At 39.1% G+C, this 72,089-nt stretch overlaps 1 protein-coding gene and 1 non-coding gene across 2 annotated transcripts; both read left to right on the top strand.

The window, feature by feature from the left end:
- The first annotated feature begins 14,545 nt into the window (after nt 1-14,545).
- ANKRD62 (ankyrin repeat domain 62) lies at nt 14,546-67,578 on the top strand. Its single transcript, XM_025365568.1, has 14 exons — nt 14,546-14,763; nt 15,336-15,450; nt 15,602-15,775; nt 16,364-16,470; nt 17,818-17,955; nt 20,406-20,473; nt 42,183-42,253; nt 46,525-46,694; nt 54,023-54,056; nt 54,324-54,465; nt 61,940-62,153; nt 63,759-63,942; nt 65,100-66,023; nt 67,387-67,578. The coding sequence occupies exons 1-14, from the start codon at nt 14,546-14,548 to the stop codon at nt 67,576-67,578; spliced, it is 2,751 nt and encodes a 916-aa protein (XP_025221353.1).
- LOC112611810 lies at nt 19,207-19,312 on the top strand. The gene has a single exon (XR_003116771.1). It is a non-coding gene; the product is annotated as a U6 spliceosomal RNA (small nuclear RNA).
- Nucleotides 67,579-72,089: the final 4,511 nt, after the last annotated feature.

Below are 72,089 nucleotides of genomic sequence, written 5' to 3'. Positions count from 1 at the left end.
CAAAATGATAACCAGCTTTATAATACAGAAATGTTCAAGGGGTTTTTAGTTCTATAATTTTATGATGTTATTTATTACCTTTGTCTGGCTTTTAAAATGCCATATATATATAATTTTTAAAAACTATTAAGGTGTTAAAACACACCATGTAATTAATCCTTAATCATTATGAAAGGATTGAAAAATACAGTTTAACAAGAAGAAAATTAGATCATGCATGATAATGCTACGTGGGCATGATGTCCTTAAAATTAAACTTCTTGTACTCATGGCCTCAAGTTTCCTTTCCATTCACTCTTGAACTCACTGCCATAATTTTCACTCTCACCACTCTCCAGAATTGTTATTCTCAATGTTGTCACTGATTTTTCACTGTAACGCATCTACATATAATTTTTTAGATCTCGTTTTATGTAACCTATCAACAATACTTTCACTTTCTTCACTGGCTCTCAGAATCTCACTCTCTGGCCTAGATTTTCCTCCTGACTTTCTAGTCCATCCATCTTAGCCTGTTTTGGTTACATCTCCTCATCTTCTACCTTTCACAGATTAAAGTGACCCAGGGCTCAGTTCTTGAGGTTTTTTCTTCTGACTTTCACCAGCTTGTATATGCTAATGATTTTCAAATTTATATCTCCAGCCCATTTCTCTCCTTAATTTCAGACCTATATATCAGCCTGTCTACTTGACATCTCTCCTTGATTAGCTATTGGATATGTCAAATTTATCAGATCCAAAATCTGGTTACTGATGTTCTTCCTCCTGCCTGCCCCTTATGTAGTCTTGTTCCATTAATAATGAGTCTTGCAAATGCTCTGCCAAAAACCCTGGTGTCCTCCTTGACTCACACATTCTCTCTCTGTCTCCCTCCCCCGACCCCCATCTCTGACACTCCACAGCCAAGATGTTGGCAGATCTCATCAGGTCTAACTTCACAATATATCCAGAAGCCAGTCACATCTTTCATGTCCAAGCCACTCCACTGTCATCTGATTGGCCATCTAGAGTAGTGTCATAGACTGCTAATAGGTCTTTCTGTTTCTCCATGTTTAATCCTCTTTTCGTCAATTCTTTACCCAGTGAACCTATTAAAACATGTCACATTATGTCACTCTTTTGGTTAAAAACTTCTAATTGCCTCCCATTTCACTCAAAATATATGCCAGATTTTCTCCTAATACTCCAAAGGAACCACAGGATCTGACTTCCTATTTTCCTGACTTATGCTTCTGCCTTTCTACTCTTTCCACTCTGCTGCAGCCACACGGAACTTCTTTCTATTTTGTGAACACACTCTGCATCCCTCTGTACTGGGCGGTTGACTCTGTATGGAGTTAGATATCCTCCTTGCTTACTCCTTCCATTTCTTCAGTTCTTTCCTTAAAAGCCACTCTCTCAGCAAGGTCTTATCTAGTCATCCTAATATTTTCGCCACCTTGCCCCTCCTGCACATAAACACTCCTTTTTCCTGCTTGAGTTGTTCCTCTCTAACATACTATATATTTTGCTTCTGCTGTTAGTTGTTTTGTTTACTTGGCGCTCATGAGTAGGATTTTTTCATCGCTGTGTTTTTCATTGCCTAGGAAGGGACCTAGCATATAGTAAGTAGCAACTCAATAAATGTTTACTGAATGAGTGAATAGAGTTTATCCTGGTGTATAGTTTTAAACATTAATACTCACTTAAAATACAGTTTGACATGGGTTCATTCTGACAATTTTACCTGGCAATTATATGCCCTTTTTGGATTCTTTGGGCTCTTTTTAATGAGCTGTACTCTCTATATGAATGGTTTTCTAATTAGGGAGAAAACCCCAATGTTGTGCGGTTTTTCACTATTCTATTACTGATAATTATGATCATTTTAATCATGGTTCGAGGGATCACAGGAGTTTCAAACTTCATTAGTATTTTATTAGGAATAAGAAAATATCAGGGTGGTAAATGCAATGGATGTAAAAATTATTTCCAAAGGATTATGAGCCCTTAGCATCTGAAATAAATAGAGAAAAGTTGAATTTTGCCAGGTGCAGTGGCTTACACCTGTAATCCCAACACTTTGGAGGCCAGGGCGGGTTGATCATTTGAGGTCAGAAGTTCAAGACCAGCCTGGCCAAATGGTGAAATCCTATCTCTACAAAAAATACAGAAATTAGCTGGCAGTAGTGGCGTGCCTGTAATCCCGGCTACTTGGGAGGCTGAGGCAGGAGTATCCCTAGAGCCTGGAAGGCAGACATTGTGGTAAGCCACGATCTTGCCACTGCACTCCAGTCTGGGTGACAGAGTGAGACACTGTCTCAAAAAAAAAAGTTGGATTTATTGTCTTCTCTAGTAAGAGATCTGTGCTGGTCAGGCACAGTCTCTTGTGATGGAGCAGCTGCTGATCCTTGTGTAAGGCTTGTGGAAGGGTGGAGTTGAAGGCTTGGCCAACTCTCACAGGCATAACTGGGTTGACGTCATCTGGAGCAATGTGGTTGTCTGCATGAGACTGTTGTGGATTAGTTAGCACTTCCAGGCATGCTGATGGGGGTGAGTTTGTCTCTGGATGTCTTTCAGAGACAAGTGGCTGGCATTCGTTGGTTGGTGTTAGTGAGGCCAGTGTCATTGATCGACTAGATTTAAAATTGGTTCTGGTTGGCTACCTATTAGCATGGCTACAGGTCACCATTTTCCTTAGTGTGCCAATGTTAATCAGATGTTTTCTGTTTGAAAGTTACCTTCTATCAACTATGCTCAAAATGAACAATATTTCATAGAGTTATATACTTTGAAGTTTGGGTCAAGAGGAGTTGTTTAATAAATGCTATCAGAAAGTTTTTGGAAGCTTAGTTTTAAACAGAAGACTAAGATTTAAACTCATCTACATGTATTTTTGGTAAATTATTGCTGGATTTATTTTTGTTTATTGTGTTTTTAAGGGCTCAGGCTGAACTCATAACTAACATAATCTCCAATGGGAAATTTTAGCCTTTTTGTAAATCTATGTAGGTATAGGATAGTGATATCCTTTTGCATGTGTTTACTATAGAGAAAGTAATTACAATTTTCTACTGGTAAATCCAGCTTTTCATATTAGGAATAGATATTACACTATAAGTATACAAAAGTTTCTAATAAAATCATTCTATTTTCAAACAAAATTCTGTCTAATCAGAATAATGCCAATTTGAACTATATGTAAAGACATACGGGTATTTTAAAAATAAGTGTTTTTCCCTTTAAGGTAATTTCACAGTTTGTTTCACGTTATATGTGCTTCATGGTATTTTGAAAACCCAATTCAAATGAAACATATGAAAACAAAAACTGTGGCACAAATCCAACTGTGACCCCATGTCTAAGAGTCATTGCTTGCAGGCAGTGGCTCCAGCCTTTTAGCGTAGCATTTAAGTTTAACATTCTTCTCTCAGCGTTTACTTTCACGTGTTTTATACTTTACCTTTCAAGTTCCCAGGAAACAAGTGGATGCCACGTGCCTAATCCCTGTGCTCACATTCTATTCTCTATGTAGAATGGTTTTCTCCTACTATTTCTGGTTTTGTTTTGGTTTGTGTGTTTGTTTGTTTTGGCCTGGTGAGCTCCTCTTGTCTTCTGCCTCTTCCATAAAGTCTTCCTCATGCTCAGATACAATTTTTTCTGGATCAGCTCTTACATATTGCATTATGTCATAATTATCTGATTACCTGTTTTGCTATTTTTCCTGAGACAAAAAGCCGGCATGTGATGGCACGATCTTGGCTCACTGCAACCTCCACCTCCTGAGTTCAAGTTACTCTTATGCCTCAGCTTCCCAAGGATTACAAGCATGCACCACCACGCTGGCTAATTGGTGTATTTTTAATACAGTCAGGGTTTTGCCATGTTGGCCAGGCTGGCCTCAAGTGATCTACTTGCCTCAGCCTCCCAAAGTACTGGGATTACAGGTTGAGCCATCACGCCGGGCCTGGTTACCTGTTTTTATTTCGTTTTGTTTTTGAGATGGAGTGTCACTCTGTCACCCAGTCTGGAGTGCTTGGCGTGATCTCGGCTCACTACAACTTCTGCCTCCTGGGTTCAAGCAGTTCTTTCCCTCAGCCTCCCATGTAGCTGGGATTACAGGCACCTGCCATGTCACCTGGCTAATTTTTGCATTTTCACAAAATACAAAAGAGGGTTTCACCATCATGACCAGGCTGGTCTTGAACTCTTGACCTCTTGATCCACTTGCCTTGGCCTCTCCAAGTGCTGGGATTACAGGCATGAGCCACTGTGCCCAGCTGATTACCTTTTTTTTTAAAGCTGAGAATATACATTTCCTTGTATGTGTTGGAACTTCAAAATGGATTTTGAATTAGTAAATAGAGATGAAGAAGCGTATGAATTTCAGAATAATTCTTTTATCCTTTGTAAGTAGAATTATTGGAAAGCATTGGCTTTTTAATGGATTTTTCAAAGTAGTGATCATCCCTTGCATATGAAGTAAGTAAAGAAAAATGCAAATTTGGCACACCCAAGATGGCCGAATAGGAACAGTTGCAACCTCCAGCTCCCAATGTGAGTGACACAGAAGACTGGTGATTTCTGCATTTTCAACTGAGGTACCGGTTCATCTCACTGGGGAGTGCCGGACAATTGGTGCTGGTCAACTGGTGCAGCCCAACCAAGGCGGGTGGATCACCTTTGGTCAGCAGTTTAAGACCAGGAGTTCAAGACCAGCCTGGCCAACATGGTGAAAGCCCACCTCTACCAAAAATACAAAAAAAAAAAAAAAAAAAAAAGGCACGGTGGCGGGCACCTGTAATTCCAGCTACTCAGTAGGCTGAGGTAAGAGAATCACTAGAACCCTCGGCATGGAGGTTGCAGTGAGCTGAGATCACTCCAGCCTGGGTGACACAGTGAAACTCTGCCTCAAAAAAAAAAAAAAAAAAAAACACCGAGGGTGGGGGACAAGAAGAGAAAAAGCTAGTGTATTATATATGTTTTTTCTGTGAAGTCATGCAAATAACATGTTTTTTCTTTTTCTTTGGCTGTCAGAAAACTTGATCTAAGCTTAATTTTTTATATTAGTAGTAATATGTTTTATTTGTCCTGTAATGCTACCTTTTCCATTTATAGGTTTATCCCCTTGTAGAAAATAATTGTATTTTATATCACCTGTGAAAAATTACCTGTAAATTTTATGAATAGGAGAAATTACAAATACAGAGGCTTTATATAAAAAATAGTTATAGATATTATTTATATTTTACATATTTACTTTTTATTTTATTTTATTTTTTTGAGATGGAGTCTCGCTCTGTCACCCAGGCTGGAGTGCAGTGACGCGATCTTGGCTCACTGCAAACTCTACCTGCCGGGTTCACGCCATTCTCCTGCCTCAGCCTCCTGACTAGCTGGGACTACAGGTGCCCACCACCATGCCCAGCGTTTTTTTTTTTTTTTTGGAAGAGACAGGGTTTCACCATGTCAGCCAAGATGGTCTCAATCTCCTGACCTCGTGTTCCGCCTGCCTCAGCCTCCCAAAGTGCTGAGATTATAGGCATGAGCCACCATGCCCAGCCTGTATTTTACATATTTACTATTTGCCTGATTGGAATTTTTTTGGCCTTGCAAAGAAAACGTGTAATGAAAAGAACAAGGTTAGACTGATTGGACTTTTTCTTCACATTCTGATTGGTTATCCTAAGAGTTGCTCTCATCCAATCAGAATATGAATATAAAGTCCAATCAGAGGTTTGAGGTTGGAATATAAAGTTGGAATATAAAATATAAAGTTGGAATGTAAAAAAAGTATTGGAATATAAAGTCCAATTAGAGGCCTAGAGGTTTTTCTCTCATCCAGTCAGAACATGTAGTCTATAACCTCGGTATATAAAGCATGCTAAGGATGGGAGTTGTGCAATTCGAGGCTTCTCTGCATCTGCCTGCACAGTTGTTTGGTACCCAGCTGGGAGAAGGAGGCGTCATCTGCCGCATGCTGAAGGCTGAAGTCTGCAGGACTGCGGCTGGCCTCCCTGGCTCGCCTCACTGGCTCACCTCACAGCAGTTGGTGGCAGCAACGGACACTGCAGCCAGCCAGAGTGTAGAAAGGTGACAGGGTAGGTGTGCTGTCCAGGGCCGCGCTGCCTGTGGCCTGGGGAAGGTTGGGGGTGCTATCTCAGGCGTCAGTGCCCGCCTTGGGTGGCCGATTGGGTGTGCTATTCGGGGCTGCACTGCCTGCACCAGGGGTGGGTTGAGGACACTGTCCGGGGCTGCACTGCCCTCGGCAGGGAGTGGGTTGGAGGCACTATCCCAGACTGTAGTGCTGGCAGCAATTAGGGGGTTGGGAATGCTATTGAGGGCTGCACTCTGTGCAGGGACAGATGGGGGGATTTGGGTTGGGGGCACTATCAGGTGCTGCAATGCCCATGGTGTGAGGAGGGCAGCGGTTTGGGTGTGTTGGGTACACTATTGGCTACACTGCTGGTGGCAGGGGGGGTGGGGTAACTTGGGAGCCATATCACGGGCTGCACTGATTGCTCTAGCTATCCTTTCCAGTACTGTGTTAAATAACAGTGGTGACAGTGGACATCCTTACCATGGTCTAGATATTAGAAGAAAGGCTTTTCATTTTTCCCCATTCCATGTGATTCTAGCTGTGGGTCTCTCTCGTGTGGTTTTTATTATGGTGAGGTATGTTTCTTCTGTCCCCGGTTTTTTGAGGATTTATAGCATGAAGGGATATTGAATTTCATCAAATGCTTTTTCAGTTTCAATTGACACGATCATACTGTTTTTGTCCTTTATTTAGTTGATATGGTGTATCACACTGATTGTGTGTTGAATGGCCCTTGCATCCCAGGGATACATCCCACTTGATCATGATGAATTATCTTTTTAATGTATTGTTGAATTTGATTTGCTGGTATTTTGTTGAGGATTTTTACACCAATATTAGAGACACTGGCCTGTAGTTTCCTTTTTTGATGTCTTTGTCTGATTTTGGTATCAGGGTTATAATGGTCTCATAGAATAAGTTTGGAAGTATTCCCTCCCTCCTGTTTTTCAAAATAGATTGAGTAGGATTGGTACTAGGTCTTTAAATGTTTGGCGGGAAGCCATCAGCAGTGAAGCCATCAGTTTCTGGGCTTTTCTTTACTGGGAGACTTTTTCTGATGGCTTCGATGTCATTACTTGTTACCGATCTGTTCTGGTCTTGGATGTTGTCATGGTTCAACCTAGGTAGGTTGTATGCATCTAGGAATTTGTCAGTTTCTACTAGGCTGTCAAATTTATTGTCATATAATAACCAGTTATGATCCTTTGAATTTCTGAAGTATCAGTTGTAATATCTCCATTTTTTAATCTCTTGATTTTATTTGAATCTTCTTATTTCTTAGCCTGGCTAAAAGTTTGTCAATTTTGTTTAACTTTCCAGAAAACCGACTTTTGGTTTAATCTTGTGTATTTTTTTCATTTCAATTTCATTTCTGCTATGATCTTTATTATTTCTTTTCTTATTTGGGGTTTAGTTCTTTACTAGTTCTTAAAGATATATTGTTTATTTGAAGTTTTTCTTCTATTTGGATGGTAGTCACTTAAAGCTATAAATTTATGCCTTTGTACTGCTTTCTGTGTATCATAAGTTTTGATATATTGTGTTTTCATTACCTTTTGTTTCAAGAAATTTTTCAATTTTCATCTTAGTATCTTCATTGATCCACTAGTGATTCATTCAGGAGTGTATTGTTTCACTTCCATATGATTGTATGGTTTCCAAAATTCCTCTTCTTATTGATACCTAGTTTTATTCCTTTCTACTCAAAAAGAGGATGACCACGGAGACAGCACTGTGGTTGAACTGGTAGGAGGCAGCCATCAGCGAGAGCTGCTCCGTGCCCGGCTGCTGGAGGCTAGAGCCTGCGGCCCAGCAACTTGCCCCACTGCAGTTGGTGTTGGTGGCGACAGACTGCAGTCCAACCAGTGTGGTGGGACGGGGCTATCTGGGGCTGCACTTTTTGCAGTGGGGGCTGGTTTGGGGGCACTATCTGGGGTGTCACTGCCTGCACTGGGGGTACTGGTTGGTAGCACTATATGGGGCTGTGCTGCCCATGGCGGGGAGTGGGTTATTGACACTCTCTGGGGCTGCAATGCCCATGGAGGAGGACTGGTTAGGGGCACTATCGGGTACTACACTGCTGGCAGCATTGGGGGGTGAAGGTGGGGGGCACTATTGAGGGCAGGACTAGTCGTGGAGGGGGGTGAGTTGGGGGTTATCAGGGGCTGCACTGCTGGCGGCGGTAGGCAGAGCTGGCAGCGACAGTGGTGGCATCCAAGGAAGGAGCAGTTCTCTTCTCCCTGGACTCCACACTCCAGAGGGCGACCTCCTCTTGCTCATACTGGAGCATGGCAGGTGCACAGTGTTTCCATGGGAATCCTGAGCATGGCAGAGCCCCCACACCTGCTGTGGCTACTGAGCCCTTGCACTCTGGGTCTGTGCCACAGAGACTGCCTGGCACCCCCAGGTATGGAGTAGCGGACACCACAGGGGACAGTGCCCTGTGCGTGGAGGCGTCTGGAATGGGAATTGGCACCTGGGTGTGGAGGGTTGGCTGGGTTTGAGTTTCTGCTACTCCTGCTCCCCGAGGAGTGCAGCCCCAGTGGGCCCAGCGGTTCCTGTGGGGTGAGGAGCTGGGTGCTGTGGTGTCTCCATCACCCACCCCAGGCTCCAGTTCCTGGCCAGCTTGGGCCAAAAGGAGAGGCTGGACTTTGGAGGGTGGGTGTGAGTCCCTTCACTGAAACTGGTCCCTGCCACCCAGTGGCTGGCATGACAAGGTGAGGCTCTGACGCTACCACCCCTTGCATCCTCCTCTTTTTCTGGCAGGCTTTCCTGGCTTTGCCTGCCCAGCTGCTCTGTGCCAGGGGGAGGAGGAGACACCTGCCATACACTGGAGGCTGGAGCCTGGGAGACCGCGGCTCACCCCACTGTAGGTTGGTGGCAGTGACAGAGACTGCAGCACGCCAGAGCATTAGGAGGGCGGCTGCACTAGGAGGGCAGGTGGCTGCAGCCAGAGTGGGGGCAGGCCTGCAGCGGTGGCCAGGTGGTAGGAGCCTTGTAGGGAGGGCCGGTGCATTGGCATTCGGCCTGGTCCTGCCCTGCCCTTGCCATGGACCTTGCCTTGCACTGCTCTGCCCTGCACTTGCCCTACTGTTATCTGGCCTGTCTCAGCCCTGCCCTGCCCTGGCCCCACCCTGTCCCTGTCTTGGCCCTGTACTACTATGTCCCTACCCTTGCACTGGCCCTTCCCTGGCTCAGGCCCTGGGCCTGCCTCTGCCCTGGACCGTCCCTGAACCTGTGCTGGCCTGGCCTTGGCTCTGGCTCTGCCCCTTGTCCTGACCCCGGTCCTTCCATGGCACTGGGCCTTCCCTGGAGTTGACCAGGCACTGCCATGGCCTGGTCCTGCCATTGCTGTGCCCTACTCTGCCCTTGTACTGCTGCGGACCTGCCTGGGCCTTAGCCCTGCCTTGACCCTGGACCTGCCCTGACCCTGGACCTGCCCTGACCTTGACTTGGTGTTAACCCTCCCCTCTCTATGGCCTGGCTCTGGCCCTGCCTTGACCAGGCCATGGCCTGCCCTGCGCATCCCAGCCTGGGCCCAGCCCGGGCCCAGCCCGGGTCCTACCATATTCCTTGCCCTGGCCGTACCCTTGTCCTGGCCCTGACCCTGCCCTGGCCCTGTCCTGGCCCTTCCTTGATCCTGCCCTGCCCGTCCATTCCCTGGCCTTGCCCTCACCTTGCATTGGCCCTGCACTAGCCATGCTCTGTCCTGACACTGCCTTGGCCTTGTCCCTGCCCTGGCCTGATCCCGGGCCTACCCTGTCCATGACATAGCACAGGACCTGCCTTGCCATCCTCTGTCATGGCCCTGTATTGTCCCCACCATGCCCTGGTCTAGATCTTGACTTGGCCCTGTTTTCTAATCCTGCCCATGTTATGGCCCTGCCCTGCTTTTGGCCATGCCCTATGCTACCCTAGCCCTGACCTGGCCCTGGCCCTACCCTGGCCTTGCCCTTCCCAGGCTTTGCCCTTCCCAGGCCTTGCCTTTCCCTGGCCTTGCCCTACCCTGTCATTTTCCTACCCTGGCCTTGCCCTGCCTTGGCCTTGGCCCTCCCCTTGCTCTGGACCCTGCCTGGTTCTGCCGTCTCCCTGGCCCTGCCATCGCTCTAGCCCTGGCCCTGGCCCAGCCTTCACCCTGGCCCAGCCTCTGGCCCTGTGTTGGACCTGTCCTGGCCCTGGCCCTGACAATGTCCAGGCCACACACTGGCCATGCCTTGGACCTGGCCCCTCCTTGGTTCCGCCCTGCCCTGGCCCTGCCTTGGCCCTTTGCTATCCTAGTCCTGCCCTGGCCATGACCTCACCCTGGCCCTACCCTCACCCTGCTCTGGCCCTGCCCTCCCCTGGCCTTGCCTGCTTTGGCCCTACCTTTGGCCTGTCCTGGCTCTGGTTCTGCCCTGGCCCTTCCCTGGCCATTCTTTTTCCCTGGTCCTTCTCTATCCGTGCCCTTGCCCTGGTCCCTTCTGGTCCTGCCGTGTGGGTGTCCCTGCCCTGTTTATATCCTAGACCTGGCTCTGGCCCTGGACTTCCTTGTCACTGTCCTTCCATCTCCTGGCCCAGTCCTTGTGCTTCACTGGCCCTGCCCTGATTTGGCCCTGTGCTACCCTAGCCCTACCCTGGCCCTCCACTGGCCCTGGTCCTGCCATGGCCCTGGCCATGACCTGGCCCTGTCCCAAGACCCAGCCCTGCCATATCCCTCCCCTGGCCCTGGTTCTGCCCTACTTCTGGCACTATCCTGGCCCTGGCCTTGGTCCTATCATGTCCCTGGCTGTTACCCTGCCCCTGGTTTTTCCCTGGCCATGACCTGCCCTGGTTCTACCCTGGCCCTGGCCCTGCCCCGGTTCTGGTCCTGTCCTGGCCCAGCCCTGACTAGGCACTGCACTACCCTGGCCCTGCCCTGCCCAAGGCTGCCCATGCTGGGGCCCTGCCTCTGCCTTGGCCTTACTCTGGGCATGGCCTTGGCCTTCGGCCCAGCCCTGCCTTGGACCTGCCCTACTGTTACCTGGGCTGTCCGGGTCCTGTCCTGCCCTGGCCCTGCCCTTGCACTGGCCCTTCCCTAGCCCAGGCCCTGGCTCTGCCTCTGCCCTGGACCTTCCCTGAACCTGCACTGTCCTTGCCTTGGCTCTGGCCCCGCCCCTTGTCCTGACCCTGGTCCTGCCAACGGTCATGGTCCTGGTCCTGTTATGGCCCTGACCTGGCGTTGGTCGTGTCCTGGCCCTGATTTGTCCTGGCCCTGCCCTGGCCACACCATGGCCCTGCCTGTTCTGCCCTTTCCTGGCACTGACCTTGCCCTGCCATGGTGCAGTGGTGCCATTACCCTACCTTACCCTGCCCTGATTGTGTCCTGGCCCTGCCTAGCACTGGCGCCTCCCTGGACCTGCCCTGACCCTGTTTTGGCTTTTGCCCTGCCCCCACTATGGCCTGGCTGTGGTCTTGTCCTGGTCCAGCCCAAGCCCTGGCCCTGACCCTGGTCCTGCCCTTATCCAGGCCCTGCCCCTGCCCTTGCCGCTGCCCTGGCCCTAGCCTGGAACCTGGCCCTGCCAAGGACCTGCCCTAACTCTGGCCTGGCCCTGGCCCTGCTCTGCCTTGGTCCTGGCCCTGACCCAGACCCTTTCCTGGCTCTGCCCTGGCCCTGGCCTTTCCTTGCCCCTGAGTTGGCACTGGTCTGCCACTAGTCTTGGCATCACCCTGCCCTGCTGTGCTCTGGCTGTGTCATCACCCTGTCCTGGTCCTGCCTTTGCCCTACTCTGGCTTTGACCCTGCCCTGGCCCTAACTTGGCCCTCACCCTAGCCTTGGCTAGGCCCTGCTCTGGACCTGGCCCTAGCCCAGACCTGGCCCTGGCCCTGGCCCTCAACTGGACTTGGAAGTGTCTTGGCCGTTCCATTGCCTTGACCTACCCTGCCTTGGCCATGCCCTGGCTCAGCTCTGGCTCTGGCTCCGGCCCCACCCTGGACATCCCTGACACGCCTCAGTCCTGGCACTAGCCTGGCTCTGCCTTGGAATTGGCCCTGCTCTCTCTATGGACCAGCTGTGGTCCTGTCCTGCACTGGCCATACCATGCCATGTCTCAGCCCTGGCTTTGGCCTTGCCCCTGGTCCTGCCACATCCCTGGCCCTGTCCCTACCCTGGCCCTGACTTTGACCTTTACCATGCTCAGGCCTTGCCCTGGCCCTGGCCCTGCTCCTGTTCTGGCCGTGCCCTCAACCTGTCCTGGCCCTGGCCCTTCTCTGTTTGAGAACTTACCCTAGTTCTGCCCTGGCCCTGAACCTGTGGTGACCCTGAAATGTCTGACCCTACCTTGGTCTTGCACTGCTCCGGCCCTTGTCCTCACTCTGGCCCTGCCACTGTCCTAGCCCCAGCCTTGTCTTTGGTTTTCCCATGGCCCAGACCCTTCTGGACCCGGCTGTGCCATGAACCTGCACTGTCCCTGCCCTTGTTCTGCTTCTGCCCCGAACCTGGCCCTCCCCTTGCCAGGGTCATGGCCCTGTTCCTGCCCTGGCTGTTCCCTGGCCCTGCCCTAGACTTGGCACTGCCCTGGCACTACCCTGCCTTGGACCTGTGGTTCCCTGGCCCTGTCTTGGCCCTACCCTATCTTTGACCCTGCCCTGGCCCTACCTTGGCCCTCACCCTAGCCTTGTCTGGGCCCTGTCTTGGATCTAGCCATAGTACAGACCTGGCTGTGGCCCTGGCCCTTCCATGGCCCTGTCTCAGACCCTGGTCCTGCCAGGTACCTGTCCTGGCCCTGCTCTGGGCCTAGCTTTGTCCCTGGTCCTTAGATGACCCTGACCCTGCCCCTGGCACTGGCCTTGGACATGACTGTGGTCCTAACCTTGGCCCTGCCCTGGAGCCACCATTGTCTTGGCCCTGCCCTGGCCCTACACCTACCCTGCTCCTGGCCCTGCCCTGGCCATAGACTTGCCCTGGTTGGCCCTGCCCTGCATTTCCTCTCCGCTACCCTGGGCCTGCTCTACACTGCCCTGCCCTGACCCTACCTTGGCCCTCACACTAGCCCTAGTGCAGACCTGGCCCTAGCCCTGGCCTTGGCCCGGCACTGACCCTGGTCCTGCCATGGCCCTGCTTCTGACCCTGGTCCTGCCGTGGCCCTGGCCCTGCTCCTGACCCTGGTCCTGCCGTGGCCCTGCTCCTGACCCTGGTCCTGCTCCTGACCCTGGTCCTGCCGTGGCCCTGGCCCTGCTCCTGACCCTGGTCCTGCCGTGGCCCTGGCCCTGCTCCTGACCCTGGTCCTGCCGTGGCCCTGGCTCTGCTCCTGACCCTGGTCCTGCCGTGGCCCTGGTCCTGCCCCCTGGCAATGATCCTGTCAGCTCCAGCCCTGGCCCCGTCTTGGTCCTGACCCTGACAGATTACATTAGAATATTATTTAAAACGCTGTGCCAGGCCAAAGATCATTGTACTCTCGGGCTCGCCGCTGCATCTCCGGGGCCTGCAACTCGCAGTCGGGGTCTTGGAGGGGGCCAGGGCTATGGCCATGCAGAGCCAGGGCCATGGAAGGACCAGGGCCAGGAGCAGGGTCAGTGCCGGGCCAAGGCCAGGACTAGGGCCAGGTCTGCGTTAGGGCCAGTGTGAGGGCCAAGGTGGGGTCAGGGCAGGGCCAAAGGCAGGGTAGAGCAGGCCCAGGGTAGCACAGGGCAAAGGCAGGGCAGGGCCAACCAGGGCAGATCTACAGCTCTGTGGCTTCCTCTTCGGAGTCCCTGCTGGGTATCAAATGCCTGGCTCTTTATGCCACCCCCTCCCCAATAGCAGGACTGCATTGCCGGCTGCCAGGAGGCAACTAAGTCCTGAAGTCTCCCCGTGGCGGCGGCAAACCCCTCATCCAGGAGGCTGCTGAGCTTCCCAGGCCATGTCCTAGCAGCAGGCATGGGCAGAGCAGTCAGTGGATCCCTGGGGCAGGGCGGGTGGTGCGCGCCAGGGATCCCTGCCCACTCTGGGGAGCATGGCCTACTAGCTGGGTAGGGGGCCGCCTACGCGGAGCGCCCGCGAGAGTGCGCGTGGCCCAGGGCTCTTTCTCCCGAGGGCCTGGTGGGCCGGCTGAGATGCGCATGCGCGCTGGTGCCTAACGGTTCGGGCAGAGGGTGCCGCCAGCAGGTGGCGCCCGCGAGAGCAAGCGGTTTCTCCGCGGAGGGTCTCGTGGGCCGGCTGAGATGCGCATGCGTGCTGGTGCCTAACGGTTCAGGCAGAGGGTGCCGCCAGCAGGTGGCGCCCGGGAGAGCTGGCGGTTTCTCCGCGGAGGGCCTCGTGGGGCGGCTGAGGTGCGCATGCGCGCTGGTGCCTAACGGCTCTGCTGGGCTAGGTGCTCCTCCGAGCGGCTGGAGACTGGAGTGTCCCTGACGGAGGTCGCGGCTGGACCTGGTTACGTGCTGGTGCTGTGCTCCAGAGCGGCAGAAAGCGAGTGGGAGCTGAGGTGTCTTGAAGCCGGTCCCTCAGCCTGGGAGAAGATCTTTGGCTTCAGGATGGGGGTTGGGGGGTCATTCCTGGGGACCTGCGGGGGATGCATGGCTCCCTGGAGGGAGAATCGTGGCAAGGATGGCTTCTCAAATCCCGGGTACCGAGTCCGGCAGAAGGATCTGGGCATGATCCACAAAGCTGCCATCGCGGGTGATGTGAACAAGGTGCAGGAGAGCATCTTGCTCAGGCTGAATGACGTGAACGACAGAGACAACAAGAACAGGTCAGGGGAACTGGAAGCCGGCGCTGGGGGCTGCGGAAGGAGGTCTGGGGATATGGGAGAAGCCCCCGTTCCTGGTTTCGGGGTAGGGGAGATATGGTGCGGGGTGAAGGCATGGGTGGGGTGGAAGTCAGGTGGAGGTGGGTGGGGTGGGGACTGTGGTGGGGGTGAGTTGGGTTGGGGTTGGATGGGGTAGAGGAGTGTGGTGGGGAGTGGAGTTGGGTGGGGGTTGGATGGGGTGGGGGACTGTGGTGGGAAGTGGAGTGGAGTGAGGATTGGGTGGGTTGGGGGGTGGATGGAGTGAGGGGACTGGTAGGGGGCAGAGTTGGTTAGGATGTGGGTAGGCTGCAAGGGTGGGGGTGGGATCAGTGCTGTCACCAAGGGCACTGGGCTTTCTACCCTGGCAGGCTCAGCAGCACCTGGGATGTGGAAACCTTGCCTTTCTTGACAAGAAGAGTAACTATTTGTTCTGAAGGCAGAGGGATAACATACTATTTGATGTTTACAATTCCATGCATCATTGTATGTTGGGACTGTGCACTACACTTGCCTAAAATGACCTCTCCCTCTCCTAGGACTGCTCTACATTTGGCGTGTGCCCACGGCCATCCGGGAGTGGTAGCTGACTTGGTGGCCAGGAAATGCCAGCTTAACCTCACTGACAGTGAAAACAGGACAGCTCTGATCAAGGTATGTGGTAGCCAACTCTTTCAGCATGGGATGGATTTAATTTAAATTCACAGAATAAAACTAATTCACCTCACTGAAATATAATGAGTTGGTGAATCCTGTGGAAGATTTCCTAGAATTTACAGTCTATTTCTTGGTCTGATACTGACAGGCTGTACAATGTCAAGAAGAAGTTTGTGCATCCATCCTGCTGGAACATGGTGCTGACCCAAATGTTAGAGATATGTATGGCAACACTGCTCTGCACTATGCCATTGATAATGAGAATATATCGATGGCAGGAAAACTGCTTGCATATGGTGCAGATATTGAAGCAAAAAGCCAGGTATAGATCAACCAATGTTCTTTTCAAAGTATTTCAAGTGTATTTGTTTTACCGTTAACATGATTTTTTTTTTTTTAGTAAAACATCTGAAACCAGAAGGAAATATATTACATGCAAATATTGGCTTTACATACAGCTATTTAAAAATACATTCATAGCAAATATGAAAACACGAGGTCTGTAGTCTAAATGTGCCCCATAGATTTAGTTTAGCTTACTTCCGTAAGTTGTGTCAACATGTAAAATTTAGGAGACACATACACAGATCTAGATTTCAGGCTTCTCTTAAAGGATCCATCTGGATTCCCTTGAGCTCATATCACTGTTCAGTATGCTGTGCAGTGGTTACCCCTTTATATGAGGCATATGTGCTCCAGTCTGCTGCTGTGCCTTCCAGACACCCTAGGAGGGGTATCTGAAAGGGAAGGAGCAGCGTGTGGGCGAGCACAGTGGAGTGAGAAGGAAGGGATTGCTTTTAATTTGCTTTCTGCTTCATGTTTATGTTCATAGGATCTTAACATAAGGTTTTCAGTTCACTTGGGAAGTATGTAATTTTGTGAATTATAAATTGTTTTTGCTGTTTTGCAGGATGAATATACATCACTTTTACTTGCCATAAATAGGAAAAAAGAGCAAATGGTGACATTTTTGTTGAAGAAAAAACCAGATTTAACTGCAATAGATAATTTTGGAAGGTACAGTAGTTCTTTTTTGTGCATTTTTAAACCTGAGTGTTGTTCTAGAGTGGTAACAGTCACTTGTCAGAAATATTACATTGATGAGATTAACTTATTATTATTGGGGTAGAGAGAAATAACACAAATCATCAGTTAGGTAGAAAAACAATTATTTGGACTGGGCGGCATAAAAATGGTGTATTGCAGGATTCATCTCATTATATTGACTGATGTTTGTTGATGGATGAGGTGATATTTTAAGTCATATTATCTTATATTAACTAAAGGGATTTCATATTGGTTTCATTTGTTTTAAAAGTATGGACTTCAACTTTTAGTTCACTTTGTGACTCAATATTGAAATTTCTTAACTCTTCTATAGTAGTTTCAACCTCTGCTTCTTACCTGCTTTTCCTTTAAAAATACCATGTTAAAGATAAATTAGAGTTGAAAATCACTTTGTCTTTTGGGTGACTCTTTGCTTTAGCTTGCTTTCTTTCAAGAATATTAATGTTAGGTTATTCCTATGTAACTATTAATTGCTCTTGCCAGATACTGCGGGTTCATTGGGTTTTTTCCTCTTTTTATCTCTAGTGTATTTTGATGTTATTTTTAATTAGTATGGGCAGAGGGAAAAAAGATAGCTTTAAATGGGTAAACTTTTCTTTTAATGAATACAAGCCATGGGTGACAATGAGAAAAAAAGAGATAGGCTGTAGATTCACACAAGACTGGGTTTAATTCTTAGCTTTTCTACTTGCGAGATGTGTGACCTTGGGAACATTACTTATCACCAAGTATGTTTTCCTATATGAAAAAAGAGGATAATATATCCTTCAAGGGTGGTTGTGTATAAGTAATGTGTGTATATATTGCATTTAATCCAGTGCCTCGCATATGATTATCAGCATTATTAACTGAAACTACTATGTCTATTATTAGCATTATTGTTATTGTTTTAAACCTGCAGATAGCTCTTACTTATTGACCCCAAGCTGATTTTGAATTACAATATATTATGTCAGACTAGGGAAGAAATGGATAATTCTTCGCTTAAATTTTTAGCTACTTTAGATAGTTGACCTAAGCATAGTATCCTGCCCATCCAAAGACTTTATTTTAGCAACTTCTGCTATGTCATATCCCAGTGGGACAAGAGGCTTCCTTGTTTTTCCTTCCATTTGGCTTTGGTGGCAATTTACAAAGATGACCCCTTCAGCACCCAAGATGCTTGTGTCTATTAGTACATATAATTGGTTAATTCTACATGGACAGGCATATTAAATTGGTAAAGTATATAAATTTAGCTTTTAACATAACTTTGCTAAAGTTTGTAAGCATGAAACAATCTCTTTGTTATTTTAGAACAGCCCTGATACTTGCTGCTTGTAATGGATCAACAGGTGTAGTCTTCCAGCTTCTTCAGCACAATGTTGATGTCTGTTGCCGAGATATATCTGGATGGACTGCAGAAGACCACGCCATTGCTTATAACTTTCAAGCGTAAGTATTTAAAAGGCTAGTGAACGCTAAATTGAGGTTTAAAGTAATTGTAACCATTGCATCTTATACATCAGGTGAGATTTCATAGTTGGGTTCAGGTAGTTTTGGAGTGGCAGTGAGTTAGTCCACTTCATCAGCCAGAAATCAAGCATAAGACTAGACAAGTTAGAAGTAGCAATGAGTGTAGGATTCTTTAACTCAAGACTCTTAAGACTTTTATGCTTAGGGATCCTAATGTTTTCCATTTCATTCCAAGTATAACCCCTACGCATGGGATAAAATAGTTTCACATCCTTGATTTTTATAATTAGTTATTTGAGTCTTGAAATGTCCAGTGTATCAGAAAATGTTGGACTATCTCCTGGGAGCTATCTCATATACCCTCCACCTTGAATTTTTCAAGAAACTAAGAGGTTCTAAGTCCAAGGAAGATAATCATGTTTTACAAGTCAGTGGGGTGCAGGGGGTGGGGGTTGAGGAAAGGACATTCTAACTATTCTGTTGTTTATATGGATTCTGTTACTGTTTGTTTGTCATTGAAACTGCTCCTGCAGTCTGGTAAAGATTGACCTTTGCCCCTTCTGATTCAGATCCTCAGTCTTTATAGTAATCTATACATAGGTTTCCAAGTCACAACTTGTAGTTCACATAAATATGCTTATATGCCCAGCCATTGTTTCCAAAGCACCAGTACCTTGCTGTGGCTGCTGGACATCCTAGCTTTATCCACACACATAGTGAGCAAGTTGACCCTTCCCCCCATACTCAAAACCTCATGTGGAGCCCACATCTTAGCCTGGAATCCCAGACCTTCGTGGTAAGTTATTCTTTGAGTCCCTTGTTTGTCTTCTGTCTAGCAAATATTAGTTGGGATAGTTCTAAGCTGTTAGATGTGTTCAGAGAGTGTTGCAGGAAGATATCAAAGTTTTTTCTTCTTTGTTACCAGATTTTTACCCCAAGCTCTTTTATATCTTATGTAGCAGTTTTTATTAGAGGAAGGTCCCATGTTATCCTTCCTCAGAGCAGTGGGCACCAACTTGTGGTTGACCCCTCAAGTGATCTGTTTTCCATAATAATAAAAATCTCCCAGCCCACTTGCCCCTCTACCTCAAGTTTTTAAAGTATCTTCAAATTTTACCTCATAGAAAGCCATTTGTCAGAATTATCTAAGTCTCAAGTAGGTGAGTTGGACTGAACAGAGCCAAGCTACATCCATGACTGATCAGCATCCATTTATAAAAGTAGGGCTTTGTGCTTGCTTCGCAGCACATATGCTAAAGTTGGACCAACACAGAGAAAATTAGCATGACCCCTGCATAAACATGACGCACCAATCTGTGAAGCGGTCCATATTACACAGTTACAAGAGGGCCATTTAACTAGTTTGCTGACAAGTTCCCGTAAACAGTGTGAGTCAAAGCAAAACCGGTGCTAGCCAATAATGAAATTATACATTTTCATTACAAGAACATTGGGGTAAGGTAATCTGTGAAATGAGAATAGAGCTGAGCAACCCATGGTGTGCTGTGTGCAAATATATTGTTAGTATGTATCTCAGAAATGAGAAAATAACCACTTGCATCTCCTTCATGACACTTCAAAAATATGAGGGTTTTTGTCTTCCTTGTCAGTTGGAGATGACCATGGAGAGGAAGCATCATTCTAACAAAGATCCACTGGTTCAGAGTTAGAGTCTATAGAGGAAAAATAGTAGTAGTCCAAGCCAGGTCTTGACATCTGTTAGCTTTCTGCCTTTGGTGTGATTGTTGACATAAGTAACAATGGATAATCATGTTATCTATTTTAATGAGACAATCTATTTATAAATTTAGTTACAAACTATGAAATAGTTGAGATGTCCTAAATCATAAGCTACAAATAATAGAATAAGTAATAAGCAAAATTAGGACTTAACATTTTCAAAAGATCATAATATTTTAATATTAGAACATATGGGAAAATACACATTGGGTTTCATTTGGGATTCCAAAATAATTTCAGCAAAATGTTCAAGAACAAATTATTCCATTGCTTTACTATTTCTCTGAGCACATTAAAATGTGATTTCATTAAACGTTTATAATAATCTAACGAATAAGGTGGTAAAACCTTCATTCTTTGGAAGAAGACATTGAGCCTAAGAGAAGCGACTTGTCCAAGAACAAATATCCATTGGTTACAGAGCTAGGACTTATTATGAGTCAGATCATTTCCCATTATGTCAACTTTACATGAGTTAATTTACTGAGTTATACTGTCCTCACTTCATAAGTACTTTACTTGTTCTTTAATTAGAAGCTTAGTAAGAATTTTGTAAGCTTACAAACTAAATGTGTATAATTAAAGTTCTGATATTGTTTGATATACTCTTAAGAATGTAATGTATTTGGTAAATGTTTTTCATATCAGTATTAAAATAGTAATTGTATTTACTACATTTTTACACATAGCATTCGCAGACTAATTTCTGAATATAAAGCAAACAAGAGACGTAAACGTCTTCAAAATAGGAATCCAGGTACGACTTCTGATAGTGAATTTCTCTCAATGGTCCTGACATAGATAAAAAAAACTAAGAGGAAGGCAGTTTTGATCACAAAACAGCAGTTTAAAAAAACCACTGTACAAATTGATTGTATATTTTTAAATTACTTTCTTAGTAATCTAGATTTCAGAATTATTTAAAAGGTTACTTGTAGGCAATTTATAATCTCAAGCAGTATTATCTGAAAAAAATTCATTATAGTTTCTGAAATTCTAGATGATATTTTTGTGTAAATAAGAAAAAAGATTTTTAAGTTAATATGTGGTATGTTTTCTTTATAGTCACCTTATGATGAATTGGACTTGTATAAAATTGGGTATTTTAATTTATAAAATAAATGCTTTGCATTTAATAAATACGTATTACAGCTCAACCTTGAGCAGTGTGGGATTTGGGAGTACCAGTCCCCCATTCCATTTGAAATCTGTGTATAACTTTGGACTCCCCCTAAAACTTAACTACTCGTGGCTTACTGATGACTGGAAACCTTACTGATTATACAGTCAATTAAGACATATTTGTTATGTTATATGTATTATATACTGTATTGTTACTACGATAAAGTAAGCTAGAGAAAAAGAAACTTATAAAGAAAATCATAATGAAGAAACAATGTATTTTCATTCAGTGGAAAGTGGATCATCATAAAGCTCTTCATCCTCAGTCTTCAAGTTGACTAGGCTGAGGAGGAGTAGGAGGTAGAGGGAGATTGGTCTTGCCATCTCAGGTGGCAAAGGCAGAAGAAAATCTGCAGATAAGTGGACCCTTGCAGTTCAAACCTGTGTTATTCAGAGGTCAACTCTGACACAGTGATTTGTGTCATAAAAAAGTAACTTTCCTTAAAACTAGAATTTCAATGAGACCTTTCTGGTACCATGAACAAACAAACAATAAGAACTGTACCAATACCAATAGGATGTTATTTTTTAAAGATACCCAGTGTGTGGAGAAGTCAGAAAATAAATTCCTTATTGAGAAGCACAGGCCATGTTACATATTCTTATACCAAGAAGGTCTCACTAGTATTGACTTAATTCCCCCCAAATGGAAATAAAATGAGATATATTTACCTCATTAGGGTGAAATTTGTTCTATCTGCTAGTTAATTGTCATGGTAACATCAATTTTATTAGAAGAAGACACTCTGTTACTATTAGCTAAAAGATTATTATAATAATATTTGAATAACCCAACTCTAGGCTCAACACATTATAGTGAAAGTACAGCAACCATTACCAGAACAGAGCAGGGGCTGCCTCTTTGAGGTAGGATACGTGCTCTGCCACACAGCCCTACAACTTCACATTCCCTCCCAAAATAGAGGCGTGATTGGGTGCCATTTTTCAGAGGGTTTGCTTGGTAATTTTCTTCATACAAAATTGTTTCAGAAGAACGAAGATGCTACTTTCCTACGTCGATGTGACACCTAATGCACTTGTACAATCTGAAGTGTATGAGGACACCTTTGATTTAATGTATATTTATGAAAGAATGCCTGTAGGTTAGGCTTTCCAAGTTACAGGAGACAAAAGTAGAATAGACATAGTTTTGGCCTTTAAGGTGCTCATAATTTTTATGCTTATACAACAGAGTTTTCAAAGAAAACATTTTCATTCTCATGTCCACTTAATAAATATCAAGTGTCTTTAAGGTAGTAAGCATTTTTCTAATAAGTACAGAATGCAAACATTTAAAAATATATAGTCAGAAGCCATGGTTATTATTGTCATTTTTATTATTTACTACTCTATTCAGTGCTTTTTGTGTGTCAGATGCCCTCTGGGAGTTTATAATTATTGTTTATTATGTATTTATCGCATTCAGTGTGTGCCAAATATGTTATGTCCATGGTGGGGAATGAAAGATTTTAAAACATGGGTAGGATTTAAGGTAAGCATGCAGAGTGAGTAGACATTTGCCAGGTAAAGAAGCAGAAGAATGCTCCCTGTCAAAAGGAATATCTCACAAGATTGTATCTTTGGCAGAAGGAACAGCTAACAGGATTGCCCCTTTGCCAAAAGGAAAAGCAAGTGCAAAAGGTAAGATGCTTGAGGGAACTTTGCAGAGTTTATGAGCAGTTGGTTCAGTTTTGCTAGCGCAAAAAAAAAAGTATGCTATGAGAGTGGTTGGAAATGATTTGAATACCTAGCTAAGTCAAGCTTAGGAAAGACTTTTTAAACATCTAGAAATTTGTAGATCTTATCTGTAGGCCACGGAAAAGTTCTTCGGTAGGGTGCTTTTGACTGCAAACATTAGATGACCTAACTAACAATAGCTAAAACAATGGGAGCCAAAGTTGTTTTGGTGGTTCAGTGATATCATCATATTTCACTCGTCCCTCTTTCAGCTGCGCTGTTCGCGGTGTTTTGTTGATACCTCCTTTCATGGTTGGCTACTTAGCAGCAGTTTCAAACACCATGTTCTCACGAGACAATATCTAAAGGCTGGAAGGGTTGTGTTTTTTTTCACGTGTTTCTTTTAGAAAATGGAGAAAAGTCAGAAGCTTGCGTTGCACTTCCTGTGACATTTTATTGGCTTGATTACACCAGCTGCTCGTTCCTAAACCAGGCACTAGAAAAGCAAATGTAATTACTGTGATTTGCTTAGAATAATCATTTCTCTTCTTGGAGCTAGGAGGGATATTGGATGATAAATATCTAAGTAGACTTGCATTTCTCCAGCAAGAAAGAATAAAGAATTGCTCTTAGGTAGGGAACCAGCAATGTTTGCTGCAGGCATTCACTAGAAATTTTTCAACAGGGAAGTCTCAAGATTAGATTTGAGGAGGATTAGGGCATTCTGGTTATGGTACAAACAAGGATTGGCAAGCTTTTTCTGTAAAGGGCTAGATAGGTAATATTTTAGGTCATGTAGTCTCTGTCATAGCTACTCAGCACTGCCACTGAAGTGTGAAAGCAGGCATAGATAGACTGTGCTCCAAAAAAAGTTTATGTACAAAACCATATGGCAGACTGGAGTTGGCCTGTGACCTGTAGTTTGCTGACCCCTCACTTAGAAGGTAGGTGAAAGGTAACCATGTAGACTGGGAGACAAAGGAAACTTTGTCTATAGTCAAAGCTATAGTTTCCTTATCTCCAGTCTCAATCTACTGTGATGTTTTCACCCATGCAAGGTGAAATAATTATAAGAATCTCAGTTTATTCATTTAAAAATGTTCATTTATTTTCTTGGCCTTATGCCCTTTTCATTTGCTGTCTTAGTTTTTTCAATTTAAGAAATATTAATAGTTGGTAGGGTTTTCTCCTCCTGTGAAAGACATCAGTTAAGAGGCCATGTTTAACTCAGAAATATAAACATATTTATATTGTGGCAGTGGAAATATAAAGCAGAGGCAGAAAAGAGGTGCAGTTAATATGATTTAGTGATTGTTGAAAGTAAAAAGTTAGGTGGCAGAGAGAAATCTTAGATCGTAAGTTTTGAGGTTGTGTACTAGCGTTTATACTGAATTTGAACAGGGAATTTCAGGTGAATAGAGAAGTGTAGGGAATAGGGAAGACGAATGTTTTTCCCATACATGTTGAGTTGAATGGAACAACCGTGGAGGAATATTTTCTGTAGGAAATCGGATAATAGGATTTCTAGCTGCAGATAAAACTCTGAGGTTGGATTTGCAGACATAGAATGGTCCTGTTATAGTTATTAAGCAAAGTCATAGATCTCAATGAGCTTGTCCATCGTGCAGAAGGTGTATAATGACAAGAAAGCCAGTAACAGAACCCTAGGCATAGCAAGATTTCCCAAAGGAAAAGGGAGGTGACAAGGAAGAATGAGCAGTAGCTAGAGAAAAGTGGGAGAGGAGTCAGAGGAAGTGACGTTGCAAAAATTTAAGAAGTGAGAATTTCAAGAAGGGAATATCAATTCTAACAAATAAGATTACTAAAAAGTAAAATGGATTTAACTTTTACAAGCTCATTAGTGGTACCCTTTTCAAAAGAATGATTTTAGAGTTGTAAGGTTTACTATAGATGTGATTCATACTTCTGGTGTTCAAATATGAAAGAATAAATCTACCAAGATCCTACGTAGCTTTTTGGTAACTACAGCAGCTATGTACAAAGGGTCAGGGAAAATAATCTAGACTGATGAGTACACGTGCCAACATTTTTCCAGAATTGTCAAAACCTAAAGGTCACGTGTGAGCAAAAGTATTGTCTTTCTTATCTGCTTCTTGTGGAAAAACTTGATTTACACTCAAGTACTTGATAAGTTCTTCTGCATACATTTTGAAACTGAAATCTGGTAGCAACAACTGGAACCTGCTGTCAGACACATACCTCCCTCTGTCATGGAATTATAATACAGCCATGTTTTGGCAGTTTCAAGTTTTGATCAGAAGTGTAGTTTACAGATGAGGAGTTTGGAGAAACTGACATCTTTTGTGTAATATGGAGAAAAATATGAGGTGATATGCTGAATATACTAGTTATCAGCATTCTGGGAATTCTGATGACATCAGTAGAAAACCCAGTACCTGGTTCTTTTTCTTAGTGCAATTCCCTCTTCATTTGCCTCTTCTGATATCTGCACTTCTATTGCTTCCTTTTGAATTTCATCCCTAAAGAAAACATTTTCAGAACACATTTCTAACAGACATGTGTTTGACAAATGTGGATTATTTCAAGAGAATTGGCTACCTATCCTAAAGTATATCTGGTATTCTGTTAGTCTCTAATGCTAAACTTCTATCACAATGGCAGTGTCACTGATGATGGTCTGCCAAGAATTTTTTAAGTATCTTCTGGATTGTCAAATTCAAGTTGTTTTATCTGACATAGTTTTAAAGTGAAGTGCTTTTCTGGTATTATATTATTCAGAAATTTGTGATCTGTGATTTAACTAGAATATGAGGTCCATTTCTTGATCATACTTTTAGTCATCTATATATAACTTCCTTTTTTTGAGACAGGGTCTTGCTTTGTTGCTGAGGCTAGAATGAAGTGGTGTGATCATAGCTCTCCACAGCCTTGAACTCCAGGGCACAAGCAATCTTCTCATCTCAGTCTCCCAAGTACCTAGGACTACAGGCATGCATCACCATGCTCAGCTGATTTTTTATGTTTCATTTTGTAGTAATGAGTGTCTCGCTATGTTTGTTGCCCAGGCTGGTCTCTAACTCTTGGCCTCATGTAATCCTTCGACCTTGACCTCACAAAGTATTAGGATTACAGGAATGAGCCACCCTGCCCAGTCTACAAGGCTTTTTTCTTTGCTAAAGAAGTTTAAAGTACTATTAACCATTAATGATAAAAATCCACTGTTTGAGGAGGGAAATAGAAACTCATCCTACATTTTGAATGCAGTATTTGACTTTTTGATTTGTTCTATGAAGAAGTACCTTTAATAGGTGAACCATGTTTTTAGCTTTATATGCAATTAAGAAAAAGTTTTGAAACAAAAGGAACTCTATGGTCAGTAGTAAAGTATTATACTATATCCAGTGGCTATATATACTTCTATAATTATCACAGTTGAGTGAATGATGCACATTTATTTAATAATTATTATTATTTCTTTTATTATTGTTGTTGAGACAGAGTTGCTCTGTCGCCCATGCTGGAGTGCAGTGGCATGACCTGATCTCAGCTCACTGCAACCTCTGCCCTCTGGGTTCAAGCAATTCTCCTGCCTCAGCCTTCCAAGTATCTGGGATTACAGACACCCGCCACCATGCCCAGCTAATTTTTGTATTTTTAGTAGAGACAGGGTTTCACCATGTTGGCCAGGCTGATCTTGAACTCCTGACCTCAAGTGATCTGCCCACCTCGGCCTCCCCAAGTGCTGGGATCACAGGCATGAGCCACGCCTGGCCTTATTATTTCTTAAGAGATGGCAGTCTTGCTATGTTGCCCAGGTTGTAGTGCAGTGGCTATTCATAGGCACAGTCATACTGCGCTGCAGCCTTCAACTCCTGACCTCATGTGATGTTTCAGCCTCAGTTTTCTGAGTAGCTGGGACTACATGCGCACACATGGCACCTGGCTTGATATACAGTCATTATTAAGAGAAATTGACTGTGATCTTATTTTCCTGTCTGGAATTACAGGCAGTTGCTGCCATGCTCCCTTATGATTCTGATATTTTATGTGTTTCTATTGTTGATTTAAAATGTATTTTTTTCTTTAGTAGTGCCTGCTGTTACCATTGAAGACTGCATGAACAGGTAGGATTTCACAGATTCTGAAAAGTGATATGTCTTCTAAGGGACTGCGGAGAAAAGAAACTAGTAACTGTTGGTTGTTTTACTCTGGGTTTATGTGCTTCACATTTATCATTTCCTGTAGTCCTCATGTTGCTTTGCAAGTATCTGTGCTGTTATCACCTACTTTTTAAATAATTAGGCAACCATGATTCGGAGGGTTGGATAATTAGCCCATGATCCTGTTAATTAACAAGTAGCCAACCCATGATTTGAACATGAGCGTGCCTGGCCCCCAAATCACTTCTCTTGAGACCTGTGCAGCAATGGGATCAAGGTACGGGTCCAAATCAGATCAGTTCAGAAAGTCACATTTTGTTTTACGTTAACAATCTTTAGAGTCCTTTTTAGAAGCTTGGTTAGTTCAGAAATTTGTCCTAATGTACTTGACAATTGCGGTGGTAACCAGCACCTTATTTTTACCATCAACGTTTTTAGGGCAGATCTCACTCAGCTGGGCTACAGGGCCCTAGGTTTTCCATAAGCAACATCAGGCAAGTCCTGGAGAGGAATAGTTTGCTGCAGGTGGTCTGCATATAGACTATGTTATGTTAATTATATTTTGCTNAATAGTTTGCTGCAGGTGGTCTGCATATAGACTATGTTATGTTAATTATATTTTGCTCACACTCAAAGCAAATGTTAATTGATTTCTCTACTTTCTGACTTCTCTATGTGGTTTTCCCTTTAGGCAAGTACATTGCCTAGTTCCATAAAGCTTTTTCTTTTTCTCTGGAGTCCTTTTTTTTTTCATGAGTTTTCTGTATTCTTTTCTTGATTTTGTTTGTTTGTTTGTTTGTTTGTTTCTTTGCTTTTCTTGGTGGTTTTTTCTTCTATTACTGAGCTCATGCCAGCTAAATATTCTTCATTTTTCAATAGACAGAATCAAAAGCACATAGAATTTCAGGATTTTAAGGGATCTTAGAGACTAAACAAAATATTCTTTAGTATTTCTATCTGTGTTGAACGTCTGGGTCAAGTGGTTGTTCAGGTGAAGAACCTGAAACTCAAAGAGAGTAAATGATTTATTTGGGTACACTTTGTAACACAAATGAGATTCAGACTCAAATTCCTTAATTCAAAGCCTAGTGCTCTTGTGTGTCATCCTGTCGGTGAGTGTTTTAATAATAGAAAAGGGAGAGTGGGTCTAATGATCCCAATGGAAGAGGATGAGAATGGAATGAGCTGGTGAACCTTAATGGAAGCAGATAAGAGTGGAATTAGCAGGGGAAGGCCAAAGACACTGAGTTGGATAAGAGTAAGGGTTTTAGAAAAGAGATCAGAATAGTGGGCTTTGTGATAAATTAGAGGAATGAAAAACACAGGATGTTGGGAGTTAGCAAGAAAGACATGTTAAGTAAGTTAAAGTAGTGGGTTTAAGAGAGTCCTAAACGGGTTGCTGCTTTTTTGGTTCTCTGATTGGAAAAACTGACAGATATCAAAGTTTTGTTTGTTTGTTTGTCTGCTTGGAAATATGTTAAGAGAATTTGACCCACTGGGAAGAGTCTTAGAGCATATAGAAATGTGTATCATCTTCCACCCCAACTTACAGAGGGTTAGTTTGGAGCCCATCGAGTACTAGGGTACTGGAGGTTGCTGAACTGCATGGATCTGTGGTCCAGGCCAGGCATCCCCTTTTCTCTGCCACTTTTCCCAATTAACTAATGTTCTTCTCATATCTGTGTAGGCTTAAGGAAAGAGTAGGATTAGCTGGCAAATCAGTCATGGAGCTTCAGTGGGGTAGTTGGTCATATGCCTATGCTGGAGGTGGATGATTGAAACTCCATTTAGCTTACTTTCCAGGAACAGGGAAACAGAGAGCTCCTACCCTTGATTATTTGAGCTCATTCTTTTAGGAAGCTGTGCTTTCCTAGGCTGAAGATTTAAAGTTTGGAGACTGCCATGGAGCCCTGCAGAAGAAGGATCTGGAAGTGGGAGCCCATGGGAAGGAAGATATTTAGATATAGTACTTAGGGAAATAGAGGTACAACTACCAGGACTCAGTTATGTCAGCTAAACCCATGTATACCTAGTATTCCATTATTGAAATGCTAAGCCTGTAAGAATTATTTATAGCTTACCACTCAAGGCCATCGCCAAGGTCTGATTTTTCAAATTCCAAAAATTGCAACCTCAGGCATGATTGGGTTAATTGAGCTTTCAGTCCAGCCTTCAGGACAAATTACTGTGGGTCTCTGCCAGTGTATTGGCTGACACTGTTTGCTATGGAAGTAAGACTGGGTAGGCATTGGATATCTCCTAGGTTTGGGCCGGGCGCGGTGGCTCACACCTGTAATCCTAGCACTTTGGGAGGCCTAGGCGGGCAGATGATGAGGTCAGGAGATTGAGACCATCCTGGCCAACACAGTGAAACCCTGTCTCCACTAAAAAAATAAAAATAAAAAAAATTAGCCGAGCGTGGTGGCGGGCACCTGTAGCCAAGCTACTCGGGAGGCTGAGGCAGGAGAATGGCGTGAACCCGGCCACTGCACGGCAGCCTGGGCAACAGAAGAGTTTGTTTGAGGCTCTGTCTCAAACAAACAAAAAAAAAAGTTTCGAGAGCTGAAGGCAGAAATAGGTAACAAATATTTTTTAAAACAAAGGTCATGTTTTACTTACAGCAAGATATATTATTTGATATATTGATAGCTGACTTTTTCCTAGATTTTGTTTTTCTTTTTTTGTTTTTTGGAGGGGGCATACAGATACAGACTAGGATTTTTGTTTTCTTTTATTTGTTTTGTAAGTAATGAACCTGCTCATTTTTTTTTTCTTGTATATTTTTGCTCTATAGGCTTTCCTGCAGACTGGATACTTTTTTAGTGCGTATGCGACTAAAAAAGGATGGTGACTTCAATTTTAAATCCAAGGTAAAGTGGTCTTGTGAAATTAATATTCTCACTCTGAATCTAGTTTTGTATAGTATTTACTTTTAAAATTTAACAGTGGTCTACCTTTGTTTTATCTGTGTAATAGAAATTTGGTTAGAGAAAACCATTTTATAGAACTATGACTAGGTACATTTCTTTTTTTTACTTTGGTAAGTAACAGATAACTGGTAAATACTTTGAGGGAATGGGAACTGAAAAAGAGAATGGGCTAGAAACTACATAATGGCAGGAAAATTATATTACAAAAGCTTCCCCACAATAGAGGAGATGTGAAATTTGGTCAAAATTTATTGGGATAAAGATCCTTACTGTGTTAAATCATACTAACGTGACTTTTATACTACTTATTTGTTAAACGAAGCTCAAATGGATCCAATTACTTGTTATAGTAATCATGGGGTTTCCCTGTTGCCCGAAGTATATATTTACTTTTTTCTTCTTGGACATTTATTATTTTGTTATTATACAGTTTTTAGCAGAGAGTTTTAAAATAATTTTATCCTTTGTTCTCTAATTAGCCTAAAATAATATTGGAAATTATGAGAATTTATTTATGTATGAGGTCATGTGCCTGCAATCCCAGCTATTCAAGAGGCTGGAACAGGAGAATTGCTGAAGCCCAGGAGTTTGAGACCTGGGCAACGTAACAAGACTCCATATCTAATTTTTTTTAAATTGTGAAAGACTCGACATTTAAATTCTTCCTCAAAACCTATATTACAAAGGGATTCCACTATATTTTCTAAGTCACTAAGAGTCTATTTTAAAGCCTTACTCTAACTGAAGAATACATGTTTTGTTCAAAATAACAACTTACAGAAGTAAGCAGAAACTTTAGTATTCATATGGTAAGACTTTAATTTCAGAAGGTTTTTGTAAGTGTAATTTTCAGAAATACCTACCCAGAATTCTTGTATCTCATTCTAAAATTTTAAATCTCAGGCTTTTCTATTTAGTTATTTAAATAATAATTTCAAAGCTACTGTATTACTATGAGCTACAGGAGTGGAGGTTAGGAAACATATTTTTGTGTATTTGGAGTACCTATAATTGTGACTGTGTGTAAGAAGTATTTTAATAGTTTTCAATATGAATAAATGAACACACAAATGAGTTTCTATATAATGGAACGTTATAAGCAATATAATACACATGGTATGTTCTAATAATTAAATCTGTTTCATTTCTAAACTATGGCTTAAATTTATATTCCCTTTTATTTATTTTTTTTTTTTTCTGAGACAGAGGATTGCTCTGTCACCAGGCTGGCATGATCTCAGCTCACCTCCGCCTCCTAGGTTCAAGCGATTCTCATGTCTCAGACTCTCTAGGAGCTGTAATTACAGGTGCCCATCACCACACCTGACTAATTTTTTTTTTTTTTTTTTTTTTTAATGGATACAGGGGTTTTGCCATGTTGGCCAGGCTGGTCGTGAACTTCTGACCTCAAGTGATCAAGCCGCCTTGGCCTCCCAAAGTGCTGGGATTACAGGCATGAGCCCCTATGCCTGGCCTCTTATAATGTTTAAGATATATAAGTTCAGATGAGTTGTGTTGAGAAAACATGTCAAAATAAGAAGGAAAGAAATTAGAAATATGTCTTAAGTAGGAAAGATAGATTCAGTGTAGTTTCTAATATTCTTCAACTGGAAGATTAGGTTTTGATTTTAGGATACAATTTCTTAAACTTTTTAAAGCCCCAACTCATGTTCTATTAAATACATATTTTCGAGCCACACATTACTCTTTAGAATTCTGCTTGCTTATTCTTTCTCCAGGTGGAAAGTTGATGGAATATTTCTTTTTCCATTTTTCTCTCTCCGGGGTAACAGTGCTCCAGCTTTCAGGTAGTGATACATGTATTTTAGTGTAATAAAATTAACTCTTTTATTAGACAAGTTTTTACAAAAAGCTTATTGTAGAGCAAATTCTAATAAGTGTCACTACAGGGATCCATTATGAACACAAGTTTTTGTTATGTGTCTGTATTTCTCCGCATACATTATTGTGCTTAAAATTATTTCTTTCCTTGGCTTAAGCTCATGCTTGATTAACTGGCTGTGTCTCTTTTTTGTTTTGATGTTTCTCTGTCCCGCCTCTCCTTTTAAAAATGATTTACCTCAGCCTTTTCCCTTGCACAACACGTTTTAGTGTCTGTTCTTTTATTACACTTCTGTCTCTATTGTCAGCGTATTTAGTGACAGCTTCCTCTTTAGTAGCTGTGTGTGGATTTCACTCAGTCATTGCCCTACAAGCTTTATTCTTGTTTTTTTTTTTTTTCTCTCTGTCTCAGAAGGAACTGAATTAATATGATAATTTGTTTCAGCTTTTTTATGAACAGCATAGAAGTTGCTTGTACTGTTTGCAGTGCCTACCCATTTAAATCAGATACCACTAAAAACTAAGTTCTCACATTTTCTCCATAAGATGGAATTTATGAAAATACCAAAATATTATCACATATTTATATTTTTGAATATATTCATTTTTTCAGTAATACTCAAAACTCCCTATGGGTAAGCTTTCTTCTAGGTTATTTTGGTTAAGAAAATACTCTAATCGATACAGTATTTGTCTAATAATGAACTAGGGGCAAAAGAGTAACGTTTTGAGGATATCTGTATCATCTCTCATAATCCTCACCCCATGAGCATGTAGATTAGTAAATGGCAGATTTAAGGTTTGAATCTATTAATACATCTGAGTGACTCTAAAACCTGTATTTTTTGTGTTAGATCATGTAGTACTGGTGAATATTGTGTTATTAAACTTGATACATGTTATTCTCTTAAAGCTATTGTTTTCTTTGTAGAATGTTCCAGAACAACACTTAACGAAGCGAAGAACTATTTCTCAACAACCAACAAGGACTATTTCTCAACAAGCAATCTTCTCAACGAGGAAGAATCGTAAGCTATCTGAAGACTGCCTATTCTTGTGTTATTCACTGACAGTTAATTACACATTTTTTTATATACTCTTTGCTTTAACTATAGTGAAAACGACATATGGTACTGTGAGAACAGGAAATATAACTTTGCTTGAGGGCAGCAGTTCTGACAGCGAAAATGAAGATGGGGTTAAAATCCATCCTGAAATCGTCAATGGTCAGCCTCGTCGACCTACACACCCTGGTCTGAAACCTTCCCTCAATCCTATAGTGAACCCTGGTGTTACAAAGGTAGATTGATTTTTTTTTGAAATCTTTCCCCTCCCCATGCTTTTTCACATACATCCCCTCAATCTTAATAATGATGACAGAGATCCTAGAAAGAAATACAAGCCCTCAAGATGATAACAGAAAACAAGTCTTACCAGAGAGATAGATGCATGGGATTGAGATTTATGAAAAATGGTGGGAATAAACAGTTCTTATATTTGCCTTTATGGAAGGAAAGAAGTAGAAAGCAACCAAAAAGAACAGCTCAGTATGTGCTGTGCACATTGGCTTACGCCAGTAATCCTAACACTTTGGGAGGCCGAGGCAGGCAGATCACCTGAGCTCAGGAGTTCGAGACCAGCCTGGGCAACATGGTGAAACCTCGTCTTAACTGATACACAAAAAATTAGCCAGACGTGATGGCGCATGCCTGTAGTCTCAGCTACTCAGGAGGCTGAGGCATGAGAATTGCTTGAACCCAGGAGGTGGAAGTTGCAGTGAGCCAAGACCATGCTACTACACTCCAGCCTGGGTGACTGTGTGAGAATTTGTCTCCAAAAAAACAAGAATTAAATATTTCCATGCAATTCAAAAATGCATATTGCCATAACATTCCAGAAATAAGTGCATAGATTAAGGAATATTTTGTACTCTTGAAACAAATGTGGAAATATATAATTGAAAAGTAGAATTCCATGTTTTTCCCTCATGTTTTTATTTTCAAAAGTTCAGAGTTCTATATGGGTTTGCATTATTTAATTCTACTAGTTTATTTTACAAATATTTGTCTTATCAACACTGTGTCCTTTTCCTGAGTAAGGCCATCTACTTCGGTTCCAAATGTATTTATCCCGATCTGTCTTCTAACTTTCCTGGGTGCCTCAAATTTGATAGGTCCTAAAGTGAACACATTGTTCGTGATTCTTTCCTGACTCCTGGCCCTTTGTAATCTACTCTGTCATCTAGCTTCCCCCTCCTAGTACGTAACACCTGGTAAATAGCACTGAAACATTGAAAGAGGAAAAATGCTGCACTCCAGGTCTCACATCACCAATGCATTCTCTTACCAAGTTCTGTATTTTTACCTACTTCCCACTTTTCATATCTTATTACTGTAGTTCACATTGTGACCTATAATTCTAGAATACTCTTTTATAGTTGGGCCCCTGCCTCACCATGTTCACTCCCTTTTACATTGCTGCCAGGGTGACCTTCCTGAAATATATTTGTAATGATCTAACTCATCTGCTCATTGAGTGGATTCCGATTGCATCAAGGGGGAATTTTACATTCCAGCATGACACATATCTTTTGTAGTTTGGCCTGATTGTCCTGTTTTCTCTCTCCATCCCATTCCCTCTGACTGCATGTCAGTTTTACTTTAATGCCTCTCATTTGCCATGTGGTTTCATGTCCCATCCTTCTACGCATACTACCTTGCCTAGAAACCCCTTATACCCTCACTCTTTACTTTGTCTGTCTTTTAAAATATGGCCCTAACTTTGCAGCATTTACAGAGTTTTCCAAGTAGAACTGACTGTTCTCTCTTTATGCCCTCACCATATTTTATTCATTTTAATTGTAGACCTTGTGTTATATGTTTCTGTTCTTGTTTCTTTTCATATATCCCCACTTGAATAGAGGGTGGAATCTGTCTTTTGTTTATATTTTTGGCTTCTCTCAGGATATGCCATGATTTTATACGAACAGTGAATAAAGAAATACAATGTTTTGTAAAGTTTTTTTTTTTGTTTGTTTGTTTTTTAATAGGAAGCAACAAAACCATCAACTGGAAGAAACAAAAATGGTATTATTTAAAGTGCCCCACGAGAGCAAACAAATTGTAATAATTTTATTTTTTTGTGTATAAAAATTAGAAGTGGTAAGTTAGTGAATATCTCTGAAAAAAAGTATTTGCTTTAATGGTATTACTTAAAAAAAAAGGAAACCAAGTGTGGCAGATCATGCCTATAATCCCAGTACTTTGGGAGGTCAAGGTAGGCAGATCACTTGAGCCCAGGAGTTTGAGACTTGCCTGGGCACCATGGCAAAACCCGGTCTCTTCTTAAAAAAAAAAACTACAAAAATTAGCTGAGTGTGGTAGTACAGGCCTGTAGTCCCAACTACTTGGGAGGCTGAGGTGAAGGATCACTTGAGCTGAGGAGGTTGAGGATGCAGTGATCTGTGATCACATCATTGCATTCCATTTGTGGTGACGCAGCAAGACCCTGTAAAAAAAAAAAAAATCACAGAACCAAATATAATATGTTTATTTTTTTGCTATTTTTCTGATATTACAAACTCCTTTTTCCTGAAACTACATCAAACCTGAAATTAGTTTTTCGTATTGTTTTTATTTTATGTAAATACTCATGAATGGAGATAGACTTTGTTATATGTATTTGAAATTTACAGTAACTAATAGTCTCATGAATGTGTCTGTGAATAACATTTTATAGATAAGTCATCATCAGGATCAGAAGAGGAAGATATAGGATCATCTCGTAGTTCTAAGGTACTGTCTACTGTCATAAATATCAAGTGATGTTAAATCATAAAATAGGATGCTTGAGCTTTACTTTCTCACCTGTGCGTACGCCCATAAAGGAATTATTTTCTCACATTTCAGTGTATGATGAATACCATAATTATGTGCTAAGTAGATTACTGCTGCATAGTACAATTCTGCTAATTTGCAGGATCCATTTAAGAAGCCAACATAGTATAATGAAAAAGAAAATACAGGGAATCACTTCGAGTTCTGAAGATAAGTTTGTCTAAAAACTAAAGAATTATTCCAGGTCAACCTAGGAGCAAATGTACAATTCTATGGCATATCTGGATGTGTAAATATCCTAATGAGATGCAGAGATAAAGAGTTTAAGCTGTAGGGTTTTTTTTAGAACTTGGAACTTGAAACAATAGTGCCTAGGACTTGAAAGTATTGATATGTTTGGATCATCAGTGTAGATCTGCAAGGAACATTTTATGAGAAACAAAAGCATGGGAAATAGTCTACGTGTGGAAGTATAAAAACAACAATTTGGTTTAATAGTGTTTTAATTCTTTTTAACAGTAGAATGCTTTGAATTTCTTCATGGCAGTCATGCTTGTGGTAACATAAGTAGAAAATAATAATGATGTATTCCAAGGCCACAACTGTGGAAAGAGATGGGAACGGCCTGACCTCTTAGGTAGAAGCAGCTGGTGCGTAGTGGTACCAGCACTGAGTGGAAGTCAAAAGATAGGTTGGTGTCCTGGTCCTGTCACTTACTAGCTATGGAACCTTGGGAAAAATTATTTAACTTATTTGAATGTCAGTGCCCTTTTTCATGAAGATGGTACTGATATCTAGCTCTTAGGTATATGTAATGAACAAATGTGGCAAGAAATGTGAAAACATTTTGTAAACTGGAATATATGTATGCAAATATGGGACAAAATGAATCACAATGGGATTCAGTGCCTTAATACATACTGCGAGTCTTTTTTTTTTTTTAACCTTTAGTGAGTACTGTCAAGTAGCCAGTACTGACAAGAGAACAATGAGAAAGTATAGCATAGGTATGTGGATTTCCAGATTGGAGTAGGGTAAGTTTTAGCGGTCTATTACTGGTGATATCCTACGGGAATAGGGTGATTTGGCACCCAGAACGTCCTAATAAGATTTTAAATGTTTTGACCTCAAATAAATTTCTGTCATTGTGTACGGACTGTGTGCTAGGCAGTAAGACAGTGAATACACAGGATGAGGGCTTATCCTAGAGTAGTAGGAACACAAAAACAAGGAAACAACAAACGCATAAGTCACTACAAGTGCTTCCTCTAAAGAAAACAGAAAATGTTCAATTACAGAAAATTGAGGAAGTTTGTAGTTAGGATTGGGATGGGAGTGGGAGTAGAATTGTGTAGTCAGAGAAGATCTTTCTGTGTGCCATTTAAGCTGCCATCTAGAAGCTGAGAAAAAGCAAGCCCCCTGAAAGTCTGAAAGGAGGATATTCTGAACAGAGAGAAAAATGGATAACAATTGTTCATTTTGCTTTAAACATCCTCGAATGACCAGAAAGCAGGGAATGGGGTAACCATCATCATCATCATTTGCAATGTGTAGAAAAGAAAATGTACAAATGAGAATCTGGAACATTTTAGATGCTTTGTGAATAAATGTTCTTATTCTTCCCTTTTTATTAAGGCTTGCTGTAGTTTTTGAAGTTATTTCTTAATTGGAAAAGAGTGGCAGAATATATCTTGCTTGCATTTATTTAAACATAAACAGAAGTTTTTCTTACTACTTTGTAATTTTATTCAACCATTTTTTTTATCAGTAAAAATTTTATCAAGAAAAACTTTAATTTTTTCAAGCCCTTGTTTACCTAAATGAAGCAGTTTCATCAGTGTTCTTTTTATACACAACATGGAGTACTCCAAAGTTTTTTGTCATGCCAGTTATCTTCTTTTAATAATAAAAAATTCTATAATTGGGAGTAATTTAAATGTTAAATGCCCTAATGTAGCAAATTTATTTTTGTAGTGCCCTCTTACTTTTGATGGAGATTGCAAATTAGAGTTAGGTCTTCTGAAGTAAGTGTCTTGTTGAAATATGCACCTAAGTTAATACTTTGTCTGTAAATAGGTTTCCTTTTGCCTTCCATACTCAGTTTTACAGAGTCAATAGCCTAATGAAGATAAAAAATAAGCTCCATCTAAACAGTGTATGTGAGGTTCTCTATTAAAATGTTTTGGTTTTCAGGCTGGGCACAGTGGCTTATGCCTGGAATCCCAGCACTTTTGGAGTCCGATGCCGGTGGATCACCTGAGGTCAGGAGTTCGAGACCAGCCTAGCCAACACTGTGAAACCCCATCTTTACTAAAAATAGAAAAGTTAGCTGGGCGTGGTGGCGTGCGCCTGTAATCCCAGCTCCTCAGGAGGCTGAGGCAGGAGAATCGCTTGAACCCAGGAATGGGAGGTTGCAGTCAACCGAGATCGTGCCATTATACTCCAGCCTTGGCTCTCAAAACAAAAAAAAGAAATGTTTTGGTTTTCAATACCAGCTTCTCTTATTTTTAAGTCTAACTGCTTTTAATATAGGACATTTGGATTTTTTTTTTTTTTTGAGACAGAGTCTCGCTCTGTCGCCCAGGCTGGAGTACAGTGGCCGGATCTCAGCTCACTGCAAGCTCCACCTCCCAGGTTCACGCCATTCTCCTGCCTCAGCCTCCCGAGTAGCTGGGACTACAGGTGCCCGCCACCTCGCCCAGCTAGTTTTTTGTATTATTTAGTAGAGACAGGGTTTCACCATGTTAGCCAGGATGGTCTTGATCTCCTGATCTCGTGATCCGCCCGTCTCGGCCTCCCGAAGTGCTGGGATTACAGGCTTGAGCCACCGCGCCCGGCGACATTTGGATTTTTAAAATGAGTAATTAGGACATTTTTGTGCAACTATTATTGTTATTTTATATTGAAACTCATTGTTGATATTAATTTTAGCAGAGTATCTCCAAGAATCTTCTCCAGAAGCATGGTGGTCATTCATCTGGGCCTGCTGATCAGCAGAGGAAAAATGCAGTAAATGGAAATGTAGATGGTAATAATTATATTTTTTTAAAATGCATTTCACATAATGTTTACTTGAAAACACCATCACTTATGTATTACAACAAGCAAAGGAAGGTCACTTACTAAATGCACAGTAAGAAAAAAGAAAAGTGAAAAGGTGATACATTTTATATATTAACACACATCCACAGGAGAGTAAATTGAGAGTGCCACTAAAGGAGCTGAATTAATAGCTGCATTTCAAGGTATTCTAAGATCTGAGGAAAGTCAGGAAAGAAGAAGAAAGGAGAGAAGAGGGAATGAAGAATGAGAAAGGCAGTGAGTGCAGGGGTAAATGAAGGAAAAAGAAGGTACATAGAACGTGGCAAAATAGAATAATTCCTTAGAAAAAGGAAGGAAAGGGGGCCGGGCACGGTGGCTCACGCCTGTAATCCCAGCACTTTTGGAGACCCAGGCAGGAGAATGGCATGAACCGGAGAGGTGAAGCTTGCAGTGAGAAGTCCAGTCTGGGCGACAGCGCGAGACTCCGTCTCAAGTAAAAGGAAGAAAAGGGTTTTAGAAAAGTGGGAAGAAGATATAGTGGGCTTCTAGCACCAAAACTTGTCGGAGAATTGGAGCAAAATTTTTAATTCTTCCTGTCTTCCTCATTGATGGAAGAACCTGACCAGGCAGTTCTATGTTTTATCTACCATAGGTGAATATAAGCATGTGTGGTCATCTATGCATGTGTACAATTTAAAGTCATATACAGTGAGTGTAGAACAGAACTTCTCACACTTCAATATATCGTCTGGGGGCCTTGTTAAAATGCATATTCTGATTCAGCAGGCCTGGGATTCTGCATTTCTATTAAGTTCTCAGGCGATGCTGACACTGCTGATCCTCGAGCCACACTCTTGAGTGGCAATGTTACAGACTTTTTTCCTATATAGGAATTGGAAAGGAGCCGCTGGGGAGCAGTTAAGACATAACAGGCTCAGAGGACAGCATGATTTTGCTTTTATTTCAGATCATGTTTCTAGCCAGAGGGGAAGTAGAAAGAGGTGAAGAAATAGAAATTATAGATATAAGATACTATTGCTAAAACAAGAGCAGAGATGTGGTGGTAGTAATCCATAAAAAATGTGGAGTGGGAAGAATCATGACTGCAGATGTAGAAATCTTTCACAAAGTAGATAGATTGTGAGCACGGACAGAGGGGAAAGAAAGAAGTGAGCTGGTAATTTTGAAGTTTCTGATGAGAAAATGTATATCCATCCATGCCATTGCAAATGACAGGATCTCATTCTTTTTTATGACTGGACTGTATTCCATTGTGTATAGGTACATTTTCTTTGTCCATTTGTTGGTGTACAAATAGGTTGATTTTACATTTTGGCTATTGTGAAGAGTGCTGCAATAAACATGAGAAGGCAGATATCTCTTCAATTTACTGATTCCCTTGCTTTTTAAGTATATACCTAGCAATGGGATTGCTGGGATCATATGGTAGTTCTATTTTTAGTTTTGGGTTTTTTTTCTTTTTTTAGATGCCAAAATAAAAAAAAAGCCTCCTGGTCTCAGATGATCCTCGCACATCAGCCTCCCAAGTAGCTGGGACCACAGGTGCATGCCACCATGCCTGGCTAATTGTTTTCATTTTTGGTAGAGACAGAGTTTCACCCTATTGGCCAGGCTCGTCTCAAACTCCTGAGCTCAAGCAATCCTCTTGCCTTGGCCTCCCACAGTGCTGGAATTACAGGCATAAGCCCCACATCTGGCCTACTTTTAGTTTTTTGAGGACTCTCCACAGTATTCTCCGTAGTGGCTGTAGTAATTTACATGCCCACAATGTAGGAGGGTTCCTTGTCGTCCACATCCTCATCAGCACTCATTATACCCTGTCATTTGGATAAAAGCCATTTTAACTGGGGTGGTGAGATGATCGGTCACTGTTGTTTTGATTTGGATTTCTCTGGTGATCAGTGCTGTTGAGCGCTCAACCACATACCTGTTTGCCCGTGGACTGCTGTTGGATAGCAGTTCAAGACATAAAAGGGCCAAGGGAAAGTGTTGTATTGCTTTTATTTCTGAATATGTTTCCAGCCAGAGGGTAAAATTATGAAATAGAAATTATTGATGTGAGATCCTACTGCTTAATGAAGAGGAAAGAAGTGGGCATAATCCATGAGAGGTATATGCAAGAAGAAGAAAGACCACACATTGAGAGACTTTTCCAAAGACATGGAGACTGTGAAGTGGGAATGAGGGAGGAAAGAAATAAGCTATCTCCGTAGTTTTGGAGTTAGTGATGAGGACACTTGAGAGAACTTAATTCAGACGGCTTCAGTATGTTTGCACTCAGGACATTAGATTATTACTGCCCTTGAAATTACTGGAAGGAGGAGGGAGTGCAGTAATTGGGGTAAACCATAGCAACTCATTGCTGTACTTTATATCACACATCAAAGATATAAGTTAAATTTATATTAGATAATCAAATGAAACTCATTTGAACTAAAGAACTTTTACTGCTTTTGTTAAGAAAGCTATTTTTTTTTATTAAGAAAGCTATTTTTTTTATTAGATAGCTGTTCCATAAAAGTACTTGAGAGACTAGGATGGTATACCCAATCACAGTAGTTTCAGAAACAAAAAAAGTACAGGATTTATTCCTCGAATAACAAAACTAATGTTTTTAGTAAACATTGTACTGATTTTGAAATATAAAAGCTTAATACAATGAATGTGAAATTTTTATTTTTTGCAATAAATATTTACACATTGAAAGTTGCTCACACATTATTTTGTGATGTGTTTTATATACCATCTTGCATGAGTGGATCAAGAAACTTTAAGACAGGGCAAACCACACAATACAATCAATTTACGCATAGCAGTAACTCACCTTGTAATTTAAAAAGATGTATATTCATATTAACTTATTCTACAACTATCTGAGCTGATGAATTCGGAACAGTTTATCTGATGAGAATTGAATATGTTCAGCTTATGTTTCATCACAACTGTGTAATTCCTCAATTACAAGACAAATAGTTGAATATGATGGATACTTGTAGGATAATGGTATAAATGAATCTGATGTGTTGCAGTAACGATACGCCACACCACTCACCCATTATCTTTGACATTTATCCTTTCAGGGTCATGATTGCTATTCTTATTGAAGATCTTTTTTTTTCTTGTCATTGGAGTATGTGCACTTTTGTAATTTACTTATAGTCTGTTGAAATATAACCTCGCTTTTGACACCTTAACTGCGTGTCTTATGAAATTTATATACAAGTTTTATCTAGGGAAAGATAGAATCAGGGAAGACATCACATAGGTGTGTTAGTCTTATAAGATGAATAGAAATTTGTCAGAATAGTAGAGGAAAACATTTCAGTTATAAAGAACGGAGTGTACACTGATGAAGGGGTAAAGAGAAAGTCATATTGGAAATTATTAGTACTAAATAACAGGCTTAGTGTATTGTTACAAAGGTACTATTATAAAGTAAAGGGAAATATACAGTATTACTTTATCTGTTTCTTTTGGATTTTTAATTTTTTTGTTTCTGGTGGTTTTGTTCACTGATGATGGGTGAATAAAATTGTGAGTGAATCTATGAGATGAATGTATGGCTTGACTCTGGTGACATCTAGTGTCTTGCCACGTGGTTTGTTGAAGTTTTGGAGAATTTTTTAAAGAAGTATTTTTTAAAGAAGCAGATACTCCACTAGAGATTAAGCTTTATTTAAACTCTCATTTTATAAAAGAAAAATATGTTTTTTATTCATGTTTATAAAGACTATAACTTTTATCTAACTGTTCTAAGTAATTCATTTTAATGAAATATATGGATTTTTGAGCAGAACAAGACTTAAAATTGATATCAGAGGGAGAGCAAGACAGGCTTCAAGGATGTGAAAATAACCAGCCACAGGTTTGTAAAAATTTAATTTCAAATTTCTGGTTTTCTTTGCTTTGGTAACATAACATAGTTCAAATGAAATTACCTTTGGACTTGCCTTTTAGAATCAGTTTATTATAATTTAATATTTAATTTTAAAACATTTTAATTGGTTATAAAACTGAAAATATTTTCAGAATCTGTAGTGATTTATAGCTAATCTTTTCTCTTGAAAATGAAGCCAAAAGTTCCTAAATATTGTTTGCTGTTCATTTTTATAACATCCTAATATAATAAGGTAATATCAAATAATGAATTATAATTTTAAGCAGTCAAAATTATGAACAATTTAACAGTGATGGCTGCTGACTTGGGTTCATGTTAAAGGAGTAATCATTGCTAATGGTTCAAAATTTGCAACTTTATGTATTACTGGTCACTAATACTATGATTAAAAATGTATTCTCCATTGTAAATTTTAATTGACTTTAGTATCTGTGTTCAGGGAGAGAATGGGGTCATAAAGTCAACCCCACTGCCTGTCACGAGAACCGGACTTGCAGAATGGGAGCTTTGGTGTGAGGGTACAAACAGTAACTTTCTAACTTATTTCTGTATAGGAAGTCTGTAACTATTGTTAAAATTTTTTTAAATCACTGTCATTAGTGGACTTTAGAATATATTGAAACTTGACTTAAGACTATAGTCTATATAGAATCCTACATAACACTATCATATTACGGTTTATAGTTTGAATTAAATTTTATGAATTTGGCTTTGTTTCTGATTAGTGTTGATTTTGATTTCTGTTAAAAGTTTGCCTACTCATCAGTTAGTAATCTTTGGAAAAAAAGCACTCAGGTGTGCACTGTTTGTTGAGTGTCACTATTTCAGATACACTGAGATAAAATTTTCTTAAGATGCCTTTGTAATAGTGCAAATCACCTTTTAATTCATTTTTGGTAAATTAAACACATAACGAATTAATCTTAGTCCAAACAAACAGTTACAAAGTTAAGATTGATGGTTGATATTTTTCCCCTATTTTAGGCTAATGTAAATTAGTTTTAACTGAACTAATTACAGTCCAGTGATTGGGAGTAGATAAACATAGAATAAGCAGTTTAACAGTTAAAGTTTTATCATTTTTTAATTTTATTTTTCCATACTTGATTATTTAATGACAAAGTTATCTTTAAAACATGCACCCTGACAAAAAAGACATCTGACAAACAAAACTAGCAAATTAATCTTCCACTTTTGCATTTGCAAAAATGTCTCAACAAACAGAAGTGAACAAGTACTGTAATAGAGAGCATACATCTCTATCTGCAGGACTCCTTTATGTGCAAAAATAGGAGAAAATGTGGATCAAACAAGGCAAATGAGGGTGGAAAAAACTTTAAAACTCATCACAATTAAGTTAAAGCAGAGATTGAGTAAAATTTGTGAAGAATCCAAAACTTTGGATTGTTCAGAGGAAGAGCCACTACAGGAAGAAAGAAATGTAAAGAACATACCCTCTAATTTGAAAAATAATATACGTGATGGTCAGGAAGGAATGCATCTGGAATATTCCTATGTGTAGTATTCCAGATATTTTCTGAACAAAAATAGTTCAGTCTCATAAATGTCTTTCCATTTCATTTCTATGCTGGGTCCCTGGAATATGCTTGCCAGTCACCTTCTGATTTTTATTTTAAAAATGAAAATAAATAACAAACCAGACACTGTACATGTTTTTAACACAGAACAATAGAATTTTTATAATGACACAGACAATACAAAAGCAAGGAACCCAGAAGTAGTTATCATTGAAATAAAAGAAGACCAAGAGTGTTATAGGCACATGATGAAAACAACACTAATTGCAAATTGGACATCAGAAATGTGGTGCCTCAGTGTAGTGATCCAAAAAGCCTTTTAGATTTGTGACTTACCTCCTCCAGAGAAATGAAGCATGTGAGTAAACAAAACAGCATGGTGTTTCTATTGTTACAGAAACTTGTTCCAGAAACCATTATATCATAATTGCAGTGCAAGTAACTGTAAAAGAATAGAACTGGATTAGAAAATGTGCATTCCTCTCCACCACATAGTGACAGAACATCAAAAGTACGCTGAGAAGAATAGTTACAGCACAGTATACAAAGACTGAAGAATGAAGTAGGCATATTAAAACTAGAGTTCCCGACTTCGAAGAAAGAAAAAGTTCAACTTGAGAAAGACTTAGAGGGCCACTTGCTGCTACGTGGTTTTTTCTCTTGATCAATTATTTGGTGCATTCTACTTTTTTACTTATGAAAAGCTCGTGTGTAAATTGGGGCTACTAAATACATAATTTTCTGTGGAAATAGATTATTTTTCTATCTAAATGATAGAAGTTCAGGAGAACATTCTATAGTCTTTGTTTCTTAATCAACCCAAGTCTATCTATCAGTTTTTTAAGTGGCATTGGGACTGGGAAACTAATCTATCCATGCACCATGGATATGGATACTTCTGAAGTAGAGTAAGCATATAGGAAATTGCTTAAAGAATGTAATAAGCTCTAGGACCTAATTTTTCCCTATAGTCTTGAGGATGAATTGCACTTACTTAAAAAAGTGGGAAATCAGTGGGGAGGAAGCGCAATGACTGAGAAATGATATAAAAATCTACCTATCCATGAGAGTTGGAACAAATATTCATAGTCAAAGGTGTATGTTGTATGTTGTGCTTTCAGGTGTGCAAGTTTATTCATTTAACTCATTATGTTGGGGCTTATAATTTCACCATGAACTCCTTAAATATGTTTGAAAACAAATATATATAGATACCTCCATCTATTTTTCTTTTTTCTTTTTTTTTTTTTTTTTTTTTTTTTTTTTTTTTTTTTTTTTTTTTTTGAGACAGAGTCTCTCTCCGTCGCCCGGGCTGGAGTGCTGTGGAATGATCTCAGCTCACTGCAAGCTCCGCCTCCCGGGCTCACGCCATTCTCCTGCCTCAGCCTCCCGAGTAGCTGGGACTACAGGTGCCCGTCACCACGCCCAGCTAATTTTTTGTATTTTTAGTAGAGACAGGGTTTCACTGTGTTAGCGAGGATGGTCTCAATCTCCTGACCTTGTGACCTGCCCACCTCGGCCTCCCAAAGTGCTGGGATTACAGGTGTAAGCCACCACACCTGGCCACCTCCCTCCATCTATTTTTCTAATCACCACTTTTACATGTTTCTGTCGAATCAGATCTTAATGTGATTTTGTTTAATAGAGTATGATAAATTTTAGCATGATAACTTTATCATATAAATATCATAGATTCTCAGCCAAGAATTTAGTTTTTGACTCCAAAGTAGAAACCTGGTTTCTGTACATCAAGTTTTAAAGATAGACAAAAATCTGGTGATACCCACCTTTAAAAGTAAAAGTAGATGAGGTCTCTCAGCCCCTGGTGAAGGATTAAGTTACTTTCCCAGAGTGATACTTTTAATTCTTCTGATAAATTTGATGAATTTATCAGATAATTTATCTGACTCGGTATTATGAAATAGCATTATGGTTTTTGAGCCCCAAAATGCTAGGAAATGCCACTTTAGGAGCTTTGGATGAGTCATTTAATCTTTTTTGATAACAGGGCTAAAGTAGATAATTACACTGTCTGTTCTCCAGCTATAAAATCTCATGGTTACTGAATGTGAAATTTGGAAAGCATCTCATTTTCCAGAACTCTACTAGCATCTCAGCAGTTTCACTCTGCTTCTTCTGTGGTTTCGAATTTTGGTTCCTGCATTTCAGCAGGCACCTTCACATTTTTGAAGTCTAGGATCCGAATGAATAAAGAAAGATAAAAGACAGTGGGGAAAGCTTACCCAGAGAGGGAAAAGCTTCCTTTCTGTTCCTGAAGCCCCACAATGTCACATTCTCTAAATCTGGCCATTCAGTGTAAACTCCAGGAGGTAAAAATAGAAGAGGACAGATTTCATGCCTTTCTCCTTTTGTTTCTCTCTTTCTGCTGGTCACAAAATGGTGAAAATTTATATTAGCAAAGAGTGGATGGGAATAAAAGCACAAATTTGGAATGGACCCTTTTTGAAAGTTTGGAAAATTTTGTTGTATTCACTCAAACAGAAATGAATTAGACTTTATATGAATTTCAATGGAAAAATTATAACTTATGCTAATAATTATATAATGATAAAATGGAAGTCCAAAGTATTTTAATGACTATTATCATGACAGACTGAGTCAAGCGACAAAATGAATGAACAGTTTATTCTATTGGATGAAATAATGACATTTATTCTCAGTGTCACACTTTCATTGAAGGTTGCAGAAAAAATGAGAAAGTGCAGAAATAAGAAAATGGAAGTGTCAAGATACCTACATGCTGATGACAGTGACAATGATGATGATGATGATGAATTAATTCAAGAAAGAAGGGGCAGGAAATCTGATGATCATCAATTTCCCAGGCAGAAGAGGGAAGAGTACAATAGGTAAGCCTATAGCACTATTTGATAGTACATTATTGTTATTGTACTATCAAATGAATTCTAATTTCAAATAATATGCATGATTAATGAATTTTATACTTTCACCGGGAATATTCTGTCTTACGTGGTAATCAGAAAAATGCAAATTAACAGGCAATTAGATACAGTTTTTCCAAGCATATTGGTGTTTTATTAAAACATAACTAGTGTGGGCAAATGTGAAAAAAGTTCTCTTGTACACTTATTTGGTAAATATGTAATTTAATAAATTTGGTAAATATGTAATTTAATGAGTAATTTAATAGCATGTATCAAAATTTCAAATATGTCATTCCTTTAATGTGTCAGCTTTACTTCTGAGACTGGATCCTGCAGGAAATACGACTTTACACATACACACAAGTTATGGACATTTATTACATGTTATATATAACATACAATCAGCCAACATATATGTTCTGATATATGTATCTGTGTATGTGTGTATGTTTCCCTACTGTATGTTACATATATACGTTGGCCTATTGTATGTTTTATATATATATGTTGGCTACATGCATATAGATATACATACATGCACACATATATGTCTTTATGTATTTCTGTGTGTATGTTTGTAACATGTTTATGAAACATCTTAAGTATAACAAAAGTATGTTAAGGATATTAATATATATTACATATACATTGAAGAATTTTCATTATAGCATTGTCATATCAAAAAGCTGGAGATAGTCTAAAATCCTATTAATAAGGAAATGGGTAAATTGTGATACCCATTAAATAATGTAGTATGCAAGTCTCTTTCAAAAATGAGGTTGGATCTATAATATACTGATTATTTCATCAGTTAAGTATATTTACATTTAGTTTGATAACACAACTTAAGTAAATTTTGTCAGAATATAATGTTGTAATGTCTTAATACTTGTAATATCTATTGAGTTGCAAAAGGAAACTACATGCTACCTTGGCACTTTACGTTACCAACAAAATTGCTAGTTACGACATTTGCTTTTTTGGTCTCAATGCATGAGTGCTCAAATATTGAATTCTCAGAATAATCTGAATATTCCCAAGGGATTGCAATGGGGATCTGTATTCCATGTAAATATTCAGCGTATTGGTAAAACTTGTTAAACTATATCAAAGGATCTTTGATCTGCCGAGTCAGGAGTTGACCAGTTTTTTCCTGTAAAGAGCCAGATAGTAACTATTTTAGGCTTTCTGGACCAGAAGGTTTCTGACATCTTTCACAGACAGTGAATGAATAGGTGGCACTGGGTTCCAAGAAAACTTTACTTACAAAAACAGGCAGTGGGCTGAATTTGGCCCCCAAGTACTGATTTGCTGACTCCTGTGCCAAACCAGGGTGCTGCTAATGCAGTGAACCTCCTGTTTAGAGGCACTCTGAATGCCTACCATTATCCTTTTAAAAGACATTTCAGCTTGCACGGCACCGTATTTTACCACAGTGACTTCCTATGATACAATTTACAAAAATTCAGTTGACAAAACAAGATTATTTGAATTTTCATCTTTTTTCATCTCATAGAATTTAATATTTTAGTATGACAAACCATTTTGTATATTTGATGAGTATAAAATATCTCAGAGTTGGGTGATTTTTCTCAGGTAGGAAATACTGCCCTTTAGTCTTTCTGTGGTCTTTATTTATAAGCATGAGCCAAAATGATAACCAGCTTTATAATACAGAAATGTTCAAGGGGTTTTTAGTTCTATAATTTTATGATGTTATTTATTACCTTTGTCTGGCTTTTAAAATGCTGTATATATGTAATTTTTAAAAACTATTAAGGTGTTAAAACACACCATGTAATTAATCCTTAATCATTATGAAAGGATTGAAAAATACAGTTTAACAAGAAGAAAATTAGATCATGCATGATAATGCCACGTGGGCATGATGTCCTTAAAATTAAACTGCTTGTACTCATGGCCTCAAGTTTCCTTTCCATTCACTCTTGAACTCACTGCCATAATTTTCACTCTCACCACTCTCCAGAATTGTTATTCTCAATGTTGTCACTGATTTTTCACTGTAACGCATCTACATATAATTTTTTAGATCTCGTTTTATGTAACCTATCAACAATACTTTCACTTTCTTCACTGGCTCTCAGAATCTCACTCTCTGGCCTAGATTTTCCTCCTGACTTTCTAGTCCATCCATCTTAGCCTGTTTTGGTTACATCTCCTCATCTTCTACCTTTCACAGATTAAAGTGACCCAGTGCTCAGTTCTTGAGGTTTTTTCTTCTGACTTTTACCAGCTTGTATATGCTAATGATTTTCAAATTTATATCTCCAGCCCATTTCTCTCCTTAATTTCAGACCTATATATCAGCCTGTCTACTTGACATCTCTCCTTGATTAGCTATTGGATATGTCAAATTTATCAGATCCAAAATCTGGTTACTGATGTTCTTCCTCCTGCCTGCCCCTTATGTAGTCTTGTTGTTCCATTAATAATGAGTCTTGCAAATGCTCTGCCAAAAACCCTGGTGTCCTCCTTGACTCACACATTCTCTCTCTGTCTCCCTCCCCCGACCCCCATCTCTGACACTCCACAGCCAAGATGTTGGCAGATCTCATCAGGTCTAACTTCACAATATATCCAGAAGCCAGTCACATCTTTCATGTCTAAGCCACTCCACTGTCATCTGATTGGCCATCTAGAGTAGTGTCATAGACTGCTAATAGGTCTTTCTGTTTCTCCATGTTTAATCCTCTTTTCGTCAATTCTTTACCCAGTGAACCTATTAAAACATGTCACATTATGTCACTCTTTTGGTTAAAAACTTCTAATTGCCTCCCATTTCACTCAAAATATATGCCAGATTTTCTCCTAATACTCCAAAGGAACCACAGGATCTGACTTCCTATTTTCCTGACTTATGCTTCTGCCTTTCTACTCTTTCCACTCTGCTGCAGCCACACGGAACTTCTTTCTATTTTGTGAACACACTCTGCATCCCTCTGTACTGGGCGGTTGACTCTGTATGGAGTTAGATATCCTCCTTGCTTACTCCTTCCATTTCTTCAGTTCTTTCCTTAAAAGCCACTCTCTCAGCAAGGTCTTATCTAGTCATCCTAATATTTTCGCCACCTTGCCCCTCCTGCACATAAACACTCCTTTTTCCTGCTTGAGTTGTTCCTCTCTAACATACTATATATTTTGCTTCTGCTGTTAGTTGTTTTGTTTACTTGGCGCTCATGAGTAGGATTTTTTCATCGCTGTGTTTTTCATTGCCTAGGAAGGGACCTAGCATATAGTAAGTAGCAACTCAATAAATGTTTACTGAATGAGTGAATAGAGTTTATCCTGGTGTATAGTTTTAAACATTAATACTCACTTAAAATACAGTTTGACATGGGTTCATTCTGACAATTTTACCTGGCAATTATATGCCCTTTTTGGATTCTTTGGGCTCTTTTTAATGAGCTATACTCTCTGTATAAATGGTTTTCTAATTCGGGAGCAAACCCCAATATTGTGGTCACTCAGCTTTTCTTATTAGAAATAGATACTATGCTAAAAGTTTCTAATAAAATCATTCTATTTTCAAACAAAATTCTATCTAATCAGAATAATGCTAATTTAACAATATATAAAGACATACGGGTATTTTAAAAGTGTTTTCTCCCTTTAAGGTAATTTCACAGTTTCTTTCAGGTTGTATGTAGCTCGTGGTATTTTGAAAACTTAATTCAGTGAAACATATTAAAAACTATGGCACAAATCCAAGTATGACCCCATGTCTAAGAGTCATTGCTTGCAGGCAGTGAGCTCCAGCCTTTTAGCGTAGCATTCAAGTTTATTGTAGCATTCTTCCCTCAGTGTTTACTTTCATGTGTTTTACACTTTACCTTTCAAGTTCCCAGGAAACAACTGGATGCCACATGCCTAATCCCTGTGCTCACATTCTATTCTCTATGTAGAATGGTTTTTTCCTACTGTTTCTGGTTTTGTTTTGGTGTTTGTTTGTTTGTTTTGGCCTGGTGAGCTCCTCTTGTCTTTTGCCTCTTCCATAAAGTCTTCCTCATGCTCAGATATAATTTTTTTCTAGATCAACTCTTACATATTGCGTTGTGTCATAATTACCTGTTACCTGTTTTGCTTTTTTTTCTGAAACAAAGTCTAGTTGTGTTGCCCAAGCTGGAGTGCAGTGGCACTATCTCAGCTCACTGCAACCTCCACCTTTCAAGTTCAAGTGATTCTCATGCCTCAGCTTCCAAAGGATTATAAGCGTGCACAACCACGCCAGCTAGTTTTTGTATTTTTAATAGCATCAGGGTTTTTCCATGTTTGCCAGGCTTGCCTCAAGTGATCCACCTGCCTTGGTCACCCAAAGTGCTAGGATTACAGGTGTGAGCCATCACGCCTGGCCTGGTTACCTGTTTTTGTTTTGTTTGTTTTGTTTTGTTTTTGAGATGGAGTCTTGCTCTGTCACCTAGACTGGAGTGCAATGGTGCAATCTTGGCTCAGTGCAACCTCTGATTCAAGCAATTCTCCTGGCTCAGCCTCCTAAGTAGCTGGGATTACAGGCACCCGCCACCACGCCTGGCTAATTTTTTTTTTTTATTTTTAGTAGAGTCAAGGTTTCACCATCTTGGCCAGGCTGCTCTTGAACTCCTGAGCTCATGATCCACCCACCTTGGCTTCCCAAAATGCTGGGATTAGAGGCATGAGCCACTGCGCTCGGCTGATTACCTTTTTTTATTTAAAGCTGGGAATATACATTTCTTTGGATATGTTGGTAGTTCAAATTGGTTTTTGAATTAGTAAATAAATTGAGATGGAGAAGAGTATGAATTTCACAATAATTTTTTTATTCTTTGTAAGTAGAATTATTAGAAAACATTGGCTTTTTAATGGATTTTTTAAAGTAGTGATCATCCCTTGCATGTGAAGGAAGTAAAGAAAAATGAAAATTTTAAAAATACACCTCAAAAGAACCTGTCGTTACACCAGTGTTTGAGAAGGCCAGTGTACTTACTGGTCTTCTACCCAGTCTAGAAGACTGGCAGTCTTCTGTAAAAATAATGATAGCAGTTTTAGTGAAATGGTTAAGGATGAAGGAGGATAAAATCTCTAATTTTCTTATCTCCCTGTGAAGGAATATTAGCAGTGATTACTTTATCTAGAAATAAACTAGTGTAGGCAGCCTAATCTAGAGAATAGTCAACTGTATCAATGCTGCTGGAAGACTGATTAAGATGATGATTAGTGCCCTTGTCAAGGAGGAGTTTCAGCTGGTTGCCATGGAACCCTGACTGTAGTGCTAAACACAGACAACTCCTGAGAGAACTTTGACTGCAAAAGGAAGTAGAGAAATGGGTGACAAGTAAAGAAGAAGAATGTGAGATTCAAGAGACTTTTGTTTCATTTTCAATTTTAAAATGGAAACTGTTAGAGTATTTTTGTTTGTTGTTTGGAATAATCCAGTAGAGAAGAAATGTGTTTTTGGAATTTAGTTTTGTTTGCATGTGTGAGCTTTGGAAAGTTTGATCCATTCTTTTTTAAATATTTATATTAAATCAGCTCTTACAATTTCTATTCACGTATCATTTTATTGGAAGAGGTTTTTCTTTAAGAATTGGTTCAGGAATGGAATATTTTAATATAATGGTACGTGAAAATGTTGACCTAAAAGTTAAACTCACATGCATATGTTTTTAGAATCTGTAATAATAAACATACAAACACTTGAGTCATATTGAATAGAATTTAAACATTCCTTGATGATTTATGTATCACAGTACCTTTGAAAGTAGCATCACGAACAGCTGTGCTTTAGCAAGGTATTCTGAAATAATAGGCGTGTCACCTTTATGGTTTTTCAGATTGTGGGGAGGGGGAGGCTTTCTAATGAGTAATAGAAAAGCAAACTCCTGAAAAAATTCATTGCAGACTGTTACTTTTGGACTGTATAGTTCAAAGGTAAAAATATTTATATATTTCCCTGGACCAATCAACAGGCTCTTTGACATGTGTTGTACACTCAGTAAGTGTTGGTCGAATACATGAATAGTTGAAAGGATGAATGAATGTTTTTTGGTGAATTTCTTTAGAGAAACCAAGTTTTCAGATTACTAAAAGCAGGTTTCCAAAACTGCATAGGTATAAAATCTTACTTTAAAAAATTGCAAGATTCAGAGATTATTTGTAGTCATAGATAATAAGAATTCATCTGCTTTTATATTACTTGTAAACAGTTGAAAATAAATATTACTTTTATAGCATATTATAGAGTATCCTGAAACACATATTTTGGAGCCAGAGTTCTTGGGTTTGAATGCTTAGTCTGCTATTGACCAGTTTTATGGGCCTGGACAAATTATATGGCCTTTCCTTGCCTACTTTCTTCCTGTATTAAATGCCTAGTAAGTTACCTACTACACAGAATTGTTGGGAGGATTCAAGACACTTAAACACTTGTACAGAGTTTAGAATAGTACACAGTACCTGCACAGTATGTCCTGAAAAGCTCACCAATGTCATCATTTAAATAAGGGTTTCTGTTACATAATTAATATTTATCACATAAGTCTTAGTACCAATTAAAGCTTGTTTGTATATAAAAGGGCAACAAGGCCTGGTGCAGTGGCTCACGCCTGTAATCCTAGCACTTCGGGAGGCTGAGGCAGGTGGATCACCTTAGGTCAGGAGTTCAAGACCAGCCAGGCCAACGTGGTAAGACCAGCCAGGCCAACATGGTGAAACCCCGTCTCTACTAAAAATACAAACAATAAATAAATACATAAGCTGGGCGTGGTGGCAGGTGCCTGTAATTCCAGCTACTCAGGAGGCTGAGGTAGGAGAATCACTAGAACCCTGGGGGTGGAGGTTGCAGTTAGCCAAGATCACGCCATTGTACACTGGCCTGGGTGACAGAGTGAGACTCTGTTTTAAAAAATAAAACAAACAAACAAACAAAAAACGGAGGGAGGGGCAACAAGAGAAAAAACTAGTGTGTTATATATATTTTTTCTATGAAGTAATACAAGTAACATGTTTCTTCTTTTTCTTTGGCTGTCAGAAAACTTGATCTAAACTTAATTGTTTTATATTAGTAGTAATATATTTTATTTGTCCTATAATATACCCTTTCCATTTATAGTTTTATCCCCTTGTAGAAAATAATTGTATTTTATATCACCTGTGAAAAATTTCCTGTAAACTTTATGAATAGGAGAGAGAAATTACAAATACAGAGGTTTTATTTAAGAAATAGTTATAGATATTCTTTGTATTTTACATATTTACTATTTGCCTGATTGGAATTTTTTTTTTTTTTTTTTTTTTAGGCTTGCAAGGAAAACCTCTAATGAAAAGAACAAGGTATTGTAAAAGTATATTGTCAAGAATGTTGTTGAAAATTCCTTATTAAAGTTCACTTAAAAAACAGAAAATCCTTTGTTGTAAAGACATTGGCTTTCAAAAAGCAGCAGCAACCATTCATAAAGGTACCCTTTTAACCAAAGTCAGTTATTTTAAGAAGTACTTTGGTTTTGCTCATAGAAAAAGATGAATAGTTCCCACTGGTGTACATTTAGTATTTGCCATAAATATTTGGTAGACATTTTGAAACAGTGTTATTTATTATAGGTTAAAAGAGATCTATATTCCAAGGATGACCTCAATGACATAATTTGGTCACCTGAAACATCCTCGGAGGATGATGACTTGCCTTATTCCAGTGATAAAAACTTTATGTTATTCATTGAACAACATGGAATGGAGCATAAAGGTAGGACCAGTGCATAAATATAAGGCTTTTTCCCTATCCTATAGTAATGTATGCACACATTGTTTAGCACCGTACCATAGATCACTGATGTGTTATAGGGATGTTCATCTCAGAAATATGCCTTTACCCAGGGTCAGGTTGTCATTATCTCATACCTTGAATACTGTGATAAACTTATAACTCTTTTCCCTACTTCCCCACCTTCCAAAACCATGGTCTATTCTGCAACCATAATTATATACATTTTTAAAATTCACATCTGATCATGTTACCCGATTGCTTAACACCCAGCTGCCACTTGTCATTGCTATAAGGTAAAGATGACAATGCTCTAGCTTTATACTACTTCATTTCATACCCTTGTTTCTCTCTGTGTCACAGTCAGCGCCCAGGTGTTTGCTCCTGCAATCCTTAGCTTTAGTGAAATATAGTTGATGTATGTTAAAGTGCACATATGTAAGATGTACAATTTAGTAAGTTTTGACAGGTGTATACACCTGTGAAACTGTCACCATAATCAACACAATTATATCCATCACCCACAAAAGTGTCCTTTGCTGCCTTATGTTCCCTTTTTAGAAAAACTGCTAAATTGTTTTCCAAAAGATGTGTACCATTTTGTATTGTCATCAGCAGAATAGGACGGTTGCAGTTGCTGCATTGTTACACTAAGTACTGCAGTATTTATTTGTAGCCATTCTCATGGATGTGGTTACTGTGCATGATCCTAATGACTAAACATGTTAAACATCTTTCTATGGTTTTATTTGCCATCTGTATATCCTCTTTGGTGAACTATGTTTTCAAATCTTTTTCCATTTACAAAATTAGATTGATGTTTTCTTGCTTGCTGAATTTTAATAGTTCTGGATACTATTACTTTACAAGAATATTTTTTCCAGTTTGTAGGTTGACTTTATTAATAGTGTCTTTTGAAGAGTTTTAAATTTTGAAGAACTTGTTTAGTTACAGAGTTTGCATTTTATGTCGTATCTAAGAAAACTTTGCCTAGCACAAGTAATTTTCTCAAAAATTTTATTCTGTGCATCATTCTAGGGGTCTTATAGTTCTGGGTCTTACATTTAAATGCATGTTTCATTTTGAGTTTATTTTTGTATATAGAATGAGGTATAGATTCAAGTTAACTTTTTGGATCTGAACAGCCAGTTGTTTGAGCACTATATGTGGAGATGGCTATCCTTTCTCTACCACATTGCCATCCTGCCTTTGTCAGAAATAAACTGGTTGGCTATATGTCATCTATTTGTGGACTTTCTATTGAATTCTATTAATTCAATGCTCCTCAAATTATGGTAGGGTTACTTCCTGATAAATCCACCCTTTCAGTCAAAAGCTAAGTAATACTTCATTAAACCCACTGTAAAATTAATAAGTTAAACCACCTGAAGTTGGGGACTGTGTGTATTTGACTTTCTTTATATAGGTTGAGCATCCCTAATTCAAAATCCCAAATCTGAAATGCTGTAAAATCCACAATGTTTTCATTGTCAACCTGATCTCACAAGTGGAAAGTTCCATAACTGAGCTCATGTGCGCAAACTTTGTTTCATTCAAAAATTACGAAATATTTAAAATTACTTTCAGAGGCCGGGCGTGGTGGCTAATGCCTGTAATCCCAGAACTTTGGGAGGCCAAGGTAGGAGGATCACTTTTGGTCAGGAGTTCAAGATCATCCTGGCCAACATGGCAAAACCCCATCTCTACTAAAAATACAAAAATTAGTTGAGCATGGTGATGCACACTGTATTCCCAGCTATTCAGGTGGCTGAGGCAAGAAATTGCTTCAGCTTGGGAGTCAGAGGTTGCAATGAGCCATGATCTCACCACTGCACTCTGGACTGGGTGACAGAGCAAGACTGTCTCAAAAATTAAAATAATAAAATAAAATAAGATTACCTTCAGGCTTTGTGTATGAGGTGTATATGAAAAATAAGTGTATTTTGTGTTTAGACCTAGGTCCTATGTCCTAGAGATCTCATTATGTATATGCAAATATTCCAAAATCCAAAATCTGCAATACTTCTGGTCCCAAGCATTTTTAATAAGGGATACTCATCCTGTACCAGTGGCACATTGTTTTGATTACTATTGATTTGTAATAATTCTCAAAATCAGTTTTCAGATTTTGTTATTGGTTCTGTTTTGGCTCTACTAGATCCTTTGCATTTCCACATCGATTTGTCAATTTAAAAAAAAAGTCTGCTGGCTTGTTGGGATTGATTAGGTTGGGACTGTGTTGTATTTATAGATTATGGAGAATGGACATCTTAACTATAATGAATCTTCCTGCTCCTGAAGAAAGTGTATGTCTCCATTTGTATAGGTCATATTTAATTTTCTCAGTAATATTTTGTAGTTTTTAGTATATAGGTCTTTTTATGTTTTATCAGCTGTTTATTTCAGTTTTTGATATAGTCATAAATGATATTTTTAAAATTTTACTCTATCGCTAATATACAGAAATACAGTCGATTTTTGTATGTTGATTTTGTATAGTCCAATCTTGCTGAACTCACTTATTAGTTCTGGTACATTCTGGGTAGATTTGATCAGATTTTCTACATAGACCAAAGATTGTCAAACCTTTTCTTTCTCAAAGTACCCTCTTATTAAAGACTTGTAGCAAAAGGGGTCTCTGTTGTAGCTGATAGACTCTGCCACTGTAGTATGAGAGCAGCCATAGACAACCTGTACATTAATGAACACAGCTGTGCTCACTGACGAAGACAAGAAGCTGGTCCACAGGTTAGAGTTTACTCAAACCTATTGTGTGGTCATGGTCATGTATAAAGATAGTTTTATTTATTTTTTCAACTGGGATGGCTTTTATTTCTTTTTCTTGCCCGACTGCGCTAGCTAGAGTCTTCAGAACAATGCTGCATAAAAGCAGTAAAAGCAGACATTCCTGTGTTGTTGTTCATCTTCTGGGGAACATACTCAGTTTTTCACCATGATACATGTTAGGTGTCGGTTCATCATAGATGCTCTTTATCTTGCTGAGAAAGGTCCCTGGATTCTTACTTTGCTGAGACTTTTTCATTTTTACAAAATCAGGAATGAGTGTTGAATTGTATCAAATGCCTCTATCTGTTGAGATGATTCTATGGATCTACTGTTTTCCATTGTTAATCTGGCAGATAACAACGATGTTTGAATGTTAAGCCAACCCTGCAGTCCTGGGAAAAAAAACCCATTTGTTTATGATGTATTGTCCTTTTATTATACTGTTGGATTCAATTTTCTAAAGAAGTTATGATGAAGTCTTTATTGGTTTATTATAAAGAGTTTATTTATTAGACCAGTTTTATGTTCACAGCGAAATGGAGAGGAAGGTACAGAGACTTTTCAAATACCTTCTACCTGCACACATATGTAGCCTCCCTCCTTATCAGTAACCCTCCCATAGTGGTACAGTTGCTCTAATGGATGAGCCTACATTGGCACATCAGAATCACCTGCAGCCCGTAGTGTGCATTGTACGCTGGTGCTATACATCGTATGGGTTTGGTCTTAAGGTACACTGACACGTATGCGGGTCGTATACATTTTCACCTCCCTAAAAATCCTCAGTACTCTGCCTGTGTATCCTTTCCTGGTGTCCCTCACCCTCTGGCAGCCACTGATCTTTTTACTATATCCGTAGTTTTACATTTTCCAGAAAGTCATATAGTTGGAATCATACAGAAAGTAACATTTTAAGGCTGGACATGGTGGCTCACGCCTGTAATCCCAGCACTTTTGGGAGGCCAAGATGGGTGGATCACTTGAGGTCAGGAGTTCAAGACCAGCCTGGCCAACATGGCGAAACCGTGTCTCTACTAAAAATACAAAAATTAGCCGGGTGTGGTGGCAGGCGCCTGTAATCCCAGCTACTCAGGAGGCTGAAGCAGGAGAATCGCTTGAAGCCGGGAGGCAGAGGTTGCAGTGAGCCAAGCTTATGTCTTTGCACTCCAGCCTGGGAGACAGAGCAAGACTCTGTCTCAAAACAAACAAAAAAAAAAAGTAGCATTTTTAGGTTGGCTTGTTTGACTTGGTAATATGCATGTATGGTAATTTGCATGTATAGTAATTTGTATCTTCTCTTCTTCCTGATCAGCCAGGGTAAATAGACATTTCTCACATTTATCAATCTCCCAAAGTGTTTGGTGTTGCTGATCTTCCTTTTTTTCCTGAAACCAATAGTATAACAAAATACCATAGACTGGGTAGCTTATAAACAGTAGAAAATGATTTCTTACAGTTCTGGAGTCTGCAGAGTCCAAGGTCAAAGTGCTGTCAAATTTGCTGTGGGGTAAGGAACCTTCCTGGATCATAGATGTGTTCTTTTTCTCTGTGTCCTCACATGGCAGAAGGGGTGGAGGGGCTCTCTGGGGTGTGTTGTGTAAGAACACTAATCCCATTCATGAGGGCTTGGCTCTCATGATTTCACTACCTCGAAAAATCCGCCCTTGTGATTAGGTTTCAGCAGATGAACTTTTGGGAACACAAACATTCAGACCACAGCAGATGGTTTTGTTTTTTATCCCTCTGCTTGCTTTGGGTTTAATTCTCTCATTTTATTTTATTTTACTTATTTATTTATTTATTTATTTATTTATTTATTTATTTCCATTTTCTTAGGGGAGAAGTCAGGGTTATTGATTTGAGACTCTTATAATATTGATATTTAGTGCTAAAAATGTGTATTTAAGTGCAGTTGTTGCTGCATTCTACAAACCCCGATATGTTATTTTTTCATTTTTATTCAGTTCAAAATATTTTCTTTTTTCATAGTCTCTTTGAACCAGGGTTTTTTAGACGTGTGTTTCTTAGTTTTCATGTATTTGAGTATTTCTTAGCATTATTTTTGTTATTGGTTTCTAATATCATTGATTTGTGGTCAGGATATGTACTTTGTATGACTTACATTCTTTTTACTTAATCTTTTTAATGAGATTTATTGTATGGCCTAAAACGTTGTCTGTTTTGGTAAGTGTTCCATAGGTACTTGAAAGGCATGCTGTTTTTTAAGTCTGCTCTATTCTTGCTAATTTTCTGCCTCCTTGTTCTATCACTTCCTGAGTAAAGGGTATTGAAATCTCAGATTACTTAGAAATTGTCTATTTCTTTTTATAGTTCTATCTACTTTGGCCTCATGTATTTTGAATTTCTTATGTTATTAGGGGCATAAACATTTAGGATTATTATATCTTCTTGATTAACTGAAACTTTCATCATTATGACATGACCTTATTTATTGCTGGAAATTGTTTTGCTGTGAAATCTACTTTGATATTAATTGAACCATTTCTTCTCAGTAGTCTTCTGTCAAGTGTTAGCATGTATCTTTTTCTATTCTTGCAGCCCATTTGTCTCTTTACATTTAACATACATTTCTTATAGACAGCATGTAGTTGGGTATTGCTTTCTTATCGAGTCTTGTCAGTCTGCATTTTAATTGAGGCTTGTGGACCAGTTTCATTTATAATGTGATACTCAATGTAGTTAAGTTTGTCTGTCATTGTGCTGTTTGATTGCTGTCAGTCTTGCTGCTATTTGTTCCCCTTCTTTTTCTGCTTTCCTTTAGATTAATCAGCTATTTTCCATGATTTAATTTCGTATTTCTTTTTTGGTTTATTATATATAACTCTTTGTTTGCTATCTCAGTGATTTATTTAGGATTTATAGTATATAATTTTAACCTATCACAGTCTACCTTCAAGTAATGTTATACCACATCATAGATGGTATAAGAAAATGACAATGGTACACTTTATTTATTTATTTATTTTTGTTGTTGTTGTTGAGACGGAGTCTCGCTCTGTCATCCAGGCTGGAGTGCAGTGGCCGGATCTCAGCTCACTGCAAGCTCTGCCTCTCGGGTTTACGCCATTCTCCTGCCTCAGCCTCCTGAGTAGCTGGGACTACAGGCACCCACCACCTCGCCCAGCTACTTTTTTTTGTTTTTGTTTTTGTTTTTATAGTAGAGACGGGGTTTCACCATGTTAGCCAGGATGGTCTTGATCTCCTGACCTCGTGATCCGCCCGTCTCAGCCTCCCAAAGTGCTGGGATTACAGGCTTGAGCCACCGTTTTATTTATTTTTTTGTCCCAGACAGTTCCTTCCTGGATCTGTGGAAATATAGATTTTGCCAAGTTTAGAATGTTTTGGGCCAATTATTTTTCAAATTTCTTTTCTGTCTTTGTTGTTTTCTATTTGGAGATTTATATATTAGTTGCTTGAAGGTTTTTCATGGTTCATCACAACAAATTTATGATTGTGATCTGTGTTTATTTTCGATTGTAGTTTTTACCTCTGACATTGTAATTTGCATTTCTACAGGTGTGGTTTGATTTTTTTAAAAATACCTTTCATGCCTCCACTTACTGTCTCGAGCTTTATTTGGGGTACAGTGATTTACTTATAAACAGAATTCTTTTTGTTCTTGCTTCTAGATTCTGGGTAATTTGCCACTCCTGAGGCAAGAGTTTTTGGATTATTTATCATCCTGTGAAGTATGAGTTTTTTGGGCCTGGCTCTTGGGTAATGGACCCTCTTCTGGGCACTTTGTGAACACCAGGCATGGTTTCTCCTAATCTTTTTCTATTGTGTCCCCCCACCACTCGCCACCCCTAGGTCTTGGGAAGTTTCCTAGCACACATCCATTTTTTTCATTATTCCACTAAATACTTTAGAGGGGACCTCTGCAGATCTCCAGGGTTTGTTTCCTCTGCTGCTTTATCCTCTCCAGTGTTGTGTCCTGTGATTTCTTTCTGCTTTTGTTTTACTAGATTCTTAGCATCACTGCCCCAGCTCAGGGAATCTGTGTCAGATTTTCTCGCTTTATCATGGCCTGGGAGCTCTGGCAACAAAAGAAGCTCTATCAACAAAAAGGCCTACATTTGTTTCCTGTCTTTCAGTGATGACCATCTTCATTATCTGAAGTCCACTGTGTTGAAAATCATTGTTTAATATATTTTGTCTGTGTTGGTTGTTTCAGGTAAGGAGGAAAATCAGCACCCGTTGCTCCCTCTTGGCTGGAAGCAGATTGCAGCAGAACTCCAGCACATGCAGCAGACTAGCCAGAGTGCTTTGCTTCCTCCTTTGCTCAGCTGCTTCCTTCTCTTTTTTTATTTCTCAGTGTAGCCTTCTCTTCCTCAGAGAAATATTCCCTGGGCCAAGTATAGGTCAGATTCTCTTACGTGACTGAAAAACTATGTATTCTTATAGTATCTATCTGAATTTGTAATTGTCACTTTTTTCTGTGTTCTTTACTACACTTTAAGCTAAACAAGATCAGACGTGTTGTCTGTTTTATCTGAAGAGCTTTTTAAAATATTTTCTACATTGCAGGCACTTAATAGATACATATCCATTCAGTGTATGAATCAGTGCCATGTTGAAATGCACAGTCCTTTATATTTAAAAACCTACTCATGTATTTTATCTCTATTTTGTTTTCTCCCGGTTACAGATTTTGTTAGCCTATTGAAAATCAAGAATGCAATAACTGCATGTGAAAGATCAATAGAACATAAAAAATGTAACTGTGAACAACTTAAAGTAAAATTTCAAAAAATGAAAAATAAGATTAGCATGCTACAAAAGGAACTATCTGAAACAGACAAAACCAAATCACAGTTACAGCATCAGAATCTTGAATGTAAACAAAAGCTCTGTAATTTCAGGTATCACATTCTAGTTTTAAAGAAATATTTGAGCTATTTATACTAAAGATATGTAGGATAATTTTTGTAATAGCTGACTTACCTTCTAGGGTTTACTAGAGAAGAAAACTTAAAATTGTGGAATGTGAAATTTTTGGATAAAATATCACAAGTTCTTAATTGTGAATACTTCTCTAATAATTAATTGCATATTCCTTTAAATCATTATTTTAATGGCTATATAGAATTTTACCCTATGGAAATTTCATTATTTAATAAATTGAAATTGGGGGTTTTAATTTTTTGTATTAATGCTCTAAGAAACATCTTATATATCCATAGTTTTCTACATTTCTATTTCTTTGGATAAATTTTTCAAAATAGAGCTATCTGCTTAGAGTATAGGAGCTTTTTAAAAGAGATCTTTGATTAAATATTACTAAGTTGTTTTTAAGAAAGTTTATAATTTGAGTATGAAATGTATACTTTACTCCACCCAGAATAATTATTTTTAAAATTAACCAGTTTTATCGGTTTTTTTTTTTTTTTTTTCTTGTCCTTTTGAGACAGAGTCTTGCTTTGTCACCCAGGTTGGAGTGCAGCAGTGCAGCTCACTGCAACCTCTGCTTCCGGGTTCAAGTGATTCTTGTGCCTCAGCCTCCCAAGTAGCTGGGATTACAGGCACGCATCACCGTGCCTTTCTAATTTTTTTTTTTTTTTTTTTTTAAGTAGAGATGAGGTTTTGCCACTTTGGCCAGACTGGTCTCAAACTCCTGACTGCAAGTTATCCCCTGGCTTTGGCCTCCCAAAGTTCTGGGATTACAGTGTGAGCAACCACGCCTGGCCCAGTTTTACTCTTAATATGCAGTGAATGAAAAGTAAAATGGAAAGTGATTACTGATTAGCTTAGTCAACATCTGTCTGTGCTACAGAGTTTAAATTAATTCAAACTTCTATGCGGAAGGCAGATATTATTCTTTATTGTTTAAATATTAGATCTTGTCTTGTTTGAGAATGGATTTTAAAATTGCTTGTAAAATACATACTAATCAACAGAATAAGTCAAAAGTGTTACCAGAAAAAGAAACATAAAACGTATGGGTAACATCTTAGATTCCTTAGCTTAGTCTTGGATTATTGTCATCTGGAGATATATGTTGCAAGAAGACATCTGAAGGTGCTATCTTACAATGTAAATCATGTTTAGGGACAGTTGCAATATTTCATGAAGATGCAAATTTATTTCTAGTGAAGGTATCAACTTGTTTATTTAAAAAAACCTTTTTTTTAAATTAGCTAACTCTAAATGATTCATCCTGACTGAGGAGTAATTATTACTGTGTGAAGAAAAGGTAATTTTTAACTTGTAGATTTACCTAATAATTTTCAACATCCTTTTCCATAATATTTACTAGAATTAATAATAACAGAAGCTAATCAATTAGCAGGATGTTCCTTACTACCTTTCAATTTATATATGTTCTTTGGAATATATCGAAGTGAGATATTAACATGAAAACTAGAAAGAAAAAATATTCAAGAACATTGGCACTTTATTAGGATAGTAAACCAGCATATGAGTGTTTTGTTTTTAAAGGATTTTAAGATAAGTATATTTAACTACAGCTGTATCTTACAAGAAGAAGAAGAAAAAAGAAGAAAGGCTGAAGAGTTGTATGAAAAAGATACGGAAGAGTTAAAAATAATGGAAGAGCAGTATAGGACACAAACTGAAGTGAAAAAACAACTTCAACTGACTCTCAAATCATTGGAAGTGGAACTGAAGACTGTAAGAAGTAACTCAAATGAGGTAAATTAATGTTTGGTAAAATTTTACATTTCTAATATTATTTTATTAATATGACTTAGAATATCCCTTTGACTTTATATATATGATGTAGTTCTAAAACAAACTACAAATTTTATTTCATATTAAATGAAACTTACAACTGCAATTATTTATTATAAATCTTGGCTTCAAAATTATATTTTATATCAGCTCAAAGACTTTTGGAAAACGATGATAACCCATAATATATACTTAGTGATATTTTGTTGATAAGTAATTTGTTCCTAGTGACATAGTTCAGTGTAGTTTTCCCTATTTCACATTAATTATGGTTTCAAACATTGTGAAAAGGAAATAAAAGTTATCATAATAGTATATGATCTCAGGATTTCCTAAGAAGAGCTTTATAAATTTTATCTTCTTTGGTGTTTTGAAAGAAAAGGTTTCTATTGTATTTGCATGTCTACCCCATGGAAGTAACTGTGATCTGGTGGAGGAGCACTAGAAGCAGAGTCAGAGGACCTAGGAAAAATCCAGGAACTTGCTTCTATTTTTGACCTTTCCTTGCAGAATTGTGATAACTAAATGAATTTATTGATGTATGCATACAAAAGTGCTTAGTACAATGCCCAGATCTGTCATTTATCAATACATGTCATTGGTAAAACTGACTCTAAAAATGTAAGAAAAGTAGAATTATCTATAAAATATTCACAGAAAAAATAAACTTAAGGAATTTGGAAAATTTCATCTGTCCAGATATCTGCAGAGCTAAGGCTCTTACTATAGGGAAAGTAAAGGTTAGATGTTAGTGTGTAAACCCAGTTTCTAAATGTAATCATAGTTTTTAATCATTTATGTTTTTGGGTTTGTTGAAATTCAGTAAAAGCCTTTTTAAAAAAAAAAAATTCTGAGATTCTTAAGTAATTTCTAGTGGTTTCTTTTTTTTTTTTTTTCTTTTATAGATCCATTGTCTTCAAATACATTTTTGAACTTTTGAGAATTTATGCTCTAAAAGGTTTGAGGTTTTGATTCAACTTTTTTTTTCCAGTTGGATATCCAGATGGCAACTCTTTCATTGTATAAATGTAACAGGTTATTACTTACTTGGTTTCAGAAGAAATCATAATATGTCATTTTATTGGGTGCTAGTTGAAAGTTTTCTTTGTTTTATTTAGAGTTCTCATACTCATGAAAAAGAAAGAGACCTGTGGCAGGAAAATCACTTGATGCGGGATGAAATTGCCAGACTCAGGCTGGAAATAGACACAATTAAATATCAGAACCAGGAAACAGAAAAGAAATATTTCAAGGATATTGAAATTATAAAGGAAAACAATGAAGACCTTGAAAAGACTCTAAAGCTGAATGAGGAAACATTAACAAAAACAATAACCCGTTACAGTAAAGAGGTTAGTGCTCTGATGGATGAGAATACAGTGCTCAATTTGGAGCTAGAGAAGGAAAAACAAAGCACACAAAGACTGAAAACAGAAATGGAATCATACCCTTGTAGACTGGCTGCTGCCCTACATGATCACGATCAATGTCAGTCAGCAAAAAGAGACCGACAGCTTGCTTTCCAGAGCACAGTAAATGAATGGTGTCATTTACAAGAAAATATTAATTCTCACATTCAGATTCTTTCTCAGCAACTTTCTAAAGTTGAGAGTACATCCAGTGGCCTGGAAACTGAGCTCCATTATGAAAGAGAGGCTCTCAAAGAAAAGACATTGGCTATAGAACACATGCAAGGAGTCCTAAGCCGAACACAGTGTCAACTGAAGGACATTGAGCACATGTACCAAAATGACCAACCTATTTTTGAAAAATACGTGAGAAAGCAGCAATCTGTAGAGGATGGACTATTTCAACTACAAAGCCGAAATCTGTTGTATCAACAGCAGTGTAATGATGCTGACAAGAAAGCTGACAATCAGGAAAAAACAATAATTAATATCCGAGCCAAATGTGAAGATACTGTAGAAAAACTTCAAGCTGACTGTAGAAAGCTAGAAGAGAACAATAAGGAGTTGATGAAGGAATGCACTCTTTTAAAAGAAAGACAATGCCAATATGAAAAAGAGAAAGAAGAAGAAGAAGTAAGTATCAAGAAAAATAAGTATTTTTCAAACTTTCTGAAGTAAAATTTAAAGTATATTTGGTTATGGCTAAACACTGAATCAAGTTGAATATCAAAATACATACATGATCAACAGTTCTGCTATATCACCTTAGAAACATAACTTGTTTCCAGCAAATAAAAGTTAGAGCTAGGAGATGCTTTCCTTTGAGTAAAGACAATGTGACACTTAGGAAAATTTAAGCATTTCAGTTACAAAATATTAATATAGACTAATATTTATAATGTAGTCTTAGACTGCTGAAATAATTTTAATGTCTGTATGTTGCCACATTTTAGGATTATGATAAAGCAGATATAAAGAAATATTCATACCTAAAGTGTTATTTTGAAATTGATTCAATTAATTGGATTACTTTCACAGTTAATTCCACATTTCCCAGATGAACTAAAGTGTATTTCCTATTTTATAATTATTCTTCCTCAATAACTTTTAATGTATCTTACTTGATATAATTTTATTTTTATTCATGTCAATTTGACTTAAATCTGAAAATAATTCAGTCTCAAATTATGTATTGATACAACCATTCCGTTCTTTAAAGACATCTTTCTTACATTATAATGTGGGGAAAATGTGGTAAATGTTAGCCAAACCATACTTGATTTAATCTTCCCACTGGCATTTATAACTTACTTTCAATTTTTCAGTCATAATATGGTCATAATTTTTATTTCAAGGCTCAATGACTCTCATTTGGATATAATGTTGTCCAGTACAAAGATAAGCTTAGCTGTCTGTGATTTATTGGTTTCACATTGGATCCTCATTGTTAGACTAATGAGGGCTGGTAGGAATTGTGGGAGTAGGGAAGAGAGACACAGCAGCTGAGGTCAGGGAGGGAAGTGGAAGCCAGGTTACCTAGAGCCTCTGAGGCCATTGGCATGTTACTTTTCTTCTGAGATGGAAATCTATTGGAATGATTTGAGCTGGTGGCTGAATATGTGAGGAACTCTGAGGTTGGTTTGAGATGCTTCTTATAAAAAAGAGAGAAAACATTGCACAGTGTAAAATTCACTACCACCAGTCCCACCCACATGCCTGTTTCTTTTTGAGACCTCAGAAGGTTTTTAAGCATTGCACATTCATCAGTGGACTGAATCTGTTGTATGAGTAACACAGCACCAGTTTGGCACAAAGATAACACCTTCTTTATCCTTAACTGGATTCAGAAATAAATAGGAATGTGTACACATGAAGAAGAAGAATCAATGTGTGTGGTGATATGTCTCAAAATGTATACGTTAGAGTTAAATACTGTTAACAAAATTTAATAATAAGGTGATATGTAAAATCAGTAACAAAAATAACATCTTACCAGGTAGTCATGAGACAGCTTCAGCGAGAAGTGGGGGATACCCTGAACAAACAGTCACTGTCAGAAGCTATGCTAGAGATTTCATCACAATGTCACCATAATTTAGAAGATGAGACACGAGATTCAAAAAAGAAATTAGACCAGCTGAGAAGTCAAGTATGTATGAAACTTAGCATGTCAACAGTTACTCTGTAGCTGGTTAAATAATATCAAGTGTTTCAGGACACTAGTTTCAGTGGAGAGCTTTCTTTTGTATTTTCATTATAATTAATTTTGTTAAAATTTGATTATAATATACCCATTTCTCAATCTCTGCCATGTTTTATAATTACAAATATTTTTCTTAGTATTTCCCCTTATGAAAGTTGAGAATTACACATCATTTCTCACAGAAGATTAGAGAATTATTTTTTCTTTTTACAGTATATTTTTAGTGATTTTTTTCATTGCCACGTGGAGACAAGCCAGATTAATTCAGAGGATAATGTCTAATGGAATGTTTCAGAAAATTTTCTTTTTTTAATCTCTACTTTTCTGTGTGAATAAAGATTTGTGCTTACTTATTTCATGGTTTCTGGTTAACTTGTACGGAAAGGTCATTCTACAGAATAAATTAGTATTTTGATGAAAATCCTTACTCTGACTTTATATTGGGCTATAGTCATAGTCATAGAACTATGGACAGTTAGCATTTGCCAACATGTATGTGTCTACTTTCTCGTGTTTAAAAAAATAAAAACACAAAAATTTATAAATGGGGTTATAGGAGGTCAGCAAAGGGTAGGTTTGAGATGTTTGGGTGGGTCAAGTGGGCATTTTGACAACATGGCTTCTCCTTTGGCATGTTCAATGGACTGTCTGCAGTTTAAGATGACACTTTTAAATAAATTGTCTCCTAATGATGACGTGAGCCCTGCCACTCAATAGGAGAATCAACGGAACCTGTAGGATCTTACCTGAAATTTATCTTGTCTATTTTAATTATTTTTCTGTTTATTTTAAAATTTTCTTGTGGTTTCCCTGGAAAGGAAAGATGATGCTTAATTTTAAATGTTAAAAATGGGCCAGATGCCATGGGTCACGCCTCTAATCCACGCACTTTGGGAGGCTGAGGCGGGTGGATCACCTGAGGTCAGGAGTTTGAGACCATCCTGGCCAACATGGCGAAAATCCTGTCTCTACTTAAAAAAAAAATACAAAAATTAGCCGGGCATGGTGGTGGCGCATGCCTGTAGTCCCAGCTACTCAGGAGGCTGAGGCAGGAGAATCGCTTGAACCCGGTGGGTGGAGATTGCGGTGAGCCAAGATGGTGCCTGAGTGAGACTCCGTCCCCAAAAAAAAGTGCAAGTTTTCTTGATATAACAAAGTAAATGGATATAGACAAAAAAGAAATGAAATTATAGTTGATATAGTGGTGTTTGGAATTGAAAAATATAAATGCTTACTATAAAGTAATTTCCTATATTTCCCCATTTTACCAATTTTGTAAATGTGAGTATTTGATAAAATATAAATTAAAAAAGAAAAATACTGTGTTTTAATCGTAGAGCATAGGTCAGTAAACTTTTCTGTAAAGGGCCAGGTAGTATTATTTGAGACTTTGTGAGCCATAAGATCCTTGTTGCAACAGCTCAACACTACAGTTACAGCACAAAAGTAGCCATAAACAATATGCAGACTGAAGGGGTGTGGCTGCGTTCCAGTAAAATTTAGTTAAAACAGGTAATAGGTCGATTTGTCCTAGATTATCATTTTTTAATAAAATAGATTGTGATAGTCTAAAACAGTATTTTATATATAACCATATTTTGTTCATTCATTCACCTATTGATGGGCATTTGGGTTATTTCCACACCTAAAGGTTGTTTTTAATTCTTTGTTTTAGTTGCAAGAAATGCAGGATCAACTCACAGAGACTCTAAGATGTGCTGAGGAGATGCCAGACCACGTGCAAAAGTACAATTTAAAGCAGCATACAAAATATCTTGAGTATTTATAAAGCAAATGAGTAGTGTAGTATGAGAAATATATCAGTTAAGATAATAAGTATGTCTGTGTGAAGCCAAGGAAAAATTTCAGCTTTAAGCTATTTTGAAATGCATAAATTTTCTACATTATTTTTAATTTTACACATCATCCACAAAACAAAGGTAGAAAAATAACAACAGTTGCTCAATTTTCTACTTTTCAAATATCTCAGAATTTATGTAATTATTCCTTCAGATGTTTGTTCACAATTTATATGATTTTTTTTAAAATTATGTCTGACAATAATTATTTTAAAATATATATTTTAGGCTTAAAATAGAAAATGCCATGTTAAAAATTAGAATGAAAAAGCGAGCGAACAAAATTGAGCAGCTTCAGAAAATTTTGGTAAGTTCAAGTTTGATAAGTCAATCTCTTATTTTCTGTCACACTGAAAAGGAATTTTATTTTTCTCATAGGACAGATTGAATATCCCTTGTCCAAAATGTTTGGGAGGACCAAAAGTGGATTTTTTCAGATTTTGGAATATTTGTATACACCTAATGAAATACCTTAGGGATGGTACCCAAGTGTAAATGGAAAATACATGTATGTTTCATATACACCTTATGCACATAGCCTGAAGATATTTTCTTTTTTTTTTTTTTTGCCTGGGGTGGGGGTGCGGTGGGGCACAGAGTCTTGATCTGTCGCCCAGACTGGAGTGAAATGGTATGATCTCAACTCACTGCAACCTCCGCCTCCCAGGTTCAAGCAATCCTCCTGCCCCAGCCTCCCAAGTAACTGGGACTACAGGTGCGTGCAGCCACACCAGGCTAATTTCTGTATTTTTAGTGGAGACAGTTTCACCGTGTTGGCCAGGCTGGTCTCGAACTCCTGACCTCAGGTGATCTACTCGCCTCAGCTTCCCAAAGTGCTGGGATTACAGGCGTGAGCCATCACATCTGGCCTGTACAATGTTTTACAAAAATGTTTTGCATGTAACAAAGTTTTAACTGTGTTTCCATCACAGCCTGTCACATGAGGTCAGGTGTGGACCTTTCCAGTTGTGGTATCATGCATGTGCTTGAAAAGTTTCAGATTGTAGAGCGTTTTGGATTTCAGACAAGTTAGGAATGATCAACCCAGATTAGAGATGCTCCTTGACTTACAAAAGGGCTACATGATAATGTCTCTTGTTTAACTTAAACATTATTAATAATATTTGACTTTTTCAGATGCAGCAGGTGTGCAAGAAAACATAACTGCAGAAGTAGATGAAGGTATGTTGCCAAAAATTATGAATTAAATTTAAATCATGGATTTCTGAAGTAAATGTAAATAGTGAATGGGTTGCTTGGTTAACAAATACCACATTAAATACTTACACACATTACTGAAAGATGTGACAACATAAACATTCATAATGAAAAGTATACTTAGGCCTCATTAGTTTATCATCTTCCATAGCTTTTAAAAAAATCTTAAGAAGTCTGTGTGTATCCCTTTTTTTCCCCTGGCTCTACACTTGTTCCATCTCTATGGAACTGTCAGCTTGCACACTGCAACTGTTCTCAGAAAACAAAGGTATCATCAGCTTCTCAAAGTTATGGTAGCGATTTAAGGCCAAGAGATGCGAGACTCATGTATCAAGCAATTACAGTTCATAAGCAGTCACTTGACCAGTCATATTATAAGAGAGAGAGAGAGAGAGAGAGTGTGAGAATGTGTGCGTGTGTGTGTGTGTGTGCGCGCGCGCGTTTTATGTATACCTGGTTTCTGGACTCTGTTCTGTTCTGTTGATCTCTTTATCTTTATGCCAAAATCACACTGTTACAATTTTTGTAGCTTTGTAATAATTCTTCAAACTGGGTTGTATTTTCCTCTAAATTTATTCTTTTGTTTTTTTCAGAGTTATTGTGCATTTCCGTGTCATCTACATGCCATGCGAGTCTTAAAACCAATTGTCAATTTCTACAAAATACCTGCTTGGATTTGGGCTGTAATTACATTACGTCATGAGAAAGAATGAACATCTTAACAATGTTGAGTCTCTCAACCCGTGAATAAGGTATTTTCTTAGATCTTCTTTGATTTTTCTCAACAATACTTTTTAGTTATCATTGTACAGCTATTTTGCATAGTGTGCCAGATATATTCCCAAGAATTTTATTTTAATGCTATTATAAATAGTATTATTTTTAAAATTTCAATTCCTAGCAGTTTATTTCTAACATATAGAATTATAATTGATTTTTGTATATTGATCATGTATCCTGCAATGTGGCAAAACTCACTGGTGTCAGTAACGTTATAATTGATTTCACTTGGTTTTCCATATAGATGATTATTTCTACAAATAAAGACCGTTTTACGTATTTCTTTTCAGTCTAGATGCTTTTTATTTTCCTCCATTTCTTTCTTCCTCCCTTCCTTCCTTCCTTCCTTCCTTCCTTCCTTTCTTCCTTCCTTCCTTTCTTCCTTCTCCCAACTCCCTTTTAAAAAGTGGTTACAGTGGCTCTAATCTGCAGTACAGTGTTGAATAGAAGTGGTAGGAGCTGACATGCCTGTCTTATTCTCCATCTTAGGGGAAAGCATTCAGTCTTTCATCATTACACAGGATGTTAGCATTAGGTATTTTAAAGATGCCCTTTGACATGTCAAGGAAATTCTCTTGTATCCCCAGTTTGCTGAGATTTTTTTTTTTAAATGAAAAATGTTCAGTTTTCTCAAATGCT

Source organism: Theropithecus gelada, chromosome 18, assembly GCF_003255815.1.
Source record: "Theropithecus gelada isolate Dixy chromosome 18, Tgel_1.0, whole genome shotgun sequence".
Lineage (NCBI taxonomy): Eukaryota > Metazoa > Chordata > Mammalia > Primates > Cercopithecidae > Theropithecus > Theropithecus gelada.
The sequence above is the reverse complement of the archived record's forward strand: the minus strand, read 5'-3'. Positions and strand labels throughout refer to the sequence as shown.

What these genes read in the sequence shown, in the direction of transcription:
- ANKRD62 (XM_025365568.1), top strand. Translation starts at nt 14,546, where the DNA reads ATGGGGGTTGGGGGGTCATTCCTGGGGACCTGCGGGGGATGCATGGCT. An exon ending in GTGAAAATAACCAGCCACAG is followed by an intron (nt 42,254 to 46,524) that starts GTTTGTAAAAAT and finishes CTTTCATTGAAG; the next exon opens with GTTGCAGAAAAAATGAGAAA. An exon ending in TAAGAAGTAACTCAAATGAG is followed by an intron (nt 63,943 to 65,099) that starts GTAAATTAATGT and finishes TGTTTTATTTAG; the next exon opens with AGTTCTCATACTCATGAAAA.